Raw genomic sequence first — 54,472 nt, 5'->3', positions numbered from 1 at the left:
CAGCAATATATACTGCCAGCTTCACATGTTATTTGTTATTCAGCAGCAGTTTTAAATGTGGCACACCATGCCAGTAACGATTGAAATACCTTCAATGGTTAAGAGGGTACAGTTGTGAAATGTTTAAGCACGCCTAAAAGAATGCAATATATTCGCAACATTACGTGGCATGCAACAGCAACTCCTTTGTGCAAAGTTTGCCGCAACCCGCAACATTTACGCATGTTTCAAATACTTTGAAAAAAGCCAAAGAAGAGTGGCAGAAGGAATGGCAGGACCTGCATTTAAATGCAGAAAATTCCATGGCAGAAGAGAAGAGCGAGAATCAATTGAAGCTAATAGTATGTGTAAAGCCAATGTAATGAAATATGAAAGGATATAGCATTTAAGTTGTGTATAAATGTTTATTATATTATTGGTTAGAAAAAATGGGAATGGGGATGGGCATGGCCAACCGCCCTTGTGGTCAATAAATTGAATGCAACTCGCTAGTAACTCAAAGAACGAACGCAGAACAATGTTAACGACTTGTTTTATAATTGATAGTATTGCTTGGCCCTGTACATAAATTTCAGATGCTATGCCTTTTCTTGCTCAATGAGATGGAAAGGCAGCCGATGCTCTTTTTTAGCCGTTTCCATGCTAGGCCAATGCACTTTTAATGCGTTTATTGACTTTTTAGCCACGCAAATACTTAAAACACTCTTTGTGGACTTCAAAATGGTGTAATGTGAAAAATGCGATTGCTTTAAAGATACAACTTATATATATTTTATAAAGCAACAACAATAAACAATATAATTGCCATAATAATTGTTTAGCGAACATGACATTTCAATTATACTGACATGCAAGAATAATGGCGTGCTCGCAGACCAAGGTGGATGGGCTTTCGAGACAAGACAAGCTGTTGGTGACACCCAAAACAAAGGGAACAGTTCAATTGTATAGAAATTGAATATTTCGTAAACAATTTCAACAAAATTCAAAGCAGGCAGTTTACAGTTCAAACCTATTGGAAGCAAGAACACACGATAATTTATTTCATCAGGTAAGAATTTATAAATTTGCAAAAAGAAAAATAATTTATTTTACAAAAAAATAAAGTAAATATTCCTAATAATATATAATACTATACGTAAATCTTCCTAATATTAAATATTCCTAATAAGCAGAGTACTTTCAATTGGAATTTGATTTGTTTTTAAATTAATGAACATTCAAAAATAGGTAACTGCAATCATTTCCTATCTCATTGGCACCTTCGATTGGACGGTAAGTAAAAGTTTTAGGAACATAATATCCGCTTCAAAAAGTGCTGATCAAAGTTGTATTTGGAATTAGAGTTTTTCTGAAATTGTGACTCCTGGGCCGTTACTCCCCTACAAAAAATTCTGCCATGTAAAGACGACCACACGTTAATTATTATGACGCACTATTTCAACTTAAAATGGATCTGAGTTGGATTTGTTGAAGTTTTTTCATTGATCATATGCATAAATTATTTTTTAAATGCATCGTTAATAAAAATTTAAATTTTTTTGTTAGTTTTGTGCGAGTGTACATGGAACACGCAGAAGGAGGCGTGTCAGACCCCACAAAGTATATACATTCTTGATCAGAATGACACGCCGAGTCGATATAGCCAAGTCCGCCCGCCTCTCCGTCTATCTGTCTGTCCGTCTGTCTGCCTGTATGAACGCCAGGATCTCTGAAAGTATAAGAGCTAGAATAACCAAACTTGGTATCTAGATTCTCCTGAGCCCGAGAAAGGACGAGTTTGTTCATCATATCTACATCGCATCTTCACAGTTAGACTCTCTGATTCATTTGGAAAATCGAATAACCATCAGATTTTGATCATTTTTGAACATATTCATTAAGGTCGCTCGTTTTAAGAATTAAAACACATCTGTCAGTAATGAAGCTTCAAATAAGCTTGTCAGAAATGACAGTCGACTTAATTAAGAATAATTTCTATTGAAAAATCATAATCGCTGGAGTGAGTTCTGGCGTTCGGTTGTTGCAAAATTAACATCTATACCTACCTAGCTGTTCATGTTTCGATTTTACAAACTTTATTCGCTCTATCTGAACAAAATGTCACCAATGGAGTGGTGTCTGTGCGAGAAGCTGCCCCGCGCCGTTCTTCACATACCGCTGACAGCGGACAAGAAGTGCGATCTTTGCGGTCTGCCGCGTCGTCCACGCAGCGGCAACAGCTCCTCCAGCGATGAGGAAGGCGAGCGTCGCCAGCGGATGCTCGCCGAGCGGCGACGTGCAGAGGAAGCGTGCAAAGGCAAGGTGCGAGTGAAGGTCGCCATGAGCGCAAAGAAGCCCAAGCCGAGCAAGACTTGCGGCAAATGTGGTGGCACCCAAAAGCTGGCAACGTGCCAAGTCAATGAGAGCAATGTCAACCATAAAGTATACGCTGGACGCTTTGGACACTACAAGAAACCCAAACGGCTACCCATGGGCAGTATGGCTGGACAGACATCCCGCGGCGAAGCAGGCGGAGCAGAGCCAAACGGGCTACTACAAGAGAAGCCGCAGCAGCAGGAGGAGCTCCCACCACGTCGTTCAATACCCAATACCAGAACGCACGAATCGCTGTGGGAACCGACCTCGGATATGCCCCGCCTAGTGGCCATGGCGCACGAGGTATTTAATCGGCCGATGCACATGCGCCAACGCTATTATTCTAGTCTGTTTGTCAGCGACTTTATACCGTTGACAAAGCCGATTACGGATCGAACTTGCGGCGCCATATCAAAGCGCAGAACGGGCGGACGAGCGTTCATGGAGCATCGCAGTCGTCCATTGCCGCCACTGTCCAAGGTGCTGGCAGATATGCGCGAAAGTCGTGAACGTGAAGAGGAGTTGGAAGCAAACATGAGAGCTAGTGGCGGTGGTTTGGCACAACCTACCACTTCGATACCAAGCAGTGCATACTCCACACAATTCCTGCCATTCAACAGCTACGAAGGACCCTCGGAGGATGCTCTGGTAGTGCAGAGTGCACGCTCTTTGCTGTCGCGACCAAACTCGTTGCACATAACGCCACGCACCGACCTGCCCTGCACTCGTCTGCCCACCTTTGAATCGGAGAGCAGTAGCAACTGCTCCTCACCCTCTAAGGGCATGCAATCTGCAGAGCAGTCGGAAATCTTTTGCCCCACGCAGCAGTTCTACTTCATGCGCAACTCTGCGCCACTAAACGATGAGCTCCTTAAAGCAGCCAACCATGCCCGAGCTTCGACCAGCAGCAGCAGCAGTAGCAGCGAAAGCTCTCCACAGCTAAGGACCGCTCCTCGGTGCAGCAGTTCCACCCTTCTTATGAAGCAGTGCGCTCTAAGTACGGCCAAGAAACCGCTGATCTCTCTGCGCGTGCGCGGCGGACAATGCGCGACGACTTCCAATATATACTTGTCAAGTGACGATGCTGAAGCGATGCACAAAAAATGGCAGTTTCCCGAACCAAAAGCCAACCCATCGAAGTCAAATTCGCTTTTGGGAAAGCTAGACTCAATTTGGATGCTAAATAAATCGAATAGTTATTCAAAGACTGGCGAGGACAATGGTAAAAAAAATCATGTGCGGTTCGCTGACGATCCAGTCTTTATTTTTCCCCATGAGCCGGACTCGTTAGAGCCACAAAAGCCTCTAAAATCCATCTCTCTATTAACTAATAAGTTTATAAGTCATACTGATCTTGAGACTGAACAGCAGCGCTGCTTAAACCTAATGCATACCGATTCATTAAAGCGTGATAGCTCCGTGGTACGAAGAGACTTGAATCATCTGTTGGAAAGCCTAAATCTAAACGATAGATATGAGGTGGAGGACAGCAATCTGCAGACGCAAGTCACTCTACTAGAAGATGAACCGTCAGACCTTGCCACTCCTGATGATTCGAAGGGCTTGGAACACCTAATGTCGCGTTTAAACATAAAGGGCTGCACAGATACTGTAAACAGCAGTATGGAAATGTCCACAGAAAACGAAGTTTCAAATCATCATACCCCCTCAGTTGGCCAAACGAATTTGGAGCAAATGTTCTCGGATTTGCGCATTGCGGATTGCAACAAAACTGAGGACAGCAGCATGGAAACGGAAGTTACGCCACTGAGAGCTGACGATGGACATGATTTTGAGATAAAGGAACAGCCCGATGGGGTAGGACACTATGTAGTTTTAAGTGAAATTTCAAACGATTTGCCTGTAAATCTGACAAATAAATTAAACGATGATGAATGCTATCCAAAAGGCCTTTCTCCTGGGAAGCAAGAATGCAGAATTCATAAGCTTGCTATGGAGAAGCTGGTAAGGAAGCCTAATGGGAAGCTATCAAAGCAGCTAAGCCCCTCCATGTGGTCGCAATTCGTAGATTTGTTTACGCCACGCAAGAGAACATCGTGTAATAGGTGTGGTATGAAAAAATCAAAAGAAAATAGCACACTTTCCACAAAAATCTGTCCAATTGTGCCAAAAAGAAATCAATGTACATCAATAGAGTTGTCTGATGCAAGAACAGTTGCCCCAAAGACCAGCTTATATAGTTTAAAAATCGCGACAGCAAGAACAAACATACGCACTCCGCCGCCAAAGAAAATTAAAATAGCTGCCGAACCAGCAGGTAGTATGTTCCATAAGCAAGAAAGGACCAATGGATCGAAAGAGCTAACACTTTCGAGCACCAAAATAATTGCAATTGAGAAACTGGCAGACTGCCCTACAAAAAATCAACGATATTGTGAAAGGTGTGGTATTACAAAAGTAAACTATTCACCAATTAATTGCGGAAATAATCAGCTTAAGCAAGCTCGTAACAAACTTGCCCCCTCAAGCAGCAAAGGATCTGCACCCTTGCTCCTAAATGTTGCTGCACAAAAATCTAAACCAAAGGATACAGCTAGAAATCTATGCCCAGAATCGAGGGGGTACAGGGAGAAAGCGTTCCGTAACGAATACAATCCTAAACAAGCTCTAAACAATTTTCCGACTCAAGGCGCATTAAGAAGTACCAAAGGATTACCTCCAGTTACGCCTTTGCACAACAATATTGCTGCCCAGAGGGAAACATCTCAGGATAAAGCACGAAATCTCTACCCAGAACGTCCTAGTACTACACAAAAAGGTTTAACAGCGAATGGGGTTGCGGAGAACGCATTCCAGGGCTTAAACAGAAACAACGAATATAAACCTACGACCCCAAAGAAACTACTCAAACAAAAAGACATTCAGGAATTCTATACGAAACAAAATAAAAATGCGTCTAAAGTGTTTCCAAATCATAAGTTGAGTATTCAAGAACCACAACCAAAATATTTCGAACAATGCAAATCAAACCGGACCAGAAGTCCATCCGAAACTCCTTCAGAACTACACTCGGGTGCTTTACTCTGTACAACAGATTCAAATGAGACGAGCACCAACGAAAGCTATCGAACCTGCCCGGATTCAGTGGCGATGCCCCAAAAAGATGCGGAAAAAGCATATCCCGAGAAGTACAGTTTTACAAAAGTAAAAATGAATCGGTATCCAACCACTGCCACAGTGAAGCCCAGAACTGTGAAACCGCCAAAGCCGCTTAAAAAGAGGAAATCCCTGAAGGAAATGAAAACGAAACCCCTAGAGACACAAACCTGGCACTTTGTCAAAATTATTGAGACGGTGCACCACAAATGTACCGAAATATTTTTCCCCAAAATGTTGGCCTTTGTCAGGGATATAATATCCACAACGGCTACTGCGACATGGCAGTACAAGGAATACATTTCAGGTGAGTCCACCTTAGATTTTTATGAATTCCGTGCACCGGACGTATGGCTGAACGACATTAAGGTTGACGAAGCTGAAAACGATCTTAAAAACAGAGCCCGCCAGTTAGGCAGATATTTACTAAAGCAACAACAGAACCGTCAAATGGAGCAAACGGGCTTTGAGAATGAACTATTCGAGACTTGGATGTCGGCAGATAAACGGAGAGCGACTATGGTGGATAAGGAAACTCAGCTAGGGTCGGATTGTTCTTCAACTTATCAGGTACCTGGAAAGAGGACGAAACAAGACCAAAGTAAATGCAGGAGTCGTAAGAAATCCAAGCCTGAGGCTCCTGTTTGGCCCGCACATCCATTTAGGCACAAAAAACGTCGCGTCACTAAAGTAGCATCCAGTGTTGGCTCCTACGCTTCCGATGAGGACGACGATAAAGACACCTTTGAGAGTAGTCGAGTACAATCTATTCCCGATTATAAATTACCTGATAGTTTTAAGAAGCCATTGCAACTCATTACGACCGATGTACGCCTATCAATGACGAAGACCTTGCAGAGTGTTAATAATAAGGGCATACATGGTTTAGAACCAGCCGAATACACACGCCAAGAAGACTCCTTTGATGATAATCGACTTAGCGCCACACCGGACAGCATTTCGGATCCTGAATCACCAAATACTTTTAAAAAACCATTGCAGCTGATTTCGACAAATGTACGGACGTTCAAGATTTCAAAAAAGATTTTAGAACCGATCCAATACACACCCCAAGAGGACAACTATAGCTTGCTGCAACAACAATTAAAAGAGAGCATGTTGAAACCCATTCACCTAATAACGTCCATTGGGGTTACTGTGCCCAAAAGCGCGAGGCCCGCAGAGACCATTAGACCTACAATTAAAGCTTTCCAATCAGATGGAAGTAAGACGCATTTGCTGAGTGAAATCATCCCCGCACCAGAAACTATGAATGGCCAACGATTTCAACAGAATTTGCAAACCTCGAGTTGGCAAATGATAGCTTTGGAGGCCACATCGGAAAGATTTGAGAACAACATTAATTCATGTCAGCATGCATGTCCTGTCCATAACTGCACAGCTCTGCTAGGTCCTGATACATTCTCCACCCACTTCATTCAAATGCACAGATACAAAGGCACTTCCCTACAAGAGTCCTACCATCGGGTACTGCAGGGATATCCCCGACAATTCACATTCGACAGCCAACACTTGACTGAAGAGAATAGCTTTATAGCTCTCTTAATCTACAGCCGAGTTACGAATGGGGGGTAAGCTTACACGTGTATAAGACTCAATATTATAATCTTTCCTACCTGTATGTAGAGAGCAGTCTTCAAGTCTGCATGACCAGCCTTACGTTTTGATAGGTGCCTTTGGCGAATTTCCGAACCTCTCTTTAAACCAGGAGTGTTCCCTAGCGATGGTTTTCTGGTTGGTTGGGTATACTACACCAGTACCACTGAACGCTACGTTAACAGTGCACAGTCCTTGTAATGGTGTAGGACGTAGCAGAAATATTCTACCTATAGGTGTAAATGCAACGCAAGATCCACGTCGGTTTGTTAAAGGATCCAAGGACTATTTTTTACTCAGAACATCAACAAAAAACCATGGCCTTTTACAGATCAGCATAGTTATGAAGGAGCAAAGCGAAGCGTCGGAACTCTTAGGACATTAGACATAATTACAAGTAAGTTATTCTTTTCAAAGTTCCTAAACAGACCTCCACATCTCGAGGCGACGCATTTCTCCAACTTATTATTATCAAAACCAACTCCGCTTTAACGCACCATCAATCTTTTTCTAGGCTTTTTGCACTCAGCCCTCAATCTTGGCAACATACTATACTGGTTCATCGAAATATTCTATGTCTATCAATAGAGATATTGGTGGTTATGTCGATGTCGGCATTTATAAAACAGCACACATTAAACATATTTCAGGTTATACTTTAGACTACACTAGAAGAATTCTATACATAGTTTACTTCCTTACAGTTTCTAATCTATGATCAAACAGACAAATTTATGTATTGTGGCACCCAATTCGAAATCAGCGCAAAAGCTAGTCAAAACCTACCTCAAAAACTGTTTTTAGAAAATTTATTTAGTCGTTAAATCGTCGTTTTAGTCGGGTAGTGTTATTTACAAAGATTAATTGTATTGATTTAACAATATTCTATCATTAAATCGGAGAACTTATTTAAATGGCTAAACTTTTTGAATTATCTCCTTTTTTATAGTGAAACATAAGATGTCTGAGTCACCGAAATTGAAAAAGAAGTGCCCAACTTTGCATCCAATTCGTGTCCGATTTCGTAACCCAGTGGCTGAATTTCTCAGTGCATGTGCCACTGTGACATTTTGGTTTGTCTACTGGATAGCACGATTTATTATTTTTGTAAGTTAGGAAATTAATTAATTAATTATACTTGCATAAAAAATCAAAAATATCCTTTACAGCAAATGGTATTTAGAATTCGCGTTAAGTTTAAGATATCAAAACGAGTCTTGCACAATTACTTTCGGTTATGATACGTACTGATAAAATTACTGATTAAATTATACATATTCCGATTTCAATACCGAACATTAAACGGTTTTAAAAAAAGTAAAAAGAATTGTCATTTTGAACTCTAAGATTGCGGTTACGGTTCCGCGTTGATTTACGGCTAAATGTTTTAATTTCAATAAACGTTAACTGGTTCTTTAAGAGTAAATTTCCGAGAATGTTTCGGTTTTGGCATCAAATAATTGCTAAGTTTAAATTCGTAAAATATTTTAAATCAGCTCTCTATTTATGGACTCTTTAACGTATTTGCAGGGCGCTGCCTGTACTTTAATATTTGGTTTACTGCTTCCACGCCATGCCTGGTATTTACTGAATCATACGATGGATCAATACCATATCGAACGGCACTTTAAGGACGAGCTGTAACGTATTGGACAGTTCATTAGGAATTATCATGTATATTTTTATAAGATTTTTTATGTTCAATATAATAATAAACTCCGTTTGTTTCTGTGTTACTCACATTATATAATTGCCTAACTTTATTACTTTAATAATTAATTAAATTGTTTACACTACTAATTTCATTAAATGTTTAGTTTGTTGTCGGTTTTAATTACATTTAAAGTTAATGATCGTACATTAAATACATAATACATATGTATGTATGTGTGTATACATATAAATATATAATTATGCATACCATAAACGTTATTATCAATCGCAACGCATTGCTTGCAGTCAACGAAATCGCGAGCATTAACAAAAATGTAAGTATATATCTTCTGAGAAAATTATTTGCACACTTTAAAACAGTTAAGAACGATTTTGCTAAAAGTGAATAACAAAAACTTTTCAATAATAGCACAGAAAAGCAATCATAAAAGCATAATTATTGCACACAAAGATTGTGTTGTAATTCTTTGTCAGTACGAAATATAACAACGTTTTGCTTGTTTTTTTTTCCAGGCACAATTCAAATCGAATTAATATAAAATTCATTATTTGCTGTCTGCGAGGACACTCGTAAAATGAAAAGCCATAGATTCTGTTTGGAATTAACATGTTTTTTTTTGTTTTGGTTTTCCCCTATTCTCACTTCCTTATCAATAAGCTTAATAAGTGGATGTGTGTGTGTGTATATATACGTTTATTTATTGGTTTCTGTGAATCGCCATTGCCACTTATTTAGTTTCCCGCAACATTTTGCACTTCACTTGAACTAATTATCTCATAATCTTTGCTCGAGCTCTCCGATTCGGACTCCGAGTTACGTGGTGTGCTAGAATATACAATTTAAATAAATATATATATAAAAGATAAAAATAAATGTTGCTTTGCATATTTTATTAATTTCATTATTTCTATTAATAAACCAAAAAGTAATTATGTGTGGGTGGTAGTTTGTGAGTGAGATTCTGTGTCTGTGTGTGTGTATGAAAAATCAAAAAGCATAAACTTACTCAGATATTTAGTGGATTAAATCTTGACTTTCACACACCATATAAACCCCAGTGGCGGTGCAAGTTGTGGCTCTCTTCATTTTTAAGACCAAACTCAACTGAACTTTCCATATCATTTGCAAAATATAGATATAGAAAGCTTTAGTGTATGCAGACGCCGTATTATTTAAAACTATTTTTATGTCCTTCTTTCCAAAAACTATTCTTCTTATATAAGGTTCGTAACGGTTTAGGATATCTTAAGAAATAAATCATTTATATCTGCTAAGACTGCATTTGGTAAGCATAAAAGGTACCTCAGTCAAAAGTTGAATTATTCTTACAAGTTTTGTAATAAATTACAAATTTTTGAATAGATTTGTGATTTAAAAAGCCATTTAACACAAAATATTTCATTCAGTGATATTTGTAAAAATTTTCTATTAATTAACTTTCATTATAAATTTTGAAATTATCTAAGGGTTTTTTAAACAATTTTTGGGTTGGACAGAAATCATTTTATTGTGGCAATATTTTATTTTAATCGCACCTAATTAATAAAAACGAAAAACTATAGAAAATAGTATCCGATGCTTTATAAGATTAAAAAAAACTTTCAACGGATAACTAATTCGATATTGTTTCTAACTCATTACTTCCTATAATTCTTTGCACCCTTTCCTAATAAACCATTTCAGATCAATTAATATATCTGAAGAATGTTTAAATATATTAAGATTAACATATATACAACTTATGGAAAACAAATTCGAACTTTGTTCGAAACTCTTGTACATCGCCTTATTATTATTAATATTTTTAATCAAGAACTATCCCATTGATACCTTTTAGACCATTTACCGCTTTAATGAGATTGGCTTTATAAATGTGTTTGTATGTACATATGGTATGGACATTATTAATTATAAAATAAATTAATATGTAAGTAATGGTTAAGACAAACAAATAAAATGAGTAATTCAAACATATGAAACGAAAAAAAATTGAATGCATTGAAATCGTACAATATATTATTTATTAAGGAACAAAATTGTTACAATTAGCAGCTATAGTTATTTTGACTTGCACTTGTTGACGAAATTAAATTTTTGTATAACAAAATACCCAAGGAAATCATGAGCAAGTATTTAAATAGCATAAAATGAGATTCGTTGCAAAAAGCGGCCAGCTTACCCAGCTTTGGTGTCCTTTGTCTGCTTCTGCGATGCACTGCCCTGCGAGACGTCGTCCTCATCATCGTCATCCTCGTAATCGTCGGCGCCAATTTTGCGACGCTTACGCACCTCCATGTCGGCATCATGCTCTTTGATTTGCTCAATTTTTTCTGGCTCCAAGGGCGTAGCATCCACATCGCCGTCGGCATCGGCTTCGATATCTGCATCGGGATCTTGTTCGGCATCAACTTCGTGATCAACGTCAGCGGCTGTATCCTCCTCGGCATCGCTGTCTTTGTCCTTTTTCTTCGACTTTGACTTTGACGATTTCTTGTCGGTTTTGCCAGATGTGGCAGTTGTATCACTCACATAGTTGCTCTATTTTTTAAACATGATTTATGTTATACACAACACATTAAGCTAATAATATTCACATACATACCTCATAGAGTGGCCAGAACGAAGCAAAGAAGCCCACATCTTCGGTCAAATTTGGAAAGATCCAGAAATGCAATTTTCCACCGGTCAGTGCCCAAACAATAGTAAAGACTATTAAACGCAGTACGGTTAGGCCCAAGATGAAGACCAAAAAGCCAGCGGCCGCAATGGACAAATAGTAGACACCCTTGCGCAATAGTGGAGGCCAGAGGGGGAACAGGCAGATACCGACCGCACCCAGCAACAATATTAGTCCAAATATCCAGTAGTGCAACGGAATAGGATCATATATCCACACATATGCCTCAGAACCATCCACAAAAATTTGCTCGGGATGCATATCCAAACGGATTTTGCGTTTCTTTTTCTCCTTCTTATCAGCTTGCACTGTTTCGTTGCCATCGCCTTTTCCACTATCTGCCTCATGATCGGCATCCTTTTTATCATCCTTCGAGGATTTTTGCTGAGCCTTGCTGTCTCCAGACTCTGACTTGTCCTTTTCTTTGTCCTGCGACTTCTTATCACCGTCCCTCTTATCCGCCTTACCACGTATCTCTTCCACTGTTACGGGCACTTTTTTGGCCCGATGAAAGAACTTATGCTCCAACATAACATCCAGAAATTCCACTGCCTGCTCGCGTGTGGTAAACAGTGCTTGATCGCCTTCGGCGAATTTTGATTTCATTAACGCATCAATGGCCTTACTGGATGTGAAATACTCGACAATGTGACTTAAAAATTTTGTTTTCTTTGTTTTGACGTTCTTCTTCAGCCATTTCGCAACATTTTTCTCATCTTTTGAGGGCTTCTCAACCTTTTGCTGGCCAGGCTCAGTGTACTCCTAGGGGTTAGTTAAGATTATCATATTAATAGTTTACCATTTAAAATGCTTCCTAAAATTAAGAAAAGTAATAAACAACACAGAAAACAGCCAATATAGGCCACGACACCAATTTCCGATTTCGTCACACTACACAATATAAATATAGACATGTACATATGTATGTACACGAGCGTCCCCGTCCCCTCCATAATAATACCGTGCCATCATCAAAGATTTCCTGCTCCTCGTCGTCCTCCTCATAAATTTCGTTGCCAGATAGATGCTCATCATCGGACATTTTTATTGTTGATGTTTTTCCAAATGCGTAGTCGGTTTTAGTCAATAAAACGTCTTAGTCGATGTATGATGTATGTATGTACTTGTATATTATTTTTCTGAGCTGTGAGTGACGTGTTGCAATCGGTACGAGAGTCTAGAAAGTATTGGCTGCCTGGTCAAACAAGTGGCGATCACAGCAGCAACTACACAGCTGGCGTTGTCCATACATACACACGTATGTATATGTGCAAGTATGTATGTAGGTAACTGTGGTAGAAACTTTCCCCAATAGCAACAACTGCAATATAAACATCAGAGCGCCAAGTGCTAAAATCCCGCATCATACACACAAGCATGTACATACACACACGTGCAGGGTATGTACATACATATGTATAATAAACAAAGCCACTGATAAGTAGTAGCACTTGTAGAGCAGACAAGAGAGCGCGAGATCGTAAAGAACACATACATATGCACACACACATTCACAGAAAAAGATAACTTACAACGTTGACTTGCTAATGTGTGTTAAAGCCGATCTCACAGAAGCAGGGTTGCCACTTTCTCTGAGTCACTGACAGCTGTTCCAACTGGTTGGACAAAGCTGCGCAAATATGTGTAATGTGGATTAACGGAGGACGTCATTTAGATTATTCCATATAAAAAGTACTCCGATGCACTTTTGCAGCGGGGGGCATCGCAGAGCCAATACATATAAGAGACATTAAACATAGCATACAAGCCCTGCACCCACACCATGGGACATATTGTAAAAAACAAATTTGGCCCCCCACTCACACATATACACAAACGCATGGCATTTAAATTATCACTGTGCTATCGGCTGATAGGTGCGCAAATTATGTGTTTATTGTTGCTTGACATTTTTGATGATACTGAATTCCAAATCATAACAAATACAATGGTCAACTCAATTGCAGAAGCTCACGCAAACATCAACAGATACACATACACGCGGCAGGGCACAACATAAGTACATACATAACACAAACTGTTTTTGTCCGAAGCCAAATTTATGATTTAAAAACAACTTACATCTTTGCGACGACGTGCCCGTCTCTTTTCCGACATTTTCCTTTAGTCCAGTCACAAATGTTTGGCTAATTAATTTATATTTAATATTTTTGCCACACAAGCACAAAGACCAGCCTTCGGGATCAAGCTGTTTGGGATTAGGTATGCGAGAAAACCGTCGATGTAGCTTGTCGATATATTTTTCGATAGAAAGACCGATTTATTGATATCTACAAGCAACTGTTAAAGAACTAGTATATTTCCGACAATTACTTGTTAAACGAGCGCAACAAGCGACAATAAATTACTTAGTAATATTGCTGCGTTTTTCATATTATAGGTAAGCCACTGTCAGTTTAATTGTAATTGTTACAATTCCCAATTAAAACTGACTAAAAGTACATACTGGCATTTCCAGATAAGCTTACTTTTCCCGAACTGAACACTACATGCATGTTTATGTAAATAAAAGATGAAATAAATCACTAGCATGAGTTATAATAGCAATACATGAAATTACTACAAATACTAATAATTTAAAGAGTTGCATGCAGTTATTGAAATACGCACTTAGCAGTGTGACCACATGTGCCAATTTTGAAAATAAAATTGATTTGAAGTTGATTTTGTCGGACAGCTTTTCACAGATTCATCATTGGAATTCTGCAATGAATCAAGACGGCAACGAAGTACACCTAATTCTGTTTTTACACGGTAGATTGGTTCCAGAAAAAGTCGTGTACAAAAAAACCGTGAAAAGAAGACATTGATACGTTATTTTGAATGGAATAAAGTCGTGCAACTATCTACTTGTATAAAATTTTTAATTTTCAAAGCGTCTTAAATGAAAACCGTGTAAAAAAGACAGTGTAAAAACAGAATTAGGTGTACTTCTAGAATGCTGGAATCGAGTGGGCTCAACCCTTAAATACTCCACAAACATAGAAAAATGTAAATATTTTTAAAATGAATTCTTTTTAAATATATTATTCATATTTTATACATTTTGTTGGGTCTGCCACGGCTCCTTCTGTTTGTGTTATACATATTCATACATACTATACTATACTTAACAAGTATGTATGTGCTTTTTGGATGTTAAAGTTACGCGCACATCGAATAAATCTGTAACTCCCAAATACTACTAGCCACTTGGACCCCAGTTAAAGCATATAAGTTGTACTATTTAATAGTCCTGCCATTTATTTTTACCTTGTAACGTAATCTAACCTACAGGTGTACCGCACACCCAATCCATTATAACAACTTCAAATAAGAACTGTATAAAAGAACTTGCTAAATAAGTTATAACAAAAAGCCATGCAATATCGTAAGTCCGAAATGTGGAACTGTCAGGATCATGGTCGCGTTCCATTGACTCGGAAGTGCTGCGTCCCAAATAGACCGCAATTATACAGAACGTGACTGCGGTTTTACTTACAAAAATACAAATGCGTTCGAAACGAGTCAATCTGTAATAATTCTGGGTTTCGCGCCAACTGCCACTTAATGGCTGCCACAGGCTCCAATTAATAAACAAGGTCTCATAGTGCGTGCGAAAACGTTTGCACCAGCTACCCAATATCCTTCGATCTCCCAAACGAAATATCAGAGATGAAGACAACACTAAAATCTTGTTTCGCACCCAACTGCGCACTTCAAACACCTGCACCTCCTGGGTCTGCAAGTCCCGAACCTCAATGCGCCGCAAATACCAGCTAGGACGCATTCCGTGGTTACTGTGGGAGACGGCAATTTTAGTGGGTATACGAATATCTCGTGTTCGCAGCCATAAGCAGTGAGTTGAATTCATTCTAAAGACAGGATGGTGGGGATCCTGATAGACAGTAAACTGAAGCTCTGTATGATGTTTTGTGAGAAACGATAAATACACATTGGCCGAAGTATCTGCAGATTCTCTACCGCCCGTTCTGATATATACCAGAACATCGTGCACATCTCCAGTCGACTTTTCCTTCGTGTTTAGCTCGCAATATACTACTTCAATGCCGGGTTTGTTGCAAAAAATACGCAGCACAATTAACCAGAGCAGCAGAAACACCATTACAACTATATAAAAAGTAACCACACTTGGATTAGTAACTGCTTGGGAGAAGGCTGCTATAGGCACCGGAATGGCAGGTACATAGTATACATAACTGGTATAAGTACTCATTATTGTGCAGGTGCAATGTAATCCATCCGTTAAGCTATATTTCATTGACGGTAGGCACATATTAGGCGACCATTTTTGATCATCCTCTTTCAGACTGTACATCCAATAGTCGCAGGAACGAAGCTGGAACACAAAAGCGTAGCTCACCGGTCCATCGGCCAAAAGTGTATGTACACCTTGGTCATCAAGTAATTTTTCATTCGACCACGCCCGTATGGCCAGATAGATCTTGTATGGCTTTGCGCACTTGTTACGCATCAATATCGTCTTGTTGGTCGAACCTGCAGGTACGAAACACTGGGACTTTTGAATGGCAGAGCGCATGGGGAAATTTTTGGGATGCAAAAACACTCGTAATTTATGTGAAGCGTTTTCGAAACGCACAGCCAGCATAGAGCTCGCTTCCAAAGTGATTCGAAAGACATGAACATCCTGTAAAAAATGCAGTGTTCCAGACTCCAGACAATTACTGAATTTTCCAACATCGGAAACGAGTTCATCTTCATCGTGTTCATGGGCTAGATGACGCGGCTGCGCCTGTAGTAGTTTATCAGGGAACTTATGAACTAGACTTTCATCCAGCTGTAACTTATGAAAATCATCGGTCAACGACATCATCGTCTTCATATCGGTCGATATCTTTCCTTTTTGCCACATCTGTTGCTCTTCAGCCATCGCAGGCTTGTACTTGCCGACGATGGTAGTGAAGCTGATCGTGCTTCTTTTAAGCTCCACCTCTTGCTTAAAATCATCGACTCCTTGATACACTCGCACCGTCAGCAGAGTCGAACTAGGCTGTCTTTCCTCTGGATACCACCAATTCAGCTCTCGAGTAACCGAGATTACTTTTAGACACATAATATTGGAACTCGTTTTCTTCAGCTCATCCAAAAGTGCCGCTTCAAAGGTCACACGATGCATACTATCGCTTGTAGCAATCTCATAATCTTTCCCAGGAGGAAATATTGCACACTGTTCCTCGAGGGACACGCCCTCTGACACAACCACACCCAATGAGGAATCACCCTGCATTTCATTTTTACGTGCATAGTCCAGGAATTCATATAAACGCTCTGTCTCCCAATTAGTTTCCAACCAGACGAGGGAGCGCATTTTGACTTTTTCATCATCAATAGAGTTTATCTCCTTTCGAAGCTCTTCAACAAGACTTTGTGATAGGGGGCCCTTCATAAACTTATTATAAATTGACTTTGGCGGTCGCGGCAAGTCTTTGGCCAGGCGACTGATCATATTGTAAGTGGAAATGCATTTCCGTGTTGTAGGATGAAATGCCGATTCCGCCAGATAATAGGCCATGTCGTGCTTAGTGATGGTTTCAAAATTTTCGTTAACTTCTCTGACTGCTGCCGCGAGCACCTGTGCTTCTTCATCATCGATGGGCGACAGGTTGATAGCTAAAGCCATTGTCATATTTGCTAGTAGGCCCAACGTAAGAACTGTTCCCGACTTAAAGTCCTCAAACATTCGCATTACCTCAATGGCGGCATCATTTGTGTACACACGGCCGGCCACTGCAGATAAAATTGCAAGCCCCTCTTCGTGCTTGCCTAAACGGAACAGGTTCTTCACATCGTGAGGCTCCGTAGTGAGAAATTTATAAATTTCACTTGGCTCAGTCGGTATATTTTCTGCTGGGCGCACTGTCACATCTAGCGACCGCTCCGTGCAGGCAAAAAAGCTGTCACAAATAAGCACTTTGATTTTTGAAATTGGCGGTAAATGGGATTCACAAGAACAATCGTAGCAGCTTTGAATCAACACATTATTTGCATAGTAGAAGTAATCAATAGGGATGTTTCTGTCCACCCAGCCAGTGCAGCATACTATGAAGGGTGTGGCGTATTCATCGCCCACAGTGGGTGCCACAGTGCACCGACCTTGGCTAGGGCCGTCATTCCTGGTCAAAAATTTAATCTCAACACCAGTGCGGCCATCTGATGCGCGCACCAGTAACTCGATTCGTACCAGCGAGTTCGTGCCTATCTTCATTCGCAGTTCTTTCTGCTCCAGAGCGACCATTTCTCCTACAGTCCATTCGTAACCAATGCGACCTCCTCCACAATTCGCGCAATAAGCGCGAAGATAAACCTTTTCATCTGCATTATATAGTTCATTCTCACAATTGCTTACACAAATGATTTCCACGTCAAGCTTTTGCTCATTTGAAACAGTAATAACCTGCCCAGCGATGTCGGCACGTTCTGGATCGTCATCGGCTGCAACACGAAGCTTGAAATTATAATGATATCCCACTCTAAATGCGTAGGCCGGTATTGAGATTACGGCCGCTGTGAATGTGTTGATCGGCTACATTTAATCTGTCAATTAACGCTGTGTATGTAGACTGTTTTGAACTCACTCTCAGGAAATGTTTTTCTGCACTCCCTATTACTGTAATCATCCCATGATATGCATTTCCAATTATACGCCTTAAACTGTTCGACATTAGGCGGCTTGGAGAAATCCCGACTCGTTGTTCCATTCAATTTGAATGGTTTTGTGCGGTCGATCGTTCGATATTCGCCACCTCCAATATTAGCGTCAACAGCGGCCATTATAACATTGATATAGCAATGGCAATGGACGACCCATGAACCAAGTTTAGCTTCCAATCGCACGGTGTACAAATTTTTCCATAAGTCAAGGTCTTGGTGAAACCCCAAAACATATTTTGGTACGGCCCATTCCTGCTTCTCAGTCTCACACTTAGTAAACTCTTCTGTAAGAAGATAATTAAACACATTTCTGTTTTACTTTTTTGTTTTGATTTCATTTAAAGCTGATATTCTCACCTAACCCTATAGGGTCTAAAACTTTCCATGTGAACAGCTCATGATCCTGTTCACAGTCTTCAACAATTATAGCCGATACAAAAAAAACATCTGCGATGTCAACCTTAGCGGGATCTTCCGGATTCGCGCATTTTTTCATTCTTAATTGCGGGATACAGTCATCATTAATGTCGAATGAAATGTCCAGTTTCATTTCATTAGTTTCGGGGTAATGTTGAAAGGTTGCAGTCAGAAATAATGCTTCATCTTTGAGATTCCAGAATGTCGCTGGGACTACTGCATATTGACCCGTTTGATAGGCTACTTTTCTCTTGGTCTTAATTCCAACAGTTTGTAATACTTTGCTAATGCTTTTGGTTTCTTTCCATTTTGGTACCGCAGGATTGGTACTTTTTCCCATTTTGAAAAACGCCAACTGGTAACTATTAGTATGAACGCGAACAATCATCACAAAATTATTGGGCCAGTCGCGAATTGTAAGCATTACGTTGGTCGGCTTACCAATCTCTAAAACATCATTTGCGTATATATTTAACCATTGAAATTTATTTAATTGTCCATTCGCATCTCTATTTAATGCCATTAAGATCAGAAATAAAACGGGAAACCACATAATCTTCTCTTCAAAATTAACTCTGATTTTGTCTATCGTTCCTTTTTATGTATGGCAAGGCATACTACGTCTTTTATTTGTAAGGACTAAGTATCCAATAGCTTTCTGTCTGTATTTGTGCGACCAAGCTTTATCAAGTAGTAATCGTCCGTCAATGTAGGAAAGGACCTTCGGAGACCCTTCGACACCATTCGTGGTTTCAGGAAAGGTGACGCCCTCTCGTGCTACCTCTTCAACTTTCTGCTGGAGAGTGTGGTGCGCAAAGCTGGTGTAGGAGGGGACGTCGCCGGACCATTTGCGGCTATTGAGAATTAAGATGCAAAAGTGGGTTTGGTGATAAACGAAAGCAAAACGAAGTATATTTATATTAAGCAGGGACACGCGGCAAGCAGGCGCCCAGATCGCGGTGAAAAACTATACTTTCGAAATGATAAAACATTTCGTGCTGGTCGGCCCTACCGTTACACCAACCAACGATGTCAGCCTGGAGGTCAAACTCTAACCAATCGACACTACTTCGGCCTCAGTAGGCAATTAAGTAGCAGAGGCCTCTCTCGAAAAACAAATTTAACACTCTACCACACGCTCATCCTCCCCGTGAGGATAGAGCAGAAGCATGGGTGATATCGCAGACCGATGCAGCAGCTTTTGGAGTATTCGAGAGAGAGAGAGAGAGAGATGCTGCGGAAGATCTTCGATCCCATACGCGTTGGCGACGACTACCACATACGATGGAACAACGAAATGTACGAGCTCTACGCCGATATTGACATAGTCAAGCGAATAAACATCCAGCGGCTAAGCTGACTTTGCCGTACGTATGGATGAAGAATGTTGGGGGAGACGAAGCACTGTGGAGCCATGAACGCTTTGGGGAATATGAAAACACGTATCTAAAATTCAATTTCCCAGAGATTAAGAAAATCGTAGTCTTAGAGAAATCGGAATTACTTTCTAAATATGTTCCAGAGATATTCCTTTACCTAACCCTAAAAACATTCATCCACGGGTATAAGAAGAATGCATAACAGGTACATTCGATGTAACAGCTATTAGGAACATTGTATTTTGCATTATGGATACAAAAATATACCTTAGCGGTCCTATTTGACCCATATTTAATATTGTGCAACCAAAATGCTAGTGTAATATAAAATATGAGGAGAAGGGCTTACAAATTGTGATTTTTTTTGGTTTAAAGTATATGAACAGACAAAAAGGGGTATTACTTTGTTATCTTAGGTATACGTACAGAAATGGTATATATTACACATGGTGCAGCGCAATCGTCTAGTTTTGACTTTAAAAGCAGTCAGTTGTCTATAATAAGCAGTGAATAGTATTTCTAAATATAATTCACGGTTCTTATTTAAAAAATTTGGGTTTTTTTTAACATGGCTCTGCATAATGCAAAATGTAATAATAAAATAATAACTTCAAATATTTTTTTATTTTTAAATTTAAAAAAAATTCTCAAATTCCAAGTAAATTTGCTTGATGAAAATATCTTTATCCGTTCAAGACATATGCTTTTTGCAACGAAAAAAATCAGAAGGCCCCACTGTGCGACGGCGGGGGAGACCTTGTCACCGCAGGAGGGACCAAATAGAGGACGCATTTTCCACCTGCGGAGTGACTTTATTGAACTGGAGAGAGCTGAACAATTTTGCATTAGCTTTACTGGTTTGTCACATGACCGAGAGATACAATTATACGGTAAGAGTATCTTTTATTGAAACAGAAATACAGAATTTGTTAACCCGGTTTACAGTCTTGCAATTTTGACAAGCAAAATTTCATAGAAAAATTGAACTATACAACTGGCAAGGTAGCACACACAGGATAGGTAGATTATCTCAATAATAGGCAGCAACATCTTTCCACGTGTCTTTCGAAATAACATCTCCCGGTTATGTTCGCTATCTTTGCCAAAATAGAGGACAATGATGCAAACTGTTACGCCAAGCTTGTTAACAAAGATGCAGACGCGCTCAAAGCGCGAGAAACAGCGGTTGCCGAGATGCCAACGCCAGCTGCCTATAACTGGTTGAACTCCGAACCAATTGGTGCAATTGCGCTCCATGCTGCGCTTGAAACGATAGCACCATCTTCCCACGAATCTGTCTTGTTTGTCAATTATTTTGCCACGTGATACAACTGTGTTGTGCGTCCGCAACCACAAATGGATTTGGAATGACTGCGTTGTCTGGGTCGTTACGTCCTGTACAACCACACTGCTAAGGTACCAGGAGGAGTAACGTCCACCACCGTCATGATTAATTTGCAGCTGAGTGGGTAAACGTATGATGCGCGATCTTAAAATCAATGTATGGGTGGTATTTGTGCGAAGCTTGGGTCGCGTAGGATCCTGGGATATGGTGTAGCAAACCTGTTCATGCGTTGGCTGCACAAATCGTATCTGAACATTGGCCGTGGTACCGCTATTTTCACCTCCTCCCGTTTTTAGATGAATAAGAAACATATGTTCCTCGTTGCCTTCAAAAAGTTGTTGTTCCACCTCATCATCCGGCCTTGAGCATTCTAGCGCAATAAGCCTTTTGCTACAGCACCACACAAACAATATAAGTAATATTAATGACAACCAGAAACAACTGAAGATCGCAATGTAAATATTCCTGTTTAGAAAATCCGTCGAATGATTTATGGGCACTGGTATAATGGGTACATTGTACACATAGGCTGTATATGTGCTTAGGTATTCGCATATGCAAATTATTCCAGTATGAATATCAAGTTCCATGGCTGGCAGGCAGCCATACTGGGACCAATGCGGATCAACTGGATCATTGTACATCCAATAGTCGCAGTCGCGGAGCTGAAAAAGGAAATATATCTCAGCCGAACCGTTCACCAAATCATGACTATCGTTGGTGGCTAAAGCCAAGCCCATATAGGCTTTAACTGCTTTGGGGCATGGGTTACGAAGTAGCATAATGCGATCCGTTTCATTGGCGTAGACAATGCACGATGATGTTTTAATTTCGTCACGGAAAGGTTGATTCACGGTCTGCAACTTTACCACCACATCGTGAGTTGTATTCACGAAGCGCACGGCCAACAGCCCTTGGGCCTCAATGTTCACGCGATAGATCTTATATTCCCTAACTGAAGTGAGCTGGTCGCGTAGAACCATATTTTCGAAGACACCTTCCGTAGAGACTCGGTCAGCCGAGTGTTCATCGACAATACGAAATGAGGGTCCTAGATGTGGACGGGCAGGCTTACGGCGGTTTGGCATGGCAATTGATGATACAGGAGTCTTGGATCTACGAGTACATAGAGATATAAATAATACAAATTCGGTTTAATATTCCCAGCGTATTATTAGGGATATAATCGCTCACCTATTGAATTCCAATTCTGATTCACTAATAATGAATTCATTGGATTTATGGTAAACCAATGTAGGGCGGCTATTCCTTGAAAGTATATCTGGAGGACGTTCAATCGGCTTGTATTTACCAATAAGTGTAAGATACTCAAGTTTGTTATTCAGCTTGTGTGTTCCAATTAGTTCCGAGGAATTGGTAAAAGCGCGCACCTTCAGCAAACGCTCACTTGGTTGCCGCTCATCCGGGTACCACCAGTTCAGGTTACGTACTATAGATACCATACGGAAGCAAACGAAATGATCACTATTCAATTTATCTGACAACTCTTCCAAAAGCCCCACTGAAAAAGTCACCGCATTGATGTGATCGAATGATTTGAGAATATACTCTTTATATGTTTCAACACATTCCACGTCCATGGCAACGCCTATCGAAATGGTCTGACCATCATCATCGTCAAGTCCTAGACCCATCTCATTAGTGAAGAACAGATAGTTATACAGTCTATTCGCATTGTATGTGGCATTCAACCACATTTCAGTGCTAAGTCTCACATCCTTTTCTGGTATTTGTTCTATCTCCTTGCGTACCTTGGCTATATGTTCCGGTGTAAGCTTCGCATGCGGCTTGACCATATCAACGATGAACTGAGGTGGCGGAGGTAACTTGTCCGTAAGATTTTGGAACATACGTTGAATAAGAATGCATCTGACCGTAGCATTGCGAAATGGATATTCACGTAAATTGTCTATCTCGCCATTTTCTGTAATTTCTGCAAATATATGATTTATGGACTCCACGGCTTTTGTCAGCACACGGACACCGTCATCACTGATGGGATTCAAAGAGATGGCCAGTGACTTGGTTACATTGGCCAATTTCCCGAGTTCCAAGACAGAGCGCGGCTGATAATTATTAAAAAAGCGCAAGATAGTAGCTGCCTCTTTAACGCTCTTAATGCGCCTTGCGGCTGAATTAAGTATTATGTAGGCTTTGTTGCGATATCCTCTTTTAAACAGAACGGCCACATCTGTTAAGCCGGAAGACAGAAAGTCTTCCAGCGTCTGATTTGTCGTGGAACCAGTTGGTATGTACTGCTCCTTTACGTTGACCTCGACTGATACATCATTACACGCCTTGTAGTAGTCACAAACTCGTACTGTTATCGATTTAGCCACCGGCAACAACAGCTTCATACTTTCCGAGTAGAATACCTCCTGTATGACCTTGGCCGCGATAATGAAGAATCTTTTAGGGTTGTAGTTAGTCTTGAAATTCAGGCATTGCACATTAAACATAGTATCAAACTCTTGACCTGTTTCGGGCTCGATGCTACAGCCAGGGCCTACGGGTCCAAAATTTTTTTTAAGGACTAGTTTTCTCGTATTAGTGCGATAATCATGGGTCAGTCCTGATACTTCAATAATAACATTTTCGAAAGGTGTTCGTAGAAATACATAGAGGCGTTCGTCCTCAATCATTATCTCGTTATCAACGGACCATTGATAGTCAATTTTAGCATCTCCACAATCTAGGCAAACTGCCAATAGATCAACCTTTTCATTTGGATGGTAAACATCGCCGGCACAGTTTTGCAAACACTGTATATAAAAGTCCACTGTTCTGTATCTAACCACATTTAGCGTCTGAGTAGCGCTTGCGTTCTTACTATCAATAGAGACTTCCAAGGTGTACTTGTAACTGCAGCCCATCTTCAGCGTATACCTTGGAATACGTATTATGTTTGCTGAAAGATGTGGAAGACAAAAAGCAGACACTATTATTAACCAATTACTTAGGCCTCTTCCTTATTTAATACACACCATGACTCATATTTTTTTTACAGTACCAATTACTTTGATCGCAACTACTATAACAACTCCAAAGGAAGTCCAAGTTGCTGGAGTCTTCGCCTTCAGCCAATTCTCGGCTTAAGGAGCCATTGACATATATGACTTCGTAACGATTCACGTCCCGCTCATTACCTCCTACAATAACTGCGCTCACATCCCCTTGGACCAAGTCTATATAGCACTGTACCATGAATAATGGCATGGGAGAGTAGACTGCAAATTGTTGTATCCTAATGGACAAATGTACTTACGTGTCCTGCTTCTCTATCTGCGGCCACACGTATCATTATCGAATACTTATCGAATTTATGCACATTCGATGGTTTAATATTGAGTGCAAAGCGTTCTATTCGAAGTAATGGCACCCTGGACACTTCCCATTCTTTCAGTTTTTCTTTAAACACCATACTATTGAGAATTTCATGTTGCGACACACATATCTACTTACTTTTTCCGAGAATATCAAATGCGAACCAACGAAAAGAAATTTTAGTATTGGGACAGTAGTCCATGCTTGCCTCAAGTTCATAAAACTGAGCCACGGACGCAATAAGCGGCCTCGTTGGATCTGAGCACTCCCGAAATCTTGGATTGAGGAAGCAATTTATCGTAGGGTGATAAACCACAATTTTTGTTTGCTCGCCCGTAAAATCCGGTGACAAAATCTTTGAATAAGGCAACACATCCGCACGTAACATTAAACTTCCTTCAGTCCAAAAAGTACACTTAGATAAATGAATGTATCCCTTGGTATAGGGCAAGTTATAACTGCGATCTATTCCAGCTTTCAATAATTCACCTCTAATATCATCTGATTTTTTCCAAATTTTATGCTTATCGTTCTCGATGACATACAATTTGTTTACCAAGTAGTCCCGCTTCGAGGTAGTGACACGTACAATAAATTCGAGATCCGGAGGCAACATCTTAATTGTTATCACATAGGGTGATTTAGCTCCCATATAATGATAGTACTTTGAATAAATTCTTACATGCAAGGTGCTCAAATCTTGTGATTGTTGATATGAGATTTGAGGTAGCAGCACTAAAATCAGCCATAAACATGATTTTAGTGTGATCGACATATGGAATTTACGAATTTTCGCAGGGTTGTATTCTGCTGAAATATACTTAAATGCCTGCTCAGTTTTTTATAATCAATATATAACATTGGTTTTTTAAGTACACTTCACCCCAAACATTAAATTAACAAAATACTCGGAAAAACTGCTTCCTTACCATATAACCGGCATTTGCAAGACAGCTCTTAAAGGGACACCAAGCGAATCCGAATCCGAATCCTGTGTCCGCACAAGGACGCGGCTTTAGCACTTGTGACGACGGGAACACAATATCTCAAAAGCTTAAAAGCGTAGGGAGGGTACATTGTTCCTAAACCCCTTCACAAGAAAAGGTTTTCAGACCTGCAATAGAGTTTTATATGAAGGTAGCCTGCCATGTTTGGATTCCAAGCCCCCTTGGAATTTTCACGAGTACCTGCATTGAGATCCTTTAAATAAATTGCACAGTCGAGCATTTTATATACAAAACAATACCAGTGTATGGTTAAGATGAATATAAAATGTAAAATCTGCAAGCCATAACATTTGCCGGCCTTTGCAGAATGTTTAAATACACCTAGCCCTCGCTTAGCGCGGGGGTTACGTTCCTTGAAAACGTCGTGTTAACCGAAATCGCGTTAAACGAGCCATGTATTTCCATACAAAATGAGGGGTTACGTTCCTAGACTTCGAAAAATGCATACAACAATTTTTTAGTGTTTAAATTTATTAGTTTCAAAAACATAAAAAGGTTTATTCAAATGGCAACAGTTTTCAAAAGTAAAAAGAGAACACATATATATTAATATAAAACAAGATAGAACGCTACAGTCGAACAAGCCTGACAGTAAAATAGCCTGTACTCTCCACAAAAAAGGAAAATTTAAAAAAAAATTAAATTATTAAAAAAATGAATAAATTAATTAATTAATTAAATTAAATTAGAATACATGTTTATGTTCAGTTTTAACAGCATACATTTACATCACGTACCTATGCGTGTATGTATGCAGCACAAAGTTGAACCAAAGCAGCAACAACAACAACAGCTGCGGGCAGCGCTGCCGGCAGAACTGCAGGCAGCGCATGAGCAGCGATTTTACTTATGGCTATAACTTTCATCAGAATTGACCTACCGTCATGAAACTTGGCACACGGACACATAAGCACTAACTGGATGTAACTACCAAAATTGATTTCAAAATTCAAAGAATTACGGAAGTTATACAAAAAACACGAATTGCGGGGGAGTGGGGGGTGTATCAGAATCCTGAGATCCTTGCGCTCATACAGACGGACAGACGGACATGGCTATATCGACTCGGCTTGTCATTCTGATCAAGAATATATATACTTTGTGGGGTCTGCCACGCCTCCTTCTGTGTGTTACATACATTCGCACAAAACTAGTATAGCCTTTCACCCTTTGGGTACAGGTTATAAAAATGAAAATTCATTTAGTGGAATTTATAGCAGCTTTAGTAATTAACATTTTTTATATGGTTGCTCCCCTTGCGTGGCAACAAAATCTGTAATTATACCCTGTACCCAAAGGGTGAAAGGGTATACTAGTTTTGTGCGAATGTATGTAACAGGCAAAAAGAGGCGTGGCAGACCCCACAAAGTATATATATTTTTGATCAGGATGACAAGACGAGTCGATATAGCCATGTCCGTCTGACTGTCCGTCCGTCTGTATGAGCGCAAGGATCTCAGTAAGTACAAGAGCTAGGATAACCAAAATTGATATCAAGGTTCCTATAAGCCCTAGGCAGATCGAGTTTGTTTATTTTTTCTGATACACCCCCCACGCATGTCGCGCTTAGTTGGTTTCAAAATTTTCGTTAACTTATCTGACTGCTGCCGTGAGCACCTGTGCTTCTTCATCATCGATGGGCGACAGGTTGATAGCTAAAGCCATTGTCATATTTTCTAGTAGGCCCAACGTAAGAACTGTTCCCGACTTAAAGTCCTCAAACATTCGCATTACCTCAATGGCGGCATCATTTGTGTACACACGGCCGGCCACTGCAGATAAAATTGCAAGCCCCTCTTCGTGCTTGCCTAAACGGAACAGGTTCTTCACATCGTGAGGCTCCGTAGTGAGAAATTTATAAATTTCACTTGGCTCAGTCGGTATATTTTCTGCTGGGCGCACTGTCACATCTAGCGACCGCTCCGTGCAGGCAAAAAAGCTGTCACAAATAAGCACTTTGATTTTTGAAATTGGCGGTAAATGGGATTCACAAGAACAATCGTAGCAGCTTTGAATCAACACATTATTTGCATAGTAGAAGTAATCAATAGGGATGTTTCTGTCCACCCAGCCAGTGCAGCATACTATGAAGGGTGTGGCGTATTCATCGCCCACAGTGGGTGCCACAGTGCACCGACCTTGGCTAGGGCCGTCATTCCTGGTCAAAAATTTAATCTCAACACCAGTGCGGCCATCTGATGCGCGCACCAGTAACTCGATTCGTACCAGCGAGTTCGTGCCTATCTTCATTCGCAGTTCTTTCTGCTCCAGAGCGACCATTTCTCCTACAGTCCATTCGTAACCAATGCGACCTCCTCCACAATTCGCGCAATAAGCGCGAAGATAAACCTTTTCATCTGCATTATATAGTTCATTCTCACAATTGCTTACACAAATGATTTCCACGTCAAGCTTTTGCTCATTTGAAACAGTAATAACCTGCCCAGCGATGTCGGCACGTTCTGGATCGTCATCAGCTGCAACACGAAGCTTGAAATTATAATGATATCCCACTCTAAATGCGTAGGCCGGTATTGAGATTACGGCCGCTGTGAATGTGTTGATCGGCTACATTTAATCTGTCAATTAACGCTGTGTATGTAGACTGTTTTGAACTCACTCTCAGGAAATGTTTTTCTGCACTCCCTATTACTGTAATCATCCCATGATATGCATTTCCAATTATACGCCTTAAACTGTTCGACATTAGGCGGCTTGGAGAAATCCCGACTCGTTGTTCCATTCAATTTGAATGGTTTTGTGCGGTCGATCGTTCGATATTCGCCACCTCCAATATTAGCGTCAACAGCGGCCATTATAACATTGATATAGCAATGGCAATGGACGACCCATGAACCAAGTTTAGCTTCCAATCGCACGGTGTACAAATTTCTCCATAAGTCAAGGTCTTGGTGAAACCCCAAAACATATTTTGGTACGGCCCATTCCTGCTTCTCAGTCTCACACTTAGTAAACTCTTCTGTAAGAAGATAATTAAACACATTTCTGTTTTACTTTTTTGTTTTGATTTCATTTAAAGCTGATATTCTCACCTAACCCTATAGGGTCTAAAACTTTCCATGTGAACAGCTCATGATCCTGTTCACAGTCTTCAACAATTATAGCCGATACAAAAAAAACATCTGCGATGTCAACCTTAGCGGGATCTTCCGGATTCGCGCATTTTTTCATTCTTAATTGCGGGATACAGTCATCATTAATGTCGAATGAAATGTCCAGTTTCATTTCATTAGTTTCGGGGTAATGTTGAAAGGTTGCAGTCAGAAATAATGCTTCATCTTTGAGATTCCAGAATGTCGCTGGGACTACTGCATATTGACCCGTTTGATAGGCTACTTTTCTCTTGGTCTTAATTCCAACAGTTTGTAATACTTTGCTAATGCTTTTGGTTTCTTTCCATTTTGGTACCGCAGGATTGGTACTTTTTCCCATTTTGAAAAACGCCAACTGGTAACTATTAGTATGAACGCGAACAATCATCACAAAATTATTGGGCCAGTCGCGAATTGTAAGCATTACGTTGGTCGGCTTACCAATCTCTAAAACATCATTTGCGTATATATTTAACCATTGAAATTTATTTAATTGTCCATTCGCATCTCTATTTAATGCCATTAAGATCAGAAATAAAACGGGAAACCACATAATCTTCTCTTCAAAATTAACTCCGATTTTGTCTATCGTTCCTTTTTATGTATGGCAAGGCATACTACGTCTTTTACTTGTAAGGACTAAGTATCCAATAGCTTTCTGTCTGTATTTGTGCGACGAAGCTTTATCAAGTAGTAATCGTCCGTCAATGTAGGAAAGGACCTTCGGAGACCCTTCGACACCATTCGTGGTTTCAGGAAAGGTGACGCCCTCTCGTGCTACCTCTTCAACTTTCTGCTGGAGAGTGTGGTGCGCAAAGCTGGTGTAGGAGGGGACGTCGCCGGACCATTTGCGGCTATTGAGAATTAAGATGCAAAAGTGGGTTTGGTGATAAACGAAAGCAAAACGAAGTATATTTATATTAAGCAGGGACACGCGGCAAGCAGGCGCCCAGATCGCGGTGAAAAACTATACTTTCGAAATGATAAAACATTTCGTGCTGGTCGGCCCTACCGTTACACCAACCAACGATGTCAGCCTGGAGGTCAAACTCTAACCAATCGACACTACTTCGGCCTCAGTAGGCAATTAAGTAGCAGAGGCCTCTCTCGAAAAACAAATTTAACACTCTACCACACGCTCATCCTCCCCGTGAGGATAGAGCAGAAGCATGGGTGATATCGCAGACCGATGCAGCAGCTTTTGGAGTATTCGAGAGAGAGAGAGAGAGAGATGCTGCGGAAGATCTTCGATCCCATACGCGTTGGCGACGACTACCACATACGATGGAACAACGAAATGTACGAGCTCTACGCCGATATTGACATAGTCAAGCGAATAAACATCCAGCGGCTAAGCTGACTTTGCCGTACGTATGGATGAAGAATGTTGGGGGAGACGAAGCACTGTGGAGCCATGAACGCTTTGGGGAATATGAAAACACGTATCTAAAATTCAATTTCCCAGAGATTAAGAAAATCGTAGTCTTAGAGAAATCGGAATTACTTTCCAAATATGTTCCAGAGATATTCCTTTACCTAACCCTAAAAACATTCATCCACGGGTATAAGAAGAATGCATAACAGGTACATTCGATGTAACAGCTATTAGGAACATTGTATTTTGCATTATGGATACAAAAATATACCTTAGCGGTCCTATTTGACCCATATTTAATATTGTGCAACCAAAATGCTAGTGTAATATAAAATATGAGGAGAAGGGCTTACAAATTGTGATTTTTTTTGGTTTAAAGTATTTGAACAGACAAAAAGGGGTATTACTTTGTTATCTTAGGTATACGTACAGAAATGGTATATATTACACATGGTGCAGCGCAATCGTCTAGTTTTGACTTTAAAAGCAGTCAGTTGTCTATAATAAGCAGTGAATAGTATTTCTAAATATAATTCACGGTTCTTATTTAAAAAATTTGGGTTTTTTTTAACATGGCTCTGCATAATGCAAAATGTAATAATAAAACAAGATAGAACGCTACAGTCGAGCAAGCCCGACAGTAAAATAGCCTGTACTCTCCACAAAAGGAAAAATTAAAAAAAAAACAATTTAAAAAAAAAAAAAAAAATTATTAAAAAAATGAATGAATTAATTAATTAAAATAATTAATTAAATTAAATTAGAATACATGTTTATGTTCAGTTTTAACAGCACACATTTACATCACGTACCTATGCGTGTTTATATGCGTGTATGTATGCAGCACAAAGTTGAACAAAAGCAGCAACAACAACAGCTGCGGGCAGCGCTGCCGACAGAGCTGCAGGCAGCGCATGAGCAGCGATTTTACTTATGGCTATAACTTTCTTCAGAATTGACCTATCATGATGAAATTTGGCACACGGACACATTAGTACTAACTGGATGTACCTACCAAAATTGATTTTTAAATTCCGAGAATTACGGAAGTTATAAGAAAAAATACGAATTGCGGGGGAGTGGGGGGGTGTATCAGAAAAAATAAACAAACTCGTTCTGCCTAGGGCTTATAGGAACCTTGATACCAATTTTGGTTATCCTAGCTCTTGTACTTACTGAGATCCTTGCGCTCATACAGACAGACGGACAGACGGACAGACGGTCAGACGGACAGACGGACATGGCTATATCGACTCGTCTTCTCATCCTGATCAAGAATATATATACTTTGTGGGGTCTGCCACGCCTCCTTCTGTGTGTTACATACATGCGCACAAAACTAGTATAGCCTTTCACCCTTTGGGTACAGGCTATAATAAAAATAATAACTTCAAATATTTTTTTATTTTTAAATTTAAAAAAATTCTCAAATTCCAAGTAAATTTGCTTGATGAAAATATCTTTATCCATTCAAGACATATGCCTTTTGCAACGAAAAAAATCAGAAGGCCCCACTGTGCGACGGCGGGGGAGACCTTGTCACCGCAGGAGGGACCAAATAGAGGACGCATTTTCCACCTGCGGAGTGACTTTATTGAACTGGAGAGAGCTGAACAATTTTGCATTAGCTTTACTGGTTTGTCACATGACCGAGAGATACAATTATACGGTAAGAGTATCTTTTATTGAAACAGAAATACAGAATTTGTTAACCCGGTTTACAGTCTTGCAATTTTGACAAGCAAAATTTCATAGAAAAACTGAACTATACAACTGGCAAGGTAGCACACACAGGATAGGTAGATTATCTCAATAATAGGCAGCAACATCTTTCCACGTGTCTTTCGAAATAACATCTCCCGGTTATGTTCGCTATCTTTGCCAAAATAGAGGACAATGATGCAAACTGTTACGCCTAGCTTGTTAACAAAGATGCAGACGCGCTCAAAGCGCGAGAAACAGCGGTTGCCGAGATGCCAACGCCAGCTGCCTATAACTGGTTGAACTCCGAACCAATTGGTGCAATTGCGCTCCATGCTGCGCTTGAAACGATAGCACCATCTTCCCACGAATCTGTCTTGTTTGTCAATTATTTTGCCACGTGATACAACTGTGTTGTGCGTCCGCAACCACAAATGAATTTGGAATGCCTGCGTTGTCTGGGTCGTTACGTCCTGTACAACCACACTGCTAAGGTACCAGGAGGAGTAACGTCCACCACCGTCATGATTAATTTGCAGCTGAGTGGGTAAACGTATGATGCGCGATCTTAAAATCAATGTATGGGTGGTATTTGTGCGAAGCTTGGGTCGCGTAGGATCCTGGGATATGGTGTAGCAAACCTGTTCATGCGTTGGCTGCACAAATCGTATCTGAACATTGGCCGTGGTACCGCTATTTTCACCTCCTCCCGTTTTTAGATGAATAAGAAACATATGTTCCTCGTTGCCTTCAAAAAGTTGTTGTTCCACCTCATCATCCGGCCTTGAGCATTCTAGCGCAATAAGCCTTTTGCTACAGCACCACACAAACAATATAAGTAATATTAATGACAACCAGAAACAACTGAAGATCGCAATGTAAATATTCCTGTTTAGAAAATCCGTCGAATGATTTATGGGCACTGGTATAATGGGTACATTATACACATAGGCTGTATATGTGCTTAGGTATTCGCATATGCAAATTATTCCAGTATGAATATCAAGTTCCATGGCTGGCAGGCAGCCATACTGGGACCAATGCGGATCAACTGGATCATTGTACATCCAATAGTCGCAGTCGCGGAGCTGAAAAAGGAAATATATCTCAGCCGAACCGTTCACCAAATCATGACTATCGTTGGTGGCTAAAGCCAAGCCCATATAGGCTTTAACTGCTTTGGGGCATGGGTTACGAAGTAGCATAATGCGATCCGTTTCATTGGCGTAGACAATGCACGATGATGTTTTAATTTCGTCACGGAAAGGTTGATTCACGGTCTGCAACTTTACCACCACATCGTGAGTTGTATTCACGAAGCGCACGGCCAACAGCCCTTGGGCCTCAATGTTCACGCGATAGATCTTATATTCCCTAACTGAAGTGAGCTGGTCGCGTAGAACCATATTTTCGAAGACACCTTCCGTAGAGACTCGGTCAGCCGAGTGTTCATCGACAATACGAAATGAGGGTCCTAGATGTGGACGGGCAGGCTTACGGCGGTTTGGCATGGCAATTGATGATACAGGAGTCTTGGATCTACGAGTACATAGAGATATAAATAATACAAATTCGGTTTAATATTCCCAGCGTATTATTAGGGATATAATCACTCACCTATTGAATTCCAATTCTGATTCACTAATAATGAATTCATTGGATTTACGGTAAACCAATGTAGGGCGGCTATTCCTTGAAAGTATATCTGGAGGACGTTCAATCGGCTTGTATTTACCAATAAGTGTAATATACTCAATCTTGTTATTCAGCTTGTGTGTTCCAACTAGTTCCGAGGAATTGGTAAAAGCGCGCACTTTCAGCAAACGCGCACTTGGTTGCCGCTCATCCGGGTACCACCAGTTCAGGTTACGGACTATAGATACCATACGGACGCAGACGAAATGATTACTATTCAATTTATCTGACAACTCTTCCAAAAGTCCCACTGAAAAAGTCACCTTATTGATGAGATCGTATGATTTGAGAATATACTCTTTATATGTTTCAACACATTCCACGTCCATGGCAACGCCTATCGAAATGGTCTGACCATCATCATCGTCAAGTCCTAGACCCATCTCATTAGTGAAGAACAGATAGTTATACAGTCTATTCGCATTGTATGTGGCATTCAACCACATTTCAGTGTTAAGTCTCACATCCTTTTCCGGTATTTGTTCTATCTCCTTGCGTACCTTGGCTATATGTTCCGGTGTAAGCTTCGCATGCGGCTTGACCATATCAACGATGAACTGAGGTGGCGGAGCTAACTTGTCCGTAAGATTTTGGAACATACGTTGAATAAGAATGCATCTGACCGTAGCATTGCGAAATGGATATTCACGTAAATTGTCTATCTCGCCATTTTCTGTAATTTCTGCAAATATATGATTTATGGACTCCACGGCTTTTGTCAGCACACGGACACCGTCATCACTGATGGGATTCAAAGAGATGGCCAGTGACTTGGTTACATTGGCCAATTTCCCGAGTTCCAAGACAGAGCGCGGCTGATAATTATTAAAAAAGCGCAAGATAGTAGCTGCCTCTTTAACGCTCTTAATGCGCCTTGCGGCTGAATTAAGTATTATGTAGGCTTTGTTGCGATATCCTCTTTTAAACAGAACGGCCACATCTGTTAAGCCGGAAGACAGAAAGTCTTCCAGCGTCTGATTTGTCGTGGAACCAGTTGGTATGTACTGCTCCTTTACGTTGACCTCGACTGATACATCATTACACGCCTTGTAGAAGTCACAAACTCGTACTGTTATCGATTTAGCCACCGGCAACAACAGCTTCATACTTTCCGAGTAGAATACCTCCTGTATGACCTTGGCCGCGATAATGAAGAATCTTTTAGGGTTGTAGTTAGTCTTGAAATTCAGGCATTGCACATTAAACATAGTATCAAACTCTTGACCTGTTTCGGGCTCGATGCTACAGCCAGGGCCTACGGGTCCAAAATTTTTTTTAAGGACTAGTTTTCTCGTATTAGTGCGATAATCATGGGTCACCCCTGATACTTCAATAATAACATTTTCGAAAGGTGTTCGTAGAAATACATAGAGGCGTTCGTCCTCAATCATTATCTCGTTATCAACGGACCATTGATAGTCAATTTTAGCATCTCCACAATCTAGGCAAACTGCCAATAGATCAACCTTTTCATTTGGATGGTAAACATCGCCGGCACAGTTTTGCAAACACTGTATATAAAAGTCCACTGTTCTGTATCTAACCACATTTAGCGTCTGAGTAGCGCTTGCGTTCTTACTATCAATAGAGACTTCCAAGGTGTACTTGTAACTGCAGCCCATCTTCAGCGTATACCTTGGAATACGTATTATGTTTGCTGAAAGATGTGGAAGACAAAAAGCAGACACTATTATTAACCAATTACTTAGGCCTCTTCCTTATTTAATACACACCATGACTCATATTTTTTTTACAGTACCAATTACTTTGATCGCAACTACTATAACAACTCCAAAGGAAGTCCAAGTTGCTGGAGTCTTCACCTTCAGCCAATTCTCGGCTTAAGGAGCCATTGACATATATGACTTCGTAACGATTCACGTCCCGCTCATTACCTCCTACAATAACTGCGCTCACATCCCCTTGGACCAAGTCTATATAGCACTGTACCATGAATAATGGCATGGGAGAGTAGACTGCAAATTGTTGTATCCTAATGGACAAAGGTACTTACGTGTCCTGCTTCTCTACCTGCGATCACACGTATCATTATCGAATACTTATCGAATTTATGCGCATTCGATGGTTTAATATTGAGTGCAAAGCGTTCTATTCGAAGTAATGGCACCCTGGACACTTCCCATTCTTTCAGTTTTTCTTTAAACACCATACTATTGAGAATTTCATGTTGCGACACACATATCTACTTACCGTTTCCCAGAATATCATATGCTACCCAACGAAAAGAAATTTTAGTATTGGGACAGTAGTCCATGCTTGCCTCAAGTTCATAAAACTGAGCCACGGACGCAATAAGCGGCTTCATTGGATCTGAGCACTCCCGAAATCTTGGATTGAGGAAGCAATTCATCCCAGAGAAATAAACCACTATTTTTGTTTGCTCGCCCGTAAAATCCGGTGACAAAATCTTTGAATAAGGCAACACATCCGCACGTACCATAAATCTTCCTTCAGTCCAAAAGGTACACTTAGATAAATGAATGTATCCCTTGGTATAGGGCAAGGGATATTTGCGATCTATATCAGCTTTCAATAATTCACGTCTAATATCATCTGATTTTTTCCAAATATTATGCTTATCGTTCTCGATGACATACAATTTGTTTACCAAGTAATCCCGATTCGAGGTAGTGACACGTACAATAAATTCGAGATCCGGAGGCAACATCTTAATTGTTACCGCATAGGATGATCTAGTTCCCAATTTATGATAGTAATTTGTATAAATTCTTACATGCAAGGTGCTCAAATCTTGTGATTGTTGATATGAGATTTGAGGTAGCAGCACTAAAATCAGCCATAAACATGATTTTAGTGTGATCGACATATGGAATTTACGAATTTTCGCAGGGTTGTATTCTGCTGAAATATACTTAAATGCCTGCTCAGTTTTTTATAATCAATATATAACATTGGTTTTTTAAGTACACTTCACCCCAAACATTAAATTAACAAAATACTCGGAAAAACTGCTTCCTTACCATATAACTGGCATTTGCAAGACAGCTCTTAAAGGGACACCAATCGAATCCGAATCCGAATCCTGTGTCCGCACAAGGACGCGGCTTTAGCACTTGTGACGACGGGAACACAATATCTCAAAAGCTTAAAAGCGTAGGGAGGGTACATTGTTCCTAAACCCCTTCACAAGAAAAGGTTTTCAGACCTGCAATAGAGTTTTATATGAAGGTAGCCTGCCATGTTTGGATTCCAAGCCCCCTTGGAATTTTCACGAGTACCTGCATTGAGATCCTTTAAATAAATTGCACAGTCGAGCATTTTATATACAAAACAATACCAGTGTATGGTTAAGATGAATATAAAATGTAAAATCTGCAAGCCATAACATTTGCCGGCCTTTGCAGAATGTTTAAATACACCTAGCCCTCGCTTAGCGCGGGGGTTACGTTCCTTGAAAACGTCGTGTTAACCGAAATCGCGTTAAACGAGCCATGTATTTCCATACAAAATGAGGGGTTACGTTCCTAGACTTCGAAAAATGCATACAACAATTTTTTAGTGTTTAAATTTATTAGTTTCAAAAACATAAAAAGGTTTATTCAAATGGCAAAAGTTTTCAAAAGTAAAAAGAGAACACATATATATTAAAATAAAATGAAAATTCATTTAGTGGAATTTATAGCAGCTTTAGTAATTAACATTTTTTATATGGTTGCTCCCCATGCGTGCCAACAAAATCTGTAATTTTCGACTGTTTAGTGGCTCTTAAAGCTTCATAGCAGCTCTCCTTATATGGTTTATTTTCTTTTGTTGCCATGTAGAAACTGCAATTCGTATAATTTACTTTAAATCATTTTATTGCATTCAACGGTTAAACCATTTCACTTATCACTAGAATTTTAATCTTACTATGTGCGCGTCTGAAAAAATAAAGTTGTGCTCACCTTAGCAACTATTTATGAGTATGCACTCATTCTTACTCTGGTGGTGTAGAGAGTGGGACTTCCCTTTTTCTACACACATCTCATGTGTGGTGATACATATAGTACTTTACCCAAATGTACTCATGCAATAATCGACAAAATAAAAAATCGATTTTGTCAAACGCGTTAAAACGAGGTATTTCACCGCCATAGCTATTTCCGTGTACGCTTCAGTCATGCTGCGAACCGCCCGTAAAAAGCTGATATACAAAACCTCAGACATCAGCAGATACCATCACTGGCTGAACTCCATGAACCCGAACCCACCACTGGACACTCCCGAAGATATCGAGGCTGCCGTCGAGAATCTCACCACGCAAATTAAGGAGGCAGCGGCACGTGCGGCACCAAGGCTCTCAAACCAGCTGAGAGCTACCAGCAGGGACGTCAACTTTTGGAATCCCCAAGTAATCGAGCTGAAGACCGAGAAACGGCGTCTCCGACGAGTATGGTTCCTCTCAAGAAATCCTAGAGACAAGACCGCTCTTAACAGAGCCGCAAAGGAGCTTAAGGAGACTTTGGCAAACCTGAGGAAGGAGGCCCTTTACAGCTTCGTAGGACAGCTTGCGCCTGGTGACCCTCACCACAATTTGTGGAATGTCACCAAGCACATTAAGCGGACGCTCAAGAGGATTCCGCCTATTAAGAAACCAGACGACTCATGGTGCAGAACAGAGGCGGAGAGGGCCAACGCATTCGCCGAGCACCTGGAGGGAGTCTTCACACCAATTCTTCGATGCTCTCCCTATGACGCAACGGAAACGGCCAGACTCCTGGATGAACCTCTCGCAGACTCTGAGCCGATTCCCCAAGTTACGGAAGAGGAGACTGCCGAGCTAATAGCTGCAATGCATAACAACAAGACACCAGGCGATGATGGCATCAATGCAATCGCATTAAAACTTCTCCCACCCACAAGCAAGAAACTCATAACGCTCATATTTAACAAATGCTTGCAAATGGGGCACTTTCCATCATCATGGAAACGTGCAGAGATAGTTATGATACCTAAGCCTGGAAAACCTGAAGCTAATCTTGCCTCCTATCGGCCGATCAGCTTATTGCCAGTACTCTCAAAGATACTCGAAAGAGTATTCTTAAATAGAGTATTGCCGATAATGGACGAGGCTGGTCTGATCCCCGATCACCAGTTTGTCGTTCAATATATCTTGGACGCTTTTGAAAACAAGAAATATTGCCTAGCGGTCATGGTGGACGTCAAGCAAGCCTTCGATCGGGTCTGGCACCCTGGACTCCTCCTGAAGATTAAACCGGCCTGCCCCAGCCCTACTTCAAGTTCCTGAAGTCATTCCTGGAAGGCCGAAGGTTCGCCGTTAAATGTGGAGAAGCCCGCTCAGGTCTCAAAGATATTCGCGCTGGTGTCCCCCAAGGAAGCGTCCTCGGCCCGCTTATGTACAATGTTTACACGGCCGACCTCCCGGTGCTACTGAGCCCCAACATTATGGTAGCCACATATGCCGACGACACGGCCTTCCTCACCGTAGCAGACACCCCAGCAGAGGAATCCCAGGTAATGCAAGAGCAACTCCATCTGTTTAACTCGTGGCACAAGAAGTGGAATATCTCTGTTAACAGCGATAAGTCCACCGCCACCATCTTCTCCACCCGCTTCGGCAACTGCCCACCAGTTAGCCTCAATGATATTACAATCCCAGAAGAAGACACTCCCAAATATCTTGGCATCACCCTCGACAGGAGGCTAACGTGGAAACCGCACCTGCAGAAGAAGCGCCGCCAGGCAGAAGACCGCATTAAAGCGTACTACTGGCTGATGGGTAGGAGATCCAAGCTGCCAACGTCATCAAAGCTTCTTGTATACAAGGCGATCATCAGGCCAATCTGGATATATGGTATCCAATTGTGGGGCACCGCCTGTAAAACTAATGTCCGAATTATACAGACATTCGAGAACAAAGCTCTCCGCATCGCTACCAGCGCTCATCCTCTGCACGACAATGACACCATTCATGAAGTCCTCAGCTTCCCTTGGGTGAAGGACGAAGTATAATCAAATAATATATAATATAATCATGGTATCGATTAGTGCGATGTCATGCAGGTCAAAGGTAGAAACAAGCAATATGAAATACGGTCCACATACAAATAAGAGGAGATACATACATACTTAATGTAAATTAAAGGAAACTTCAGAAAGATAAAGTAGATGTGGAAGATAGAAAATAAGTGTAGATCGTAAGTAATAATTGTATATAAAATAAGCAACATTTTAATAGCATGTACCCAAAGGGTAAAAGGCTATATTAGTTTTGTGCGAATGTATGTAACACACAGAAGGAGGCGCAGACCCCACAGAGTATATATTATTGATCAAGATGACGAGTCGATATAGCCGTGTCCGTCCGACCGTCCGTTCGTCTGTAGGAGCGCAAGGATCTCAGAAAGCACAAGAGCTAGAATTACCAAACTTGGTATCTAGGTTCCCCTAAGCACTAGGCAGGTCGTTTTTTTTTTTTATTCTGATACACCCCCCGACTCCTTGCAATTCGTTTTTTTTTTTCATAAGTCCCGTAATTTTTGGAACTGCGTGAAACCTTTGAGTTTCCCTCCTGCCAACTCTCGACAAGCCTGCCGCTAAGGCTGCATTTACTTCCGTAGCAAAAAACTGTTAGATCGTCCACGCCATTAAGGACTAATGACTTTGCGCTTTTTGTTATTTATTGTTGCTGCACATGGCAAGTAATTCTATCTTTCTATATTTCGAAAATCATTGAATGCCGATTTGTAGATATAGTTAGTTATAGATCGAACAACATTTATAACACTAACTTTTCATTTGAAGTTTGTATTCTTTTATTGATTTTAGAAACCAAGTTTTAAATCGATCGGTTGAAAAATGTGAATTTTTCAAACAATCTTTGGAGCTTGTTTTCCCCCCTTTGGAGCTTGAATTTTAAAAAATTCCCTTCTTAGTGAACACCTACACTATGAAAGGATACTTGAGCCCACATGTCAGCTTCCTAACTTTTACCGTTTGGGCTGTGCGTTGATCATCATGTCAGTAGATATTCAATGAGAGCTGAAAAATTATGCATTAGTTTTACTGTATTATCACAGAACCTTACCTTGTGGTGACACAATTTTATTGAAACAGAAATACAGAATTTGTTAACCCGGTTTACAGTCTTGCAATTTTGACAAGCAAAATTTCATAGAAAAACTGAACTATACAACTGGCAAGGTAGCACACACAGGATAGGTAGATTATCTCAATAATAGGCAGCAACATCTTTCCACGTGTCTTTCGAAATAACATCTCCCGGTTATGTTCGCTATCTTTGCCAAAATAGAGGACAATGATGCAAACTGTTACGCCTAGCTTGTTAACAAAGATGCAGACGCGCTCAAAGCGCGAGAAACAGCGGTTGCCGAGATGCCAACGCCAGCTGCCTATAACTGGTTGAACTCCGAACCAATTGGTGCAATTGCGCTCCATGCTGCGCTTGAAACGATAGCACCATCTTCCCACGAATCTGTCTTGTTTGTCAATTATTTTGCCACGTGATACAACTGTGTTGTGCGTCCGCAACCACAAATGGATTTTGAATGCCTGCGTTGTCTGGGTCGTTACGTCCTGTACAACCACACTGCTAAGGTACCAGGAGGAGTAACGTCCACCACCGTCATGATTAATTTGCAGCTGAGTGGGTAAACGTATGATGCGCGATCTTAAAATCAATGTATGTGTGGTATTTGTGCGAAGCTTGGGTCGCGTAGGATCCTGGGATATGGTGTAGCAAACCTGTTCATGCGTTGGCTGCACAAATCGTATCTGAACATTGGCCGTGGTACCGCTATTTTCACCTCCTCCCGTTTTTAGATGAATAAGAAACATATGTTCCTCGTTGCCTTCAAAAAGTTGTTGTTCCACCTCATCATCCGGCCTTGAGCATTCTAGCGCAATAAGCCTTTTGCTACAGCACCACACAAACAATATAAGTAATATTAATGACAACCAGAAACAACTGAAGATCGCAATGTAAATATTCCTGTTTAGAAAATCCGTCGAATGATTTATGGGCACTGGTATAATGGGTACATTGTACACATAGGCTGTATATGTGCTTAGGTATTCGCATATGCAAATTATTCCAGTATGAATATCAAGTTCCATGGCTGGCAGGCAGCCATACTGGGACCAATGCGGATCAACTGGATCATTGTACATCCAATAGTCGCAGTCGCGGAGCTGAAAAAGGAAATATATCTCAGCCGAACCGTTCACCAAATCATGACTATCGTTGGTGGCTAAAGCCAAGCCCATATAGGCTTTAACTGCTTTGGGGCATGGGTTACGAAGTAGCATAATGCGATCCGTTTCATTGGCGTAGACAATGCACGATGATGTTTTAATTTCGTCACGGAAAGGTTGATTCACGGTCTGCAACTTTACCACCACATCGTGAGTTGTATTCACGAAGCGCACGGCCAACAGCCCTTGGGCCTCAATGTTCACGCGATAGATCTTATAGTCCCTAACTGAAGTGAGCTGGTCGTGTAGAACCATATTTTCGAAGATACCTTCCGTAGAGACTCGGTCAGCCGAGTGTTCATCGACAATACGAAATGAGGGTCCTAGATGTGGACGGGCAGGCTTACGGCGGTTTGGCATGGCAATTGATGATACAGGAGTCTTGGATCTACGAGTACATAGAGATATAAATAATACAAATTCGGTTTAATATTCCCAGCGTATTATTAGGGATATAATCGCTCACCTATTGAATTCCAATTCTGATTCACTAATAATGAATTCATTGGATTTACGGTAAACCAATGTAGGGCGGCTATTCCTTGAAAGTATATCTGGAGGACGTTCAATCGGCTTGTATTTACCAATAAGTGTAATATACTCAATCTTGTTATTCAGCTTGTGTGTTCCAATTAGTTCCGAGGAATTGGTAAAAGCGCGCACCTTCAGCAAACGCGCACTTGGTTGCCGCTCATCCGGGTACCACCAGTTCAGGTTACGGACTATAGATACCATACGGACGCAAACGAAATGATTACTATTCAATTTATCTGACAACTCTTCCAAAAGTCCCACTGAAAAAGTCACCTTATTGATGTGATCGTATGATTTGAGAATATACTCTTTATATGTTTCAACACATTCCACGTCCATGGCAACGCCTATCGAAATGGTCTGACCATCATCATCGTCAAGTCCTAGACCCATCTCATTAGTGAAGAACAGATAGTTATACAGTCTATTCGCATTGTATGTGGCATTCAACCACATTTCAGTGTTAAGTCTCACATCCTTTTCTGGTATTTGTTTTATCTCCTTGCGTACCTTGGCTATATGTTCCGATGTAAGCTTCGCATGCGGCTTGACCATATCAACAATGAACTGAGGTGGCGGAGGTAACTTGTCCGTAAGATTTTGGAACATACGTTGAATAAGAATGCATCTGACCGTAACATTGCGAAATGGATATTCACGTAAATTGTCTATCTCGCCATTTTCTGTAATTTCTGCAAATATATGATTTATGGACTCCACGGCTTTTGTCAGCACACGGACACCGTCATCACTGATGGGATTCAAAGAGATGGCCAGTGACTTGGTTACATTGGCCAATTTCCCGAGTTCCAAGACAGAGCGCGGCTGATAATTATTAAAAAAGCGCAAGATAGTAGCTGCCTCTTTAACGCTCTTAATGCGCCTTGCGGCTGAATTAAGTATTATGTAGGCTTTGTTGCGATATCCTCTTTTAAACAGAACGGCCACATCTGTTAAGCCGGAAGACAGAAAGTCTTCCAGCGTCTGATTTGTCGTGGAACCAGTTGGTATGTACTGCTCCTTTACGTTGACCTCGACTGATACATCATTACACGCCTTGTAGAAGTCACAAACTCGTACTGTTATCGATTTAGCCACCGGCAACAACAGCTTCATACTTTCCGAGTAGAATACCTCCTGTATGACCTTGGCCGCGATAATGAAGAATCTTTTAGGGTTGTAGTTAGTCTTGAAATTCAGGCATTGCACATTAAACATAGTATCAAACTCTTGACCTGTTTCGGGCTCGATGCTACAGCCAGGGCCTACGGGTCCAAAATTTTTTTTAAGGACTAGTTTTCTCGTATTAGTGCGATAATCATGGGTCAGTCCTGATACTTCAATGATAACACTTTCGAATGGTGTTCGTAGAAATACATAGAGGCGTTCGTCCTCAATCATTATCTCGTTATCAACGGACCATTGATAGTCAATTTTAGCATCTCCACAATCTAGGCAAACTGCCAATAGATCAACCTTTTCATTTGGATGGTAAACATCGCCGGCACAGTTTCGCAAACACAGTATATAAAAGTCCACTGTTCTGTATTTAACCACATTTAGCGTCTGAGTAGCGCTTGCGTACTTACTATCAATAGAGACTTCCAGGGTGTACTTGTAACTGCAGTCCATCTTCAGCGTATACCTTGGAATACGTATTATTTTTGCTGAAAGAAGTGGAAGACAAAAAGCAGGCACTATTATTAAGTAATTGGTATCTTCCTTATTTAATACACACCGGAACTCATATTCTTTTGACAGTACCAATTACTTTGATCGCAACTACTATAACAACTCCAAAGGAAGTCCAAGTTGCTGGAGTCTTCGCCTTCAGCCAATTCACGGCTTAAGGAGCCATTGACATATATGACTTCGTAACGATTCACGTCCCGCTCATTACCTCCTACAATAACTGCGCTCACATCCCCTTGGACCAAGTCTATATAGCACTGTACCATGAATAATGGCATGGGAGAGTAGACTGCAAATTGTTGTATCCTAATGGACAAAGGTACTTACGTGTCCTGCTTCTCTATCTGCGATCACACGTATCATTATCGAATACTTATCGAATTCATGCGCATTCGATGGTCTCATATTGAGTGCAAAGCGTTCTATTCGAAGTAGTGGCACCCTGGACTCTTCCCATTCTTTCAGTTTTTCTTTAAACACCATACTATTGAGAATTTCATGTTGCGACATACATATCTACTTACCGTTTCCGAGAATATCATATGCTAACCAACGAAAAGAAATTTTAGTATTGGGACAGTAGTCTACGTGTGCCTCAAGTTCATAAAACTGAGCCACGGACACGATTAGCGGCCTCGTTGGATCTGAGCACTCCGTAAATCTTGGATTAAGGTAGCACCCCTTATTGGAATCAATTTTAATTAGTGTTTGCCTGCCCTTATAATCCGGTGACAAATTTTTTGAATAAGGCAACAAATCCACACGAATCATAAACCTTCCTGTATTCCAAAAGGCACGCTTACCTATATAAATGTATCCCTGCTTATAGGGCAAGTCATAATCGCGATGTATTCCAGCCAACATTAAATCAACTCGAATATTATCCGATTTTTTCCAAATTTTATGCTTATCGTTCTCGATGACATACAATTTGTTTATCAGGAAATCCTGCCGGGAGGTAGTGACACGTACAATAAATTCAAGATCCGGGCGTAAAGCCTCTATCGTTATCACATAGGGTGATGCATGCCCCATTATATGGTCATAGACGGAATAAATTTTTGGGTTCATGAAGGTCAAATCTTCCGGTTGTTGATATGAGATTTGAGGCAGCAGCATTAAGATCAGCCATAAACATGATTTTAGTGAGCTCGACATATGGAATGTACGAAGTTTCGCAGGCTTCTGCTGTTTTCTATTGAGGTATACTGGAATGCCTGCCCAGTTTTTATAATCAATATACAATAAAAATGTTTAGGACTGGAAGGCGAAGTACACTTTATGCATGCTACAAAACGTTCTCATCCATCTCAGCGCTTCTTCTATATATATTTGGACTAATAAGCTCGTATTATACATTAATAATGAATTATGATCGACAAATGTCCCAGAAGCCTCCCGACTTCTGTCTAAAAGCCAGCTCAATTTTTACAATTAGTTTTTTATTATTATTTGTTTTCCAACAAAATACAGACTAAATAATAAGTAAAATATATTTATTTATATATATATATATATATATTATTATTACATATTATTAAAGACCCTTGCAACTTGGCTCTAAAAGTTTACTCTAAATTTTGTTGTTGTTTTTGTTGTTACGTCTTTGTTTATTTGTTGTTACAGTTGATTTGTTTGTTGATTGGTGTGCCAAGAGCTTATTTATGAATTTGCTTAAAACCGAACCTAAACTGCCGCCTTGGATTTGTTTCTATGAACGCTTCACTTAGTTATATAAAATTGCTGCGTAACGAAATACAATGGATAAAGTGAATAATGTAAATGTTATAATGTATTTTTATTTGATTGCTGAAATGTGTTGCTAGCGCATGTTCGAAAGTGTGATAAATATTGTGCTGAATTAAAATTGATTAACTAAACAATTGTATTTTAGAGTGAAATAAATGGAGCATCAAATATTTGCAAGCTTTCCCATAAAATTCATATGTAATTATGTATGTATATTTACATAAATGATGCATTTTTGTATTGTTTCTTACATTTTCTGTTGATTTTTACAATAACATCCGCATTTTCCATTTAAATATTAACATGATTGGAAAAGAAAAGTTAAATAAAAACGAAAACATATTTATGCAATAAGGTCTGCACATGCTTGGATATATTTTCTTAGTTATTGCTGTTTGTGTTGTTTTTCTTTTCCTTTCTAATTATACAAAAAATTGCCCTCTTGCTTCTATAGCCCGTAGGCTAACAACACACGTCCAAATTTAAACAAAATACAAATGTTTAAAATAATACAAACATTATGTTTAGAGGAGACACTGGTTTGTGCCACTACAGCTTCAGATGCATGCGAAAGATCAGAGTGCATACTAGACAAATATTGAACGCTTAGATCAAAACAAATGAGAAAATTCAATAAACATGAGTGAAAGCTAATGTAGGAAATTTAAATTTTGTTCTAATATGCGTTAACATTCAAGTATTTTGCTCCGAACACATCAAAATATAATGCACTGTGTATGAAAAAGCGGTACGCCTGCCCTTCAATTTATTTGTTTACATGCTCTCTCTGTTCTTCGCTCTCCCAACTTCGTTCTTCATTTCTGCTCTCTTCAAATGCTCACGCGACGCTTGTGTCTGCGCATTGGGAGTCGCACTGGCATTGCCATTGGCGACGTCGGCAACATCACTGCTTTGGAGACATCGTGCAGGACAATGCGAATGGGATTGATATCTTGCTTTGAACTTTGATCTGCACAGAAGTAACTCTAGTTTGATGATGGGGCGGAAGGGAAATGAATGTTAAGGATATGGACAATAGCACAAAAGTCTAATAAATGGTTAAGAAAATTTCGCAGATATAATTATCATTTATGAAATACATATACTATATATCTACGAAACTTACTTTACCACTCAACTAGTTACGTTTTGTTTATTGTTCACAGCGTTTTCATGTTTTCTTTATTTCTGTCTGTCAGTCGGTGTGTCGATCATATGTGAATATTTGTAGGTGTGTCCGTCAGTGTATGTTGTATCTGTGTTTTCTCCGTCGTTTTGTCGATTCGTTTTTGTGTACGTTTAAACTAAATGATAAAGTATAGTTTAAATGGTAGTCGTGTTAACTAAATGTTAAAATCTGGATCTTACAAATACAGCGCTTGAGTCGTGCTCACTGTATCCCAAGCGTTTGGTGTGCTTAAAAACTTCGTTTGTAATGCTAGTGACAGGCATCGATTGATCCAAGTTCTCGGCCATATTCAGCACCAGCCGCAAGTCGCGCTGCATATGACTAAGCGGCTGTTGAGGATTAAAATCGCCCTTGGCCATTTCTACAAAGAAATTTTAAAGGAAATATTTATTAAATTGTGTTTTTAGGATATTCTAAAACTTAATCGTTAAGTAGTCTTGTTTTGAATTATGTACATTTCATAGAGCTTATATCTTGTTTTGAATTTTAAAATGTTTTTTAAAGTGTTTGTCTTCTGCCATTTATTAATTGTTTTTTTTTAAATACATTCTTAAAACATCTCTTCCTATTTGGAACGATTTGGAACACAGATTTTTCTTATTCAACAAAAAATTAATTTAAATCAAGAATTTGTTTAAATTACCTCCTAAGCTACGTTTTATTTTTCGCATCTTTTAGAATGTTAGCAAATATTTTAATTCCCAAACAAAAAAGTTGGAGTTGAAGTATTACAAGATTTATAATTCCTTCCATCTTATAGTGGGAATTAGACATCTTTTTTTTTGTAACTGTGCACATTTTATTTTTCTTTTATAAAACCTGGTGCACTAACATTGAAATAGTTCATTAATCGCACAATTATAAAGTACATTTAATAGGTGTTGTCAGTTTTTCATAACGTTAAATATATTTTTTTTCTTAAATATTGCTTGAAAAACTAAATTAATGAATGCTTGCATTATTGCTTTACAATTATCACTAAAAATATACATTTTAAAATGTAATTATTATTGAATAAATTCTATCCATTACTTCCATTTACAGCTAAATTTATTGCTTCCGCGTATGAACTTACCTTTGCCCTTGGCCAATAGAAGCGGGGATTTCATAGAAGTCAAGTCAAATATGTCTATGATATCATTTAATGAAATCGAGAAGCGGTCAGCTGCAAGCAAATTTACAATATATAAATTATAGAGCTTTTAAAACACTGAACTATCTCAATTCTACGTACCTAATGCTAACGCCTCAGCCAAGCCTACTAGACTAACGCCGAGTATGGTTTGCAGTATGAGGTTAACTTTGCAGGCATTGCCGACATCTGCTAGATAAAAACAAAGAAAAAATTTAATAATGGACTCATACGCAAAGATGACACGGAATTTGTGGTAATATTAACTTACTGCCCAAAAAGAAGGTATTCTTCGCTATGGTCTTAAAGCAGGAATGACACTCTTCAAACACCGAGCGATCGCCACCAGCCAAGATTATAAGCATGCCTTCGGCAGCCTCCTGTCGTGATCCATGTATTTGCGCTTCTAAATAGCGGCCATTGCATTGCTTAATGCCCTCACCTATATCCATGGAGGTATCGGGATCTATAGTGGACATTTCGACATAAGCCTTGTTTCGCAAATCCTTCAACTGCAGGACTCCACAGTTTCCAAAGACAAGCTGCAGATGCAATGAAAATGGGTGAGCAAATAGACATATTAGTAATAGTAAAGCTTACATCTTTGGCACCCTTAGGATCCGATACGCAACAGAAAATAACATCTGCAGCTTCAACCACATCCATAGGCGTATCCTTAACGTCAGCTCCGGCCTCGGCAAAGGGTTGACACTGCAAATAATGATTCGTTTTTCTTTTTAAAATAAAGTGCTAGGAAACGTTTGACAAGTAAAACTAACCTTATCAATGGTGCGGTTCCAGACCACAACCTTGTGACCCGTGTAGATCAAATCCTTAACAATGGTTGAACCCATCATTCCCAATCCCAGAAAACCGATCGTTTGTTCCGAAGCCACAATGTCGCGTTCAGCCAACGTGTTCGGCCGTGAGTTCATGTCAATAGCCTGCGTCTCTGGACGCGTAACCACCGGACGGTCTAGCAATGCGATTGCATTAGGACCGCGTTTCGACAAAGAAGCCAGCAAAGGATCAGCTTCTGCGCGGCGTCGTGCCGTCGTTGGCGATGACGAGCTTGCGCCATCAAAGTCATAATGATCGAACTCCCTGGAGACCGTGCGTTTGCCGCGCTTTGCGCTGGTTGCGCCGCCAGCAGCGCCTGACGTCTGTATAGCCGAGATACGCCGCTTCTGTGCAGACTTTGTGGCGGCAGTCTTGCTGGTCTTTGAGACGGCAACGGCAGCGCTAGACTTTGCTTTGGGCGTACGCTTAGCTTGACTCTTTGCGACCACCGGCGTCGTGGCTGGTGCAGGTTGAGGTGACGCAGCATTATTTTCACTATCCAGCGCGGCCACATTAGTGCTGGTTTGCTCGTACTCATCCGGACTACCCACCACGTGCGCCACCACGCCGTTATTTGCATCACCGCCCTCGGGATTCTCATCGCTATCGAGGCCATCGCGAATCTTATCGAAATCGGCCTCGGTGGCATGATTGGCTACGCCACAACTTTCGTTGATTTGCTCATCGACCTCGTTTGGATCATTTAAATACTTTTCTATGTCCACCATGGCGTGTCTGAAGGCAGCCGGTTTACTTACTTTGGCCAGTTCGTCCTTCCAGGGACCCTCAAAGGGTTTAATGTTGTGTTCTTCTATCCAGGCGCTGTACAAAAAGGACTATTAGTTCTACTAATTGGCACATGTATATCAATAAATTACTTACAAGTTACGCGAACCAAAGAAGAAGACGCATTTGGTATTAGCGCGATGCTGCTGCGTAAGCAGATCCAACGGCGGCTCCACAATCTGCAGGCAACAATTAATTAAAATTTAGATCTCACTCCGAGTTAATACTTATTTATCTCTGATTGTCTAGGCTGACATTATAGATATTTACAATACATATAATAGCTCTACATATTTAAAAAAAAAAAAACGCTAAAAACAAACAATTTAATGCAAATACGGCCGCTTCAAAATGGAAATCACCCTCTTAAAAATAACATATCACACATAAAAACCATAATTGCCTGTACCACGGGGGAAAGCTATAAACTGAATTCGTGCTCTGTTGATAGCAACCGCGCTTTTTTCAGTACAAAACAAATCAACTAACTAAGAAGTGTACCGCCAGTGCCTTCGTATAATAAAAGCAGCGGTTGCGGCAGCGGCCGCAGTGCTGCATAAAAAAGTACAGTCAAAAACAATCGGAGATAGACAAGGGACGGCGACGGTAACGCGGTGCACACACACAGACACACACGCATACAATTGGCTTACCATGCCCGGCCACGGTGTGAAGCCCTTCATTTTGGCCCTGGAAAATAACAGATAGCATTTATTAGTTTCAAAAATTACAATTTGATTTTTAAAAAAATTACAGCATGCAAATGCACTTTGTTTCATTAATTTGCAGCACAATAAAAAGCGCGCGCACGAGAAAAAGCGCCAACGCAGAGACGTCGGCTTCTGCGTCGACGTTAGCTGCTGCGCGTTGGCCACCAGTTTATCAGAACATATATTTACTAACAATATCTTTCGTGGTTCACTAAATACGCGTTAATTACACTTTTCTCTGGCACATTTTACACTGGCCTCCTTTTTTTTAATGGTTGGTCAGAGCAGCACCAATGGTGCGGCAAGTGAGGTTATGTTTTTGGATATATCTACAATTTTGTTGTTAATAAACACACATCGCATTTATATTTTGAAGCAGTGGCCAATGCTTATTGGTAAATGCAGTATGTGGGTTCGCTTGGCGGGTACCACATCTTACCATATCAGATCCTTAGGTTTATAGATAAATTTCTCTGTCGTGTCGCCGCCCGATAGCGACAATTTTTTATTTTTCGACATTATGTTATCTAGGCGTATATTGAACTTGGTTATTTTGCTGCTGTTGCTTGCGACACGCACGAACTAATAAATTATTTGTTAAAAGTACAAATACGTCAGTTGCGGTCGGCGTTAAAATAATTTTCTTATTTTTCTTCCACAGCTTGCCTATTTTCCTCTTTTTTTGTATGTGTGACGCTTCGCAGCAATGTTATTTGCTGTGTGTGTGAAATCAGTAATGGCGCCTGACAGAGCTATCGAGTGCTGTGTTTCCCAAACGCATAAGTGTTGGAAAACGTGTGCACATCACACTGCTCTGCGGGAACACAGCACTTGGCATCGATACAATTTAAATATCGCGGTCATCTCCTTTCGCTATTGAACATATTTTGTGCCATTTAAAAGTTGGCTTTATTTATTTATTGGCTTATATGTATATTTATCTATAAAAAAAAGTACCTTTGATTATTTACATATATGTATGTATACTACACTATGTATTTGTCGACATGTTAAATAAATAAAAAAATGATTTATTAATTAACAAACAGCAAGTCGGCATAAGCTTCTCATACATATATAAAATAACTACATAAAATAAAGTAATTACTGAGAAAAGTTCATTGACTTATACGCTTACCCCCAAACTATTGCAAAGCACATGAATCGCACCAATATTATTTTAGGCCAGCATGCCAGTTGCCAAAAAATTGAATATTTTATAAAGCCGCATATGACATGTCGACATTCGCAAAAACGTCTCGGCTACAGATTTGCAAAATAAATAGAAATGCGTGCCAAATTGGCGAGAGCACAACCCCTTGCCAACGGGCTGGCCTTAACCCATGCTGCAACGTCAGGATTTGTTTAAATAAACAACCAACGCAGCTACTGAAAGCAAAACCGTTTTTCAAGTACAATGGACATCAAGCAAATGTTACATTTCAATTGCCATTGACAAGGCCACTCAAACCCACCCCCACTCCTGCTCTGTTTATCCAGTGCGTGCAATCTTCAACCAATTGGCTTTCACAATTTCGCAAACGTTTGGCTCTTTTATTCTGTTTTCCGGCAAACAATGCGTCTAAAACTTTCACTTTAGACCAAGCATTCATCAAAAAGGGCAGACGAGAGGCCTTAACCGCAAAATAAATTACCACACGTACCCACTAAACCATAATCCTCATAAATATGAAACAATCAAATAGAAAAGGAGTAAAAAACACACACAAGTGGGTCGTGGACACACTGCCTAGCTAGTCCTCTCAATGGCAAAGCAAACACCAAATGCCAAAAATAAAAAGAAAAAAGGGAAAGTTCCTCGACAAAAAGGGGTTACATTTTCCTGTTTCTACGGCAAAAGATACAACTTTTTTACAGCAAATAAATTGTTAACACTTTCCTTACTAATTAGCCAGCAGGGGGTGATTTAGAACTTAGGAAGAGTGAAGGGTGATTTCCGCTCGAGTTTGAATGATTTATTGCACAAAATATGCGCATTTAATGTGGAATAATCTGCTTTAGTTTGAGGACAAAGTAATTCTTTACTATATAGATATATATACATATTACGGTTACCTGGTTTTAAAATTCTTGGCAGCAAAATATGTACATACAATGTGCGTTCCAAAGTAAACAGGACTTTTTGAATCTAGAGCCCCCTGGTGGCGCTATCTATATGTCGACTGGTGCGTTAGAATCTGCTATCTTTATCGATTGTCCAGTGAGAATATTATGACATTTCATCGATTGGAAGCGAAGTTCCGTAGCAGAGTGCACGAGTGGTTTCTACGTTTTCAAAGTGGTCGTGAGGACATAAATGACGGTCAACATGTGGGCAATCAAAATACGTGATCACCGAAGATTCCATCGAAACTGTGCGTGATGGAAATTGAATTGAACATCTCCAAATCATTGATTTATCGAATTTTGACCATTTGTGTGCACGGTTTGTTCCGCACAAATTGACTGACGACCAAAAATTGCTCTCATCGATCGACGCATGTGACCGATTATTTGACCAAAAATCACATTTTAACCATTAACCACTCGCCGTATTCACCTGATATGGCACCGTGCGACTTTTACCTTTTCGGAAAAATGCATTTGGCCATGAAAGGAAAGCGTTATGCAGACGTAGAGGCCATTCAAAAGGCTTGCACCTGAATACTGGCGGCCATACCGGCCAACGAGCTAAAACACTCGTTCGACATGCTTTTGGATCGTGCAAAAAGCTGTATTGAAGCAGAAGGAGACTATTTTGAATAAAATAAATTGATTTTGCCGAAAAAAAACATTAGTTCTGTTTTTTTTTTTTTAAAGTCCTGTTTACTTTGGAATACACCTTGTATATACAAAACAATACAGCCCTTTTCGCAGTAAAAAAAATCCGGATTGTTTACCCTGGACACAAAGGGTAAGGGATATACTAGAAAGTTTAAGTTTTAAATTTTTGGCAGAACCCATCACGAGACACATCGAAATACACATGTCAGTCCGACAGATCGGTTCAGAAATCATTCTTATTAGAAACACTTCTTTGCTTATTTTGAGACTATGTATATATATTATAAAGCTTAGCAAATAGATAATGTTAATTATTTGCTACAAAAGTCGTGCAAATAAATACTTGGACCTGATGATCGTGTCAAACCATCAATCACAAAAATATCGCTCTACTCTGTACTTATTAGGATTTTAAACTAGAGCGATAGGCACACATACATACATACATTCGTACATGGTTATTTATGAAAGATTTTCTCGTGTTTGCTAGTGTGCAGCTTCACGCCGATTAATCTGCGTTTCTCATTTGTTTGTGGTAGGAGTAGCACTTAGGACACAAACTTAAAATATTTGTGCATACATTTATACATATGCAAATGTATGTGAAAGAATATTTGGAAATCGGATTATAAAGTATAATAGTGGTCTCTTAATTTGTGTAATTGTGCTGTAAATTTACGGTTTATTAAAATACATACATATGTACATATACTCAAAAATACTTTTTTGTATGTGTGTAATGTCGGTTTGTTATGATATGGTGAAATGTATTTATGGAATTTATGGCTATTTGGCTATATTTTTAGCATAAATTACTGAAGTTGGCTGAAATAAATAATTGACGGAAGAAATTTGCGATTCGCGCGTGTCTATAACGTGCATACATATGTACATACATACATACACATGCATTGGTATGAAAATTATATACATATATGTATGTATGTGAGCATTCCCGCTGTATTCTGCTGACAGCGAATAATTTCTGTGAAGAACATAACTTTGTTTACGTTTTGTTTGCACTGCAAGCTTTATATACATACGAGTATGAGTGTACATATACATACATATGTACATATATACGTGCGTGGCTTTGTATATACAGTGAAAATTCTCTTAATTGACAACTCCTTTATTTGGACAGCTCTTTATTCTTGAGCAATCGTTCGGGGGGTACTTAATAGTTAAGGGGATAAGCGTTCCTTCCCTTGGGCGGACAACAGTTGGTCGACGGTGAGTGTCCGGTCAGGAGAGTTCTCACTGTATATGTAAATACATGCATAGGT

At 40.1% G+C, this 54,472-nt stretch overlaps 8 protein-coding genes across 12 annotated transcripts; 1 reads left to right on the top strand and 7 right to left on the bottom strand.

Moving 5' to 3' along the window:
* The first annotated feature begins 2,058 nt into the window (after positions 1 to 2,058).
* LOC115626068 lies at positions 2,059 to 7,477 on the top strand. Its single transcript, XM_030521321.1, has 3 exons — positions 2,059 to 4,636; positions 5,414 to 7,067; positions 7,123 to 7,477. The coding sequence occupies exons 1-3, from the start codon at positions 2,059 to 2,061 to the stop codon at positions 7,475 to 7,477; spliced, it is 4,587 nt and encodes a 1,528-aa protein (XP_030377181.1).
* Positions 7,478 to 9,356: 1,879 nt separating this feature from the next.
* Positions 9,357 to 13,708, bottom strand: LOC115625961 (translocation protein SEC62). Of its 2 annotated transcripts, none has more exons than XM_030521203.1 (4): positions 13,527 to 13,708; positions 11,370 to 12,206; positions 10,947 to 11,305; positions 9,357 to 9,592 (listed from the first exon to the last, which is right to left on the bottom strand). In XM_030521203.1, the coding sequence occupies exons 1-4, from the start codon at positions 13,560 to 13,562 to the stop codon at positions 9,499 to 9,501; spliced, it is 1,326 nt and encodes a 441-aa protein (XP_030377063.1). In that variant the 5' UTR covers positions 13,563 to 13,708; the 3' UTR covers positions 9,357 to 9,498. The 2 variants fall into 2 exon arrangements, with proteins under 2 accessions (XP_030377063.1, XP_030377062.1); XM_030521202.1 differs by lacking the exon at positions 13,527 to 13,708 and adding an exon at positions 12,406 to 12,602.
* A 1,022-nt stretch (positions 13,709 to 14,730) lies between these two features.
* LOC115626067 lies at positions 14,731 to 18,960 on the bottom strand. Its single transcript, XM_030521320.1, has 4 exons — positions 18,495 to 18,960; positions 18,062 to 18,421; positions 15,151 to 17,918; positions 14,731 to 14,784 (listed from the first exon to the last, which is right to left on the bottom strand). Exons 1-4 carry the CDS (start codon positions 18,892 to 18,894, stop codon positions 14,731 to 14,733), a joined length of 3,582 nt encoding a protein of 1,193 aa, XP_030377180.1. The 5' UTR covers positions 18,895 to 18,960.
* Positions 18,961 to 20,816: 1,856 nt separating this feature from the next.
* LOC115626066 lies at positions 20,817 to 29,167 on the bottom strand. Its single transcript, XM_030521319.1, has 8 exons — positions 28,684 to 29,167; positions 28,251 to 28,610; positions 27,233 to 28,179; positions 24,762 to 24,978; positions 24,565 to 24,707; positions 24,284 to 24,494; positions 22,473 to 24,207; positions 20,817 to 22,394 (listed from the first exon to the last, which is right to left on the bottom strand). The coding sequence occupies exons 1-8, from the start codon at positions 29,165 to 29,167 to the stop codon at positions 20,873 to 20,875; spliced, it is 5,619 nt and encodes a 1,872-aa protein (XP_030377179.1). The 3' UTR covers positions 20,817 to 20,872.
* A 2,613-nt stretch (positions 29,168 to 31,780) lies between these two features.
* Positions 31,781 to 33,736, bottom strand: LOC115625960. Its single transcript, XM_030521201.1, has 2 exons — positions 33,437 to 33,736; positions 31,781 to 33,358 (listed from the first exon to the last, which is right to left on the bottom strand). Exons 1-2 carry the CDS (start codon positions 33,703 to 33,705, stop codon positions 31,837 to 31,839), a joined length of 1,791 nt encoding a protein of 596 aa, XP_030377061.1. The 5' UTR covers positions 33,706 to 33,736; the 3' UTR covers positions 31,781 to 31,836.
* Positions 33,732 to 35,564, bottom strand: LOC115626065. Its single transcript, XM_030521318.1, has 4 exons — positions 35,529 to 35,564; positions 35,281 to 35,458; positions 33,838 to 35,171; positions 33,732 to 33,764 (listed from the first exon to the last, which is right to left on the bottom strand). Exons 1-4 carry the CDS (start codon positions 35,562 to 35,564, stop codon positions 33,732 to 33,734), a joined length of 1,581 nt encoding a protein of 526 aa, XP_030377178.1.
* Positions 35,565 to 40,584: 5,020 nt separating this feature from the next.
* LOC115625957 lies at positions 40,585 to 45,117 on the bottom strand. Its single transcript, XM_030521195.1, has 5 exons — positions 44,521 to 45,117; positions 44,324 to 44,466; positions 44,043 to 44,253; positions 42,237 to 43,971; positions 40,585 to 42,158 (listed from the first exon to the last, which is right to left on the bottom strand). The coding sequence occupies exons 1-5, from the start codon at positions 45,113 to 45,115 to the stop codon at positions 40,637 to 40,639; spliced, it is 4,206 nt and encodes a 1,401-aa protein (XP_030377055.1). The 5' UTR covers positions 45,116 to 45,117; the 3' UTR covers positions 40,585 to 40,636.
* A 970-nt stretch (positions 45,118 to 46,087) lies between these two features.
* On the bottom strand, positions 46,088 to 51,107 carry LOC115625958 (putative oxidoreductase GLYR1 homolog). 4 transcript variants are annotated; one of them, XM_030521196.1, is made up of 10 exons: positions 50,842 to 51,107; positions 50,346 to 50,382; positions 49,789 to 49,871; positions 48,846 to 49,728; positions 48,667 to 48,777; positions 48,338 to 48,608; positions 48,169 to 48,258; positions 48,010 to 48,099; positions 47,114 to 47,295; positions 46,088 to 46,731 (listed from the first exon to the last, which is right to left on the bottom strand). In XM_030521196.1, the coding sequence occupies exons 1-10, from the start codon at positions 50,919 to 50,921 to the stop codon at positions 46,576 to 46,578; spliced, it is 1,983 nt and encodes a 660-aa protein (XP_030377056.1). In that variant the 5' UTR covers positions 50,922 to 51,107; the 3' UTR covers positions 46,088 to 46,575. The 4 variants fall into 4 exon arrangements, with proteins under 4 accessions (XP_030377056.1, XP_030377057.1, XP_030377059.1 ...); XM_030521197.1 differs by having other exon boundaries at positions 48,169 to 48,255; positions 50,842 to 51,106; XM_030521199.1 differs by having other exon boundaries at positions 46,588 to 47,295.
* Between the last annotated feature and the right edge of the window lie 3,365 nt (positions 51,108 to 54,472).

Source organism: Scaptodrosophila lebanonensis, unplaced genomic scaffold (genome assembly GCF_003285725.1).
Source record: "Scaptodrosophila lebanonensis strain 11010-0011.00,11010-0021.00 unplaced genomic scaffold, SlebRS2 tig00000080-arrow-pilon, whole genome shotgun sequence".
NCBI classification, from domain to species: Eukaryota; Metazoa; Arthropoda; class Insecta; order Diptera; family Drosophilidae; genus Scaptodrosophila; species Scaptodrosophila lebanonensis.
This window is presented reverse-complemented; position numbering and strand designations above follow the sequence as displayed.

What these genes read in the sequence shown, in the direction of transcription:
- LOC115625958 (XM_030521196.1), bottom strand. Translation starts at nt 50,921, where the DNA reads ATGTCGAAAAATAAAAAATTGTCGCTATCGGGCGGCGACACGACAGAG. An exon ending in GGCTGAGGCGTTAGCATTAG is followed by an intron (nt 48,100 to 48,168) that starts GTACGTAGAATT and finishes ATTTGCTTGCAG; the next exon opens with CTGACCGCTTCTCGATTTCA. An exon ending in TCTATTGGCCAAGGGCAAAG is followed by an intron (nt 47,296 to 48,009) that starts GTAAGTTCATAC and finishes ATTTCTTTGTAG; the next exon opens with AAATGGCCAAGGGCGATTTT.
- LOC115626066 (XM_030521319.1), bottom strand. Translation starts at nt 29,167, where the DNA reads ATGCTTACAATTCGCGACTGGCCCAATAATTTTGTGATGATTGTTCGC. An exon ending in ATTTGATATTCTCGGAAAAA is followed by an intron (nt 24,708 to 24,761) that starts GTAAGTAGATAT and finishes TGGTGTTTAAAG; the next exon opens with AAAAACTGAAAGAATGGGAA. An exon ending in TCAGAATTGGAATTCAATAG is followed by an intron (nt 22,395 to 22,472) that starts GTGAGCGATTAT and finishes ATGTACTCGTAG; the next exon opens with ATCCAAGACTCCTGTATCAT.
- LOC115625960 (XM_030521201.1), bottom strand. Translation starts at nt 33,705, where the DNA reads ATGGTATCTATAGTCCGTAACCTGAACTGGTGGTACCCGGATGAGCGG. An exon ending in TCAGAATTGGAATTCAATAG is followed by an intron (nt 33,359 to 33,436) that starts GTGAGTGATTAT and finishes ATGTACTCGTAG; the next exon opens with ATCCAAGACTCCTGTATCAT.
- LOC115626067 (XM_030521320.1), bottom strand. Translation starts at nt 18,894, where the DNA reads ATGGGAAAAAGTACCAATCCTGCGGTACCAAAATGGAAAGAAACCAAA. An exon ending in CAGAAAAACATTTCCTGAGA is followed by an intron (nt 17,919 to 18,061) that starts GTGAGTTCAAAA and finishes TTCGTGTTGCAG; the next exon opens with CCGATGACGATCCAGAACGT. An exon ending in TGTTTGAAGTGCGCAGTTGG is followed by an intron (nt 14,785 to 15,150) that starts GTGCGAAACAAG and finishes TCTTTTATACAG; the next exon opens with TTCTTATTTGAAGTTGTTAT.
- LOC115625961 (XM_030521202.1), bottom strand. Translation starts at nt 12,486, where the DNA reads ATGTCCGATGATGAGCATCTATCTGGCAACGAAATTTATGAGGAGGAC. An exon ending in CGTTCTGGCCACTCTATGAG is followed by an intron (nt 11,306 to 11,369) that starts GTATGTATGTGA and finishes TTTAAAAAATAG; the next exon opens with AGCAACTATGTGAGTGATAC. An exon ending in ACAAAGGACACCAAAGCTGG is followed by an intron (nt 9,593 to 10,946) that starts GTAAGCTGGCCG and finishes TGTATATTCTAG; the next exon opens with CACACCACGTAACTCGGAGT.
- LOC115625957 (XM_030521195.1), bottom strand. Translation starts at nt 45,115, where the DNA reads ATGCTGCTGCCTCAAATCTCATATCAACAACCGGAAGATTTGACCTTC. An exon ending in TCAAAAGAATATGAGTTCCG is followed by an intron (nt 43,972 to 44,042) that starts GTGTGTATTAAA and finishes CACTTCTTTCAG; the next exon opens with CAAAAATAATACGTATTCCA. An exon ending in TCAGAATTGGAATTCAATAG is followed by an intron (nt 42,159 to 42,236) that starts GTGAGCGATTAT and finishes ATGTACTCGTAG; the next exon opens with ATCCAAGACTCCTGTATCAT.
- LOC115626068 (XM_030521321.1), top strand. Translation starts at nt 2,059, where the DNA reads ATGTTTCGATTTTACAAACTTTATTCGCTCTATCTGAACAAAATGTCA. An exon ending in AATAGCTGCCGAACCAGCAG is followed by an intron (nt 4,637 to 5,413) that starts GTAGTATGTTCC and finishes TCTGTACAACAG; the next exon opens with ATTCAAATGAGACGAGCACC. An exon ending in AGCCGAGTTACGAATGGGGG is followed by an intron (nt 7,068 to 7,122) that starts GTAAGCTTACAC and finishes ACCTGTATGTAG; the next exon opens with AGAGCAGTCTTCAAGTCTGC.
- LOC115626065 (XM_030521318.1), bottom strand. Translation starts at nt 35,564, where the DNA reads ATGATACGTGTGATCGCAGGTAGAGAAGCAGGACAC. An exon ending in CAGGTAGAGAAGCAGGACAC is followed by an intron (nt 35,459 to 35,528) that starts GTAAGTACCTTT and finishes TTCATGGTACAG; the next exon opens with TGCTATATAGACTTGGTCCA. An exon ending in TTATAGTAGTTGCGATCAAA is followed by an intron (nt 35,172 to 35,280) that starts GTAATTGGTACT and finishes CACATCTTTCAG; the next exon opens with CAAACATAATACGTATTCCA.